The sequence below is a fragment of the Myodes glareolus genome, chromosome 22 (assembly GCF_982192425.1).
Source record: "Myodes glareolus chromosome 22, mMyoGla1.1, whole genome shotgun sequence".
NCBI classification, from domain to species: domain Eukaryota; kingdom Metazoa; phylum Chordata; class Mammalia; order Rodentia; family Cricetidae; genus Myodes; species Myodes glareolus.
This window is the reverse complement of record NC_142047.1, coordinates 17,842,876-17,914,964: the sequence shown is the minus strand read 5'-3', so window position 1 is coordinate 17,914,964 and position 72,089 is coordinate 17,842,876. Positions and strand designations below refer to the sequence as shown.

The 72,089-nt window shown below is 44.0% G+C and overlaps 1 protein-coding gene and 2 pseudogenes across 1 annotated transcript; all 3 read right to left on the bottom strand.

Annotated features, from left to right (window-relative positions):
* Positions 1-35,170: 35,170 nt before the first annotated feature.
* LOC148118453 (ubiquitin carboxyl-terminal hydrolase CYLD-like) lies at positions 35,171-63,521 on the bottom strand. Its single transcript, XM_087900522.1, is given in 18 exon segments — positions 35,171-37,745; positions 38,592-38,600; positions 39,068-39,284; positions 39,547-39,665; positions 43,955-44,063; positions 44,871-45,003; positions 47,724-47,790; positions 48,649-48,740; positions 49,117-49,239; positions 50,391-50,414; positions 50,416-50,530; positions 51,349-51,514; positions 52,334-52,628; positions 52,663-52,756; positions 53,742-53,858; positions 58,745-58,850; positions 61,441-61,756; positions 62,925-63,521. Coding segments are annotated over 18 exon segments (2,775 nt in total). The 5' UTR covers positions 63,416-63,521; the 3' UTR covers positions 35,171-37,563.
* LOC148118454 (egl nine homolog 1 pseudogene) lies at positions 41,559-43,216 on the bottom strand (annotated as a pseudogene).
* A 3,553-nt stretch (positions 63,522-67,074) lies between the features above and the next one.
* LOC148118452 (sal-like protein 1 pseudogene) lies at positions 67,075-70,877 on the bottom strand (annotated as a pseudogene).
* Between the last annotated feature and the right edge of the window lie 1,212 nt (positions 70,878-72,089).

Genomic DNA, 72,089 nt, shown 5'->3' with positions numbered 1-72,089 from the left:
CTCCCAGAAGCCCGTACATGACACAGACAGGGCCATCCCCCTGCAGAGAGAGAACACAGACATGGCTGGTCAAGGCTGGTGCTGCTGTTCACTGCTCCGTCTCCCCATGTCACACAGCCTCAAAACTCCCTTCCCTGATTTTATACCGGAACACGTCAGCTGCTGTCTGTCTGTTCCTCCATGTGAGTGGCCAGGGGGTCTGTCACTCAGCTGGTGATGTGAGCAGTCCTTGCCCCCAGACTTCCCTTTATGGATTTGCCATATTTTATCCACAATATCCCAAGAGTGTGTTGAGGGATGTCACCTTGGGTGTAGGTCCTGCTCTAGTCCGCCTTTTTCTCCCGTTTCCTACCAGCTCTCCAGACATGAGACTGTCTTTCTTCTCAACCTTACCAGCCTCCAGTGATACTCTCCCTGGTTGAAGTGCCCCAGTCCCACGAGCAGGAAACACACACACACCCCCTGCAGGTAGAATGGACCACAGCACAGTGCCTCCACGCCTCTTCCAGATGGCAATAAATCAGGTTGTCCTCTTGTTCCTGATCCCTGCTCAGCTCACTATCCTAGAGGGGTCTGGGGTAGCTCAGTATGACACAGAGATATGTGACCATGTCTTGGTTACGTTTCCATTGTCATGACAAAACACCACAACCAAGACAACTCATGAAAGAGAGTATTTAATTGGGTGCTTGCTTACATTTGCATCTGTAGACAGCGGCCTAGTTCAGTATAAGGCACCCATCAACTCCCCAATGCCACAACGATATGTAACAAACAGCCCCCAATGCAGTGGCTTATCTACGTGACTTGCCGCTGTGCACAAGTTTGCAAATCAAACAAGAAGTTCTAATCTGAGCCAGGCACAGAGGACTCCACGACACGTCTGTAGGTGGCTGTTCCCCCATCTCACCCGGTTTCCTCCAGAATTCCCCTGTGGGTTGTCCACCACTGAGTGGCCCCTCCTTCTCCAGCAAGCTGATCGAGGCTTAACCTCTTGGCAGACACAAAATCCCTGGAGAAAGCCAGAGTACAGCCAAGGCAACTCACAAGTTCACGAAGTCAGGCAGTAAGGGACTCGGGCACCCCAGGGAAAACTGAGTATTCCATGGTTCGCAGCTGAGGAGGAGCAGCAGCAAGCTGGGGCCAGTTCTGCAGCTACTCTGCAAAACCACATGGGGATGCATCTCTGTGTGCATGCCTGCAAGCATGGGCTGTCGGAACAGAATGCACGTGAGAAATAAAGCCTGCTTCTTTAATTTTTTTTCTTTTTTCGACTCCTCTAAGTGTTTTCCTAGCATGTCTACCTGGACACCACGTCCATGACTGGTGCATGCAGAAGTCAAAAGAGAGAGGATGAGATCCCCTAGAACTGTGGTTATGAACAGCTGCGGGCTGCCATGTGGGAACTGAACCCAGGTCTTCCGCAGGAACTAAGTTCTCTTAACCACTAAGCCATCTCTTCAGCCCTAGAAAGTCTGCTTTTTGTCCATGAAAAAGCAAAACTAATCTACCAATAAAAAGCATCTGCCTGCATATCTGTCTGCATGTGCAAGCATGAGCTAGGGGAGCTAGCCTCCCCTCACACACTCACCTTGCTTGGATGGGCCAAGGGCTCAATGGCAACACCTGGGCTTCTCTTGGTGCCTTTTGAAGCCAGATCTCAGGGTGCTGGGAATTACCACCCCAGGGAGCAGCTCTCAGCTGATGATGCATAGAATGACACCATCTCCTAGGGTGGGCCAATCCCAACGGTATCCCACACCGTGGCCCCAGGTGTCCCCTCAGGGCTGCACCCCAGTTGCCTATAGCAGTCACCTGCTTCAACAATGGTTACTTTGCTATCTTTCTTCTCCGAAATTGCTTATGGGAACACCTCTCAACAAAAGAAGTTAGCCTGCACCCTTTAAGTCCTGGTCACTTCTAGCCTGAGGGCTAACCCTGAAAATACTAGGAAGCTTTGGAGTCCTTGAGGCATTGGAAGGGCTTTGTAGACCAACAGTCTCAAGGCATCTGCTCCCACAGAATAGGTGTTCACTCCCAAGTAGGCTTTGGTCTCCTGGAGACCAGAAGGCAGAATTGCGACCTGTCCATAGGCTCAGGTCCCGCCAGTGGGAGGGGCTGAGGCTTGGGGACTTAATGAGGTCCCTGGCAGAAGCAAACCTCGCTGAAAATGACAAACGAACAGCATTACAGACTGGTCCCACAATTACTATCAGTTGGCTGTAATATAAATATGCAAATTCCCCGGGCTTGAACTTTAACATCCTCTGTAGAGACCATTCATCTCTTTAAAGTATTAATTTAAGTTGTAAAAGGGCTCATACATCACTGCATGTCATTTTGAAAACAAATATTAATCAATTTTACCCTCGGAATTGCTACGGAGGAGGCAGTCGGCGCTCCTGAAATCCAGGAGGCTGTGGGAAAGATTTACATATTCATCCTGGCTTAAGGAAGCTGTGATAATGCAGGTACATCTAGCCGCGCTGGCAGACCCTTATCTGCTGCCAGCTTCTGCATCCTGCCCTGCGGAAGCTGCCGCTATGCTGATGACCTTGAGCGGGGACAGTGGGCTTGGACCCACGTCCAAATTCTTCTTTCCCTGAAAGTCTAGACTGCCCCCCCCAGCCCAAGAGGAACAGTTCTGGCTCGGGGGCTTGAGAGCAATAGGCTGGCCACCCACTGACCTGAGTCCCTGTCCACCAACTTTCAGAACCTGCAAATAAGAGGAGTGGCAAATTCTGTGTCCAGGTGCGAAGCTGGGAAGTTGGGCAGGTGAGTGTTTTCTGGGGGGGGGGGGGGGGGGGAGCGGATATTAGGATTGAGTAGCCCAAGCATTCAAAACTAATCACTAATTCCACGTCTGTGCTATGTTACCTGAGAAACAGACAGACCTGGAGTTTCAAAACAGCATCTCATGGCCAATGTCATGCGGAGAGGCTGTGAGAAGCGCGCCAGTGCAGGCATGTTTGTGGGTAAGCACTGGGATTACACTGTGGCCGCGTGTTATTACCCCCGCCACCTTCAATTGTTCTCCTTTCCTCACCCCCCCTTCTACTTCTCCCGGTAGTGAGCTGGAGAGGCAGGACCCTCCTTCCAGTTGCCCCATCCAACAGACCATGCCTTCTTGGTCCACAAAGCACCCCCAGAAAAAAAATTATGCATTGGATAAAAGAACACTAGCCCCTTGTCCACAAGGCTGCAAAGGCTTCCCCAGGGCAATGAGGGTAACCCAACATCTCCAAAAGAGCAGCCTTTAGGAGCCTCTGGATTCAGGATAAGCCAGCAGAGAGTACATTGCCCTAGGCAGCTGCAGGAGAAATGGGTCCTTCTCCCTTCACTTAAAGACGTGGTCCTCTCGGAGCTATCAGCTTCCACCTGATACCTAGGCAAGAACACTAAACTCACATCCTCGGGACTGACGGTGCACCTGAACTTAAGACCAAAGCCCCGTGTCTTCCCCTGCTCACCCACCAGCCTGACTGTTCCTCACTGATGGACCGCATGCATACAGCGGAAGGGCCCTGAGGGAGAGAGAGTTCTCTTGACCAGTGACCATGGCCCACCACCTTCCGGTGTGTCTGCCAGCCACCGAGGCAGCTGTGGATCCGATCCTGGGTTTGCTCTTTACTTCTCACCCTGGGCAGACACAGGAGCCATTTGGTGACACAGCCACGAATCCCAACCCTAGAGGAATGTCTGAATCTCATGATTTGAGTACATGTGTGCATGCTGAGCCACGTGCAGCTCAAGTAAGTGTGTACGATGGAGAAGGTAAGTCGCACAACACACAAGCCATATGAAAGCATTCCGTCGATGTGTGTTGAGCCATGTGTAGACACACGCATTGAGTGACATGTGTTGAGCCCCATATAAGTGTTGGTTTGTGAGAGAGAAAAATGACAGCAATAACAGAAACACACAGCCAAGGAGAAATAAAGCTGTCTTCAAATCACCCTCTGCTGGGATGCTTAATTCACCAAACATTTATGCCATAGATATCAAAACGCTAATCAGCTTTGGATAAATGCACAATCACGAGGCTAAAGGACTGTGCTGGGAACAGAGATGGGAGCTCACTTTCTTCCACAGCCCAGGAAGCCTGAGGTAGAAAGCAGGACTCAAGACAAGCTGCAGTGACCAGCAGGAGAGCCCTCGACTTCCCCCCTCACTTCTGCCCTGTTAGTAAGTAATGTCAGTATGATCTCCTTACTGAGGAAAACCTGTGAGTTTGGAACGCGAAGTGACAGAAGTGGGAAAAATCCCAGAAATAGGGCATGTTTCTCAAGGGTAGCACGGACTTCCTTCTAGAAGGAACACTGAAGTGTCTCGGCATTTTCTAGACCTGCCTTCAAGCCTGAGCCATATTTTCCAGGAAGGACAAGGTCTCCTGTCAGTAGACCTCTAGGTTCCTGGAGGTCAATTACCTGATAGCTGACAGCAGAGAGAATGGCCTTGGGTTGGTTTCCCTCCTTACATTTAACTCCTTACCTATGACCCAGGATAGGCCTAGCTTCTAGCCTCATCCTAACAGTGAGACCTATGGGGAACACCCAAAGATGGTGCCACCAGAATGGGCAGAGCCAACAGACATTTTATTTTTCCCCAAAATCACATTTTTTTTAAAAAATTCAATAGCAGTTGTAGAAATTAAAACAGTTGACATAGAAATTTAGAACTCTGTTTTCTCATTTGGCTGCCCATGAGTGGTGGCTGCCCTACAAGGAAGTGTGAGCCCTCCAGTTGGCTGCAGTCACTTCCCAGCCCTCTCACCCACCTCCACTGCTGCCCCAGTGTGAACCAATATGAGACATTCAGTTCCTGCTGACTCCTCCCAATAAACCCATGGGAAACTGAGGTGTTAGGGGGAACCTGACCCAGCATGATTCTAACACCCATGTGTCCCCTCTCCCTGGCATAGAGCCCTCCCTAAACTCTTATTATGAGTTTTCTTGGGGGAGGGGGTGCACACAAGACTAAAGGAAGGCTAAAGTCTTGACTCTGATTTTTAAAAGTTCTAGGAGGCCATTGCTCCCTTGTTCAGGATTTTCAGAGATGGAGGGAGGCGATGGAGCCCAGGGAGGTGGAGGAAGACTGGTGCCTGGTGGTTCACACTTCTGTCTCTCCGGTCTTCTACGTTTAGTGTGTTACCAATATGAAGTCAAAGTAGATTCATTTGACAGTCACCAAAGGGAAATCAGCTGCTGCCATAAAACCAATGAAGTTATGACAGCGGGCCCAGGAGGAGGCAGGACTGAGTAAAACCTGTCAGGCCGCTGGCAAACGATGATAAAGTGATCGCTCGTTCCCGCACGCAATGGAAATTGACAAGGTGGGCCTCCCCACCTAATGAACAGCCCCAGCCCCATGCTCCGACGCAGTGCTCGGAAAGTTTAATCTCAATAAACATCGCAATAAATCTGCTCCCATGTTTAGAAAGAGTGGAGCCAGCAGGGAAGGAGCTCTGGCTCCAGAGAAAGGACCCAGGATGCCATGTGGGAACGGCCCTAGGGGTTTCCCCAGATCTAGTGTCCTGAGTGCACCAGCCTAAAGACACCTCTGCTGCTCACCCACCAGCACCCCAAAACAGAAACTAAGGCTCAGATGGCACCTACGTCACACAGCCTCGCAGAGAGCAACTGTCTCTATGACTTGTATTGAATGTGCCCAGCTCTGGATTCTTATAAAGTAATGTCAGTTACAGAACAATACCAGCCTGCCAGACAAGACACGTTAGAGGAACAAGGCGGGTGGCACGGGGGTGGGGGAGAGACCCCCCCCACAGCAACCCTCGGAATACAATGCACCAGCTGCACATTAATAAATATGTAATGTTTGATTAGAAATATGTATAGTATTTTTTCCCTCCCCAAATGCCGGCTGGCCCTCAGGCGGAAGACGGGATCTGGCCCACACTGACGGGTTTCTTTCGCTTGCTTTGAAAATACCAACTCAAATGTTTTCCTGTCCCAGCTGTTTCCCATTGTTGCTGTTTATCAGCTTGAAGGATGAAGAGTGGAATGAAAAAAACACGCTCGCATTTCAAATGTGCCAGTCAGTCATGCCATTGTTCAAAGAAGAATGCTTAATTGTCTATGCTGGCAAACTTCTTCTTGGTGAATGTCCAGGTTTTAAGAACAGCTATTCAGCTGTGCGATTAGTTTAATACATGCAGAGAAAAGCATATAAAATCACACGGTTTTCTGGGGGAAAAAATTAAATAAGGGGAAAAGAGGAAATTTTGGGGGGTGGGGCGGGGGATGAGTCACACACTGAAGTTCCCCCACCACGCTCCCTCCAGCACCAGACTCCTTTGAGTTTCCTACTTGGGGCCCTCTGAAGCGTCCCATCATGGATGGCATGGTCGACAGACACAGCCCAGGCAGCCGGAACTGCAGACGGGACCCCTGGAAGCACTCCTTCTCCTCTGCTGAACACACAAACTTCCATCTGAACTTCTTCCCAGGAGCAGAGAAGACTTGGCCAGCAATACCCAGGGTCCCTTGGGAAAATTAATTCTGGAATTTAGGGGCCGGCAAACAAAAGTTCCAGTGGGTAAGGCTTTGGATGCCAAGGGAGACTGCTCACCTGCCATGGTGAGTACCTCAGGCCAAGCCTGAACACCCCAACCAGTCCCTCCGGCTGTCAGGGACAAGTGTGGGCTGCGGTTGCCTGACTTACCCACTGGGTGAATCTATGCAATCTCCTCAGGATATACAGATAGCCAGGACTATGGTCTTCTGCTTGTGGTAGAATAAACTCAGCTGTCCAAGAACTTTCCGTGTGGAAGTTAGATGTCCGAGGAACAGGAGGAAAGTCCAAAATAGCAGCAGGAAAACCACCTTGGCCCTTCCAGACTCAAGAGTCAGAGACACTACTCTAACCCGTGTGGATGGCTGCTCTCCAGACCTCATCTGTGCGCAGAAGGGAAAGAAATGGGGACCAAGAGAATGCAAGACTAGGGGAAAGGGCCACAAAGTGACAGAAGAAGGGTTTCCTAATTTACCCAGAGGACAGCATACTCCCCAGAACAATTGCTCTCTGCCTAGATTTTAACTCTACAGTGTTTTTCTGTAGCTAGCAAAGAGTGAACTGTCTAGAAGTATCCCAGCCACATACACAATGGTGTAGCCATCCTCTGCCACCCCACCCCATTTCCAGCTTTCTCTCCTTCGTACCACCTGCAATGAACGACTTACAGCACCCTACCCCGGGTCAGTGACCCCAGAGAGCTGGGTTTTAGTACGCAGGTAGCCTGTCGTGGGACCTTTCAGCTGCCATAACCACAAGTATCTTCTCTGGTCCTTCTACACGTAATGTCCTATCAGTTGTGTGTCCAGAGAACCCTCACTCACACAACACAGGAGGGGTGGAGTGATAGAGGCATAGCTCTAGCTCACAGCCACACCTGCCGTATCCACGTCTGGGCCTGGTCTTGGCCTCTCTGCCCATCCAAAGCCACCACTACCTATTGACCTTGAACTTACCCCTCCCGCTCCTGAAGGCCTGTAGTGACTCAGTTGTCATTTCTTTCCTGCTTCTCCCATGCCTCTCCTTTGCTGGCCCCCGCATCTCCATAGAAACAAACACACCTTCCACCCAAGAATTAACAAGAAAGTGGATTGAATCAGTAATACAACTGAGACATACCCTGCTATCAGCACCGCTCCAAATTTCTCCAGAGAAAAGACAGACTGGAAAGGAAAAATGGTTGCATTTTTGGGTAACCAAAGACTTGCTTTGTTCATGGTTCCTGAAAGCTAGGAAACACATGGGTTTGGGTTGGCAGACCGGAAGGAACCACAAGCAGAGCTGCCAAGGAAGCAGAGACACCCAAAGGAGCCTGGTTCTCAAAGGAGCAATGGAGAGAGATTAGCAGAGAAATCAAGAGCATGCCAGGTTGGTTTTCACTGGAACCAGTGGAGTTGCCACCTGCCCCTATGCCCAAACTGTAAGCTGCCCTAAGCTCGAGATCAAGCCTCAGGGACTGCACATGAAGGAGAATGAACACCATTTGTCCTCTGGCTCGCTGCAGGGAAGGGCAGGAGTCTCAGTCCGAGAACGAGCGTCCCAGAGACATTTTGTTTGTCATCTCAGGCGAAAGAGTCATGTCCTGAAGTAAGCGCAACCCCAGAAACCCTCCAGCTTCATTCACCGTGAAAACAACAACAAAAACACATAAAATACCTAGGAATAAACCTACGGAGAAATGTTCAGGACCTATGTGAAGGAAATCATAAAACTTTACTGAGGAACATAAAGGAAGGCCTGAATAAATGAAAGGTGTAACCACGGACCTGGATGGAAACACTCCATGTTGTAAAGATGTCAGACGCCCTTGAATTAAGCTATAAATTCAAAGCTACCCATCACTGTCCTTCAAGATACATGTGTGTGTGTGTGTGTGTGTATGCACGTGCGTGTGCGCGCACGCGCGTGCAACTGGACATGCAGATGCTAAAACTTACTTGGAAAAGAAAATGTATGAGAATAGCCAAAAATGTAAAAGAGAAAAATGATTTGTGCATATGATGTAGTAGATATGAAAACGAACAATAAGATGTTTAAAGGACCACGAAACCGATTGGTTTAGGCTGAAAATCCAGAAGAAGTAGGCTAGAAAGAACAAACATAGCATGCGGCCTTCAATTCAGAGAACAGAAATGGTGAATTCCCCAGCCCAGACCACAGTACAAACATGATGGATTAAGAAGCTAAGCCTGAGGAGTCATGGACCAGGTGGCCCAGCAGCTGTCAGGGTCTAGGTTGATGTCCATGGCTTCTGTTGTTGCCACCTGGGGCTGAACAGATGCCCAGGGTCTGAACAGTCAACTGAAACCATGCTGGTGTCCGAGGGCCTGTGCTGCCACCAGGGCCTGGGTGACATCTGAGCCTAAACTGCTGCCAAGGACACATCTGGGTCTGTGCTCCTGCTACAGCTGGGGTCACAGATGATGCCCATGGCCCATATTACTACAGGGGGTAACCATGCGTGCTGAAATCCGAGAGCTATACTGAGTCAATCCCGCCCCTCACTGGCCCTGGGAAAGCTGAGTGTGCCTCTCATTGGACTCTGCAGCAGGAGAAATGGCTCCACCCTTCACCACAGGCATGGGAGAGCTGGCCCCCATAGCATGGGCATAGGAGAGCTGGCTCTGCCTTTCACCTGAGGAGGCAGTCCCAGTGGCAGGGACCTACCAACTCAGCTACCACCCAGACTCATCCGGGGCCTTGGGTGTACCCACCCTAACATCTACCCCATCTATGACTTGTCTGAGTGTGTGAGGGGACTGGTCCTGGTGAACAACAGCCACAAGATCTCCATGACTCGGGCCAACAGCAGGATATCTGAGAGGAGTTTCACCGAGGGTCAGTGATGACGGATTGTCAGAGCCTTTGAGCCAGACCAATGACTCATTGCAATGAGCATCTTGTGGATGGGGCTGATGGGACAAAAGGGTACACTGTGTGACACCTCCCAGTCCCTCAATATCTGCCCCCCACTACTGCAGCATGCCCCTCTCAAATTAATTAACAACAAAACAAAAACCACCTCGCTCCTCCATCTTTCCCACATTCAGCTTAGCGGCATCAGTAGCAGGACTGGGGTGCATGATGTAAAATTCCCAAAGAATTAATAAAGAATTGTATTTTAAAAAAGAAGCTGAGCCTGAAAGACAAATCCGGAAAGACATTAGAAGAGAATGCTGTTCGTGTGCATTGGGAAGCTGTGATGTCTTACAACCAAGCAAAATAAGGGAACAACCCCTTCAAGAACTTTTAAAATTCTGGACTGGAGAAATGGCTCAGAGGCTGAGGGCACTTGTTGTCCTTCCAGAGACAGCTTTAATTCTACAGTTCTACTTTGTTTTACGGTTGACTCTATGACGGAGCTGTCTTTCCCCATCACAGCTTCCTACAATGCTTTTGGTGACAAATTCATGTTGCCTTAAATAGTAATCAATCTTGTGATTTCAAATATTTATTTTAAAAAACCTTTTCATAACAAAACCTAAAATGTATATTAAAACACATACGTTCACCCTACAGACACTTCTAATTCAGTGACTCTAGGTCACAGAAGAGAGGAGATATACCTGTCTTGAAGACCAAAGACCATCAGCAAGCGGGTACTTTAGGGCTGGCTGCCCTTTAAAGCGTCAGAAAGGCTGTTGAGAAAACCCCTTACTGTCTTACAGATGTGCCCAAAGCGGAGAACACCGATCCACCTATCCCTCACACAGAAGTTGACCCAGATCGCGTTAACTTTGGATAATGTCGGCTGCCTTCTCAGAGCCTCTGTCTGGACCTCTGCTGAGTGCATTCGGCAGATAATAGCTCCCTTCTCTGGAGCACTGTAGTCTGCTAACGAAAGAGGTACACAGGCCCAGAAGCTAAGTCACTTCAGCAAGTGCAGCCTACAGGTAATGGCTGACACTGGTCCTAATCAAGAGATGACTACAGTACAATTCATATTTCATATATCCTCCCCATGACCACAGTCACAGCCCCTTCCATAACCACAGCCCCTCCCACAGCTACAGCCCCACCCACAGTCACAGACCCTCCCATGACCACAGCCATGGCTCCTCCCACAACTGCAGCCCCTCCCATGGCAACAGCCGTGGCTCCTCCCACAGCCACAGCCCCTCCCACAGCTACAGTCCCACCCACAGCCACAGCCACGGCTCCTCCCACAGCCACAGCCCCTCCCACAGCTACAGCCCCTCCCATGACCACAGTCACAGCCCCTCCCATAACCACAGCCCCTCCCACCACCACAGTCCCTCCCACAGCCATGGTCCCCCACTTGGCCACAGCCATGGCTCCTCCCACAGTTACAGCCCCTCCCATGATCACAGTCACAGCCCCTCCCATGGCCACAGTCATGGCTCCTCCCACTGCCCCTCCCATAGTTATAGCCACAGCCTTGACCGGACTTAGTTTGCTTTTCCTTCCTTTCTACCATTTTCCTTTTCTTATTCTGCTTACTTTTTTCCCTGAGAAGATTTATTTCTGAAAATAACCTCATGGATCAATGTCACCCCTTATACAAAGAGTCTGGAATGTAATCCCAGCCTCTGGCCTCCATCTATGGAGGCCCCTTCCCTGTGACCTCTAAATCTGACCCCTCCCCGAGGAAGGTCAAGATAACCCGCCAAACCTTGACCCCTCCCCAGGAAAGGTCAAGACCACTCCCACAGGCTATTTAAACCGCTCCCCCAAAAATAAACAGGTGGTTTTCCCTCTTCCTCTCCGGTGGTCCCATTGGCAGCTTCCCATTTCCCCTTGGGGCCACCTGGAAGCACAGGTGCCTAATTAAACCTGGATATTTGTTTAATTTGGTCTGATTTGGCTTGATTGGGATTATTTTGTGTTGGTGGAGTGGCTCGGTTAGGAGAATATTCCTAACACTGAGAAAGCCGTATGGCTAGAACTTCGGATTTGTGATAGCACTGCAGTTGCTGAGACTTTCACCTGGGCCACGGGGTCTGGGGTACAGGTGACAGGGGTACACTGCCTTCTGCAAGAGCTTTGATGCCTGAGAGGCGTAACCTAAAAGGTTTTCCAAACACTGGAATCGGATGACCATCAACAAACAGCGTCAGTGCCCTAAAATAAGCAAAATTCAGCTCAGATGAGTCACCGTGAGCAATGAGGCACGAGTGTCCAAGAGCTTGTGGTGGCTAATCTGTCAACTTCATGAGAAGGAGAAGCACACAGGAGCTTAATAAAGCAACCCCCGGGATGCGTCTATGAGGGGGTTTCCAGAGACAATTAGATCATTCAGTCTCTGATCCAATGAGAGGCTTAGTCCTTTGATGGTTTCAAAATCCCCATAGTCCATTGAGGAAGTAGCTCTGCAGAAGGCAGGGCCCACTGGAGGAAGTGTTCACTGAGGGCCTTTGCTCTGGGGATAGTCCACTTGGCCTTTTCCTGTTCCTACCCCACTCTACTTCCTGTCTACCAGCAGGTGAATGATTCCTCCTCCACATTCCCACTGCCATGATGCTCTGCCTCACTGTGGGCCCTGAAACCTTGAACCAAAAGCTGTAATTCTTCCCTCTGTGTAGTAGCTCTGTGCGTATTCTGCCATCACAGTGAGAAAGATGGCAAAACTCCTTGCACCACTGCAGCCAGGAGCAGAAGGAGCGGTCAGTCTTAGCTTAGGACCAAGTCTCAGCATGAGACAACTGTGGTTGGGCTGTGGCAGGATATGAGGCTTTTTAAGAAAAAGTCTCTCCAGAGCCTGGAGGCATTGGCAGGGCTGTGGGAGATGGCCAAGTGGCTCCTGAGGATGCTGGGTTAAAGGGACAGAATGGGACCCTGCATAAGGAAGCATCAGCTGACACAGGACTTGAAACCCCAAGAAAGGTTGCAGGGTGGAGTCTAATCACAACCTAGTGTCCCTTAGGGGCTAAGGAAGATGTGACGGCTCACTAAAAGAACAAAGTTGCTAGTACTTCCCATGCCATGGTAGAGGAAATGTTCAACTGAGCTTGGAAGGATAGCGTCTTCATGACTTCTCTGTTGCTCGCATTGAACACTGACCAAAACCACTGGGGGACGGAAAGAGCATTTTTACTTCTCCACTCATAGTCCATTATGAAGGGAAGTTGGGGCAGGAACTCAAGATGGAGACCTGAAGGCCGGAACTGAAGCAGAGGCCATGGAGTGCTGCTATGCTCAGCCTGCTTCCTTATGCCATCCAGGACCACCTGCCCAGGGTGGCACTGCCCATAGCGAGTTGGCCCACCCACGTCAATCATCAACCTCATCAACCTCATCAACTGACAAAATGCCCTACAGACTTGCCCTTAGGCTGATCTGGTAGGAACAGTTTCTCATCTGAGGCTCTCCCTTCTCAAATGACTCTAGCTTTTGTCCACTTGAAAAAACACTAATCATAACAAATAATTTCCAGAGCCAGCTCTCAGTGTGTAGCTTTGGATCTGGTCTGATAAATGTGTCTATAGCTAACTGAGGGAGCCAGCCTCCAGCCAGCACCAGGGAATGCAAAAAGATCCACAAATGGGGCAATGGCTTAGGAAAAAATATTGTCTATCTAAGGGGGGGGAAATAAGGAAATCATATACACTTTCTGATAGCGTTCTCTGTTTTGCTTCATCTTGAATAAAATCTTCTTTGGAAATCTCTCTTCCTACTCCACATAGTTCTTCACAGCTGCCTTCTTTGCACCGCCAAACCATGGAAAACTACACGTAACATTTTCAGGGCCCAACCCATTCTTACGACACAAGATAAGTCACAGAGTTTCTCCTAGACTGGAGAGGTCACATTGACCAGCCAGTGAGTAATGCTTGGCCATGCACGTAGCCTAAATGGTTAGGGTTCTCAAACAGAAAGTAAATAGTTGGCTGAAACTTGAACCTGTAACATAAACTGAGGCTGGGACTTCATGCAAAAAGACAATTACTGTAGAGGGTTATGTCTACCAAAGTCGCTTCTAGCCTGACCCTGAATCAGCAATAAACACGTAGGAATTTACTCTTGTGTATTCTCCGCAGGGGCAGCTAGTCTGTTTTGAATTTGTTCTGAAGTTTAAAATTAGCTGTCTTTGTGATTGAGAAAACTATTACTTTCCTATGTCAGTCTGAATAATGAAAGATACCTTAGTACTATTTCTAGTCATCAAAATTATACAGTTCAGCAGAAATCATCTTCCTGACCAGCCACAGTTATATCTGTGCCCAAGGATAGAATATTTTCATGAGATAAACACAAGATAAACAAAAGCAGTGGAAAAAGCATCCATGGCTGTTGTTAGGGAGGGAATGACAGTTCTTAGGGAAGAAATGAAGTGGCTTGTGAGAGAAATTACAGACAGGAGCAACTGATCGTTTACAATCAGTAACTCCACGGCCTTTCCAGGTGAGGTTTCCCATCAAAGCTGAGCACTAGTTGTCACCTACTGTATGCTCTTAGCTCTCCACATCTCTCCCTTTTACATTTAGCAAAGCAAGAAGCATGCAAATCTCTCTCAGGGCAGTGAGGAATGTGGATAATTAAAAGTCTGAACATGATTGGAAGACTAACAAGCAATATTGTAATGATTTTGAAATTAATAGGAATAAATAACCCATATACTGGTATTTAATCAATACTTATATCAATAATCTATAATTATAATCAATTATAAATCAACAGTATATACTTACCAGAGCCAATTATCAGTGTGCAGCTTTGGGTCTGGTCTGATAAATGTGTCCTTATCCATATCATGTCGGTCTCTTAACACTACTATAACAAATTCCCACAAATGGATTGGTTTAGTACAGCAGAGATTTATTCTTTATAGTCCTGGAAGCTGAGAGTCTGACACAAAGGGCCTGGGCAGACCATACTCCTTGTAGATATTTTTGCATCTCCCAGTTTCTATGGCAACCAGAAATCCTTCACCTTCTTGGTGGCAGACATACTTCAGTCTCTATTCCCCCTTTTCTCCCCACAGTGGGTCTCCACTTCTCTTCTAAGGACATAGTTGGATCCATCCTAATCCAAGATGGCTCTGACATATTGTGTCTTCAAAGGGTCTCATTTCAAGTAAGATCATTGTCTTGATCAGTGTTGTATTGTTGTGAAGAGAGATATCATGACCATAGCAACGCTGATAAAAGAAAGCATTTAATTGGGACTGGCTTACAGTTTCAGAGCTTGAATCCATTCTCATCATTGCAGGAAACGTGACGGCACACAGGCAAACATGGTACGCGAGAAGCAGTTGAGAATTCTACATTTGGATCCTCAGACATCAGGAAGAGAGAGCCACACTGGACTTAGCTTGTGTTTTAGAAACCTCAAAGTCATCCCTAATGACATACTTTCTCCAACAAGGCCACGTCTACTCCAAAGGCCATACCTACCCCAGCAAGGCTATACCTCCTAATCTTTCTCACATAGTACCACTCTCTAATGACTAAACATTCAAACATATAAGCCTATGGGAGACATTAATATTCAAACCACCACAGTCATATTTGTACATTTAAGTATACATATATTTAGTGGGCAACATCAACCAACTACACATCCTAACCATGAATGGAAAGTTGAAAACTTTGCAATTATGTCCAGTGGATAAAAGTAAATCAGTCCAAACTAGTATCAACTCTCTGGACATTTCTCAAAGCACCTGGCATCATTTCTCTATACTGGTGGCATTTTGTTAACCAAGTCACATAAGCAAGAAGGAGCAAGTCTTCTGGAAGCCTTGCTAAGATGTACGCACCCCCAAAAGTGGATGTTTAAAGATTCAGGGGCTTGCATCAGCAAAGTGGTCTGGAGAAATGGAAATCCTCTCCAAAATAAAGTACACCACCAGACTGTACAACTCACCCCAGGGAAGTATCCTGATCTTCTGCAGACCTGCTTGGATTGGAAGATGTGTGTGCCCACACGTGGGAAGCTGCGCCTGCCCTTTCAGAAGCTATGTGGAGAGATGATGGTCTTGAGAGACCCTAGGTGAGAAAGGGCTCTGCAGCAGGTCCAGGCTGTGCTGCCAATTCTGAAATGTAGCCCTGGGACTCAAGAGGCTCTGGTTAGAAAAAAGATTTAATTTAATTTAATTTAATTTAATTTAATTTAATTTAATTATACCTTGATAAATTAGAAACAAGACTGAATAAATAAGCAAGGTAGATGAAGTGAAATAATAGATTAGTGCAGAAAGCAATGAAATAATAATAATAATAATAATAATAATAATAATAATAATAATAGGAAAACAGAGAAGAAATCCAAGGACACAAATTTTTGGTTCTTTTGGAATGATCATCAAAACCAATAAACTTTTGGGTGAAATAATCAAGGAAAAAAAGAGAAAACGCAAATCTCCAATGGCAATGATGAAACATAGACACAACTACAGATCTTACAGAAATTAAAATGTTGGATAGATAACTTTAAAGGTACCCTTACTATACGATGTATACTTGCATAAAATTTAAAAATAAAGTATGATTGTGTCATTAAACTTGTTAACCAAGATATGATTGAAAAATGTCTTAAAAGATACAAACTTCTAATGTAGAGATCAATAAAAATCAATAAATATATATATTTATAAAAATAATGTCGTCATAATTAAAATGAGTAGCAAACTAGTAAAACCAAAAGTCCTATCTGCTGCAAATACAAAAAACTATTCCAAGCATCATCAAAATATATTGTATAAATATGAAATTTTCAAAGAATAAAAATATTATTTTAAAAATGAAAAGGAAATGCTTATTTCATAAAAATAGGTAACTTTCCACATAACCACTAAAGAAATTTGATTCATAGCTTCAACCATAACTTTAGCCCAGACGACTTCTCTGGTGGATTCTGCTGAGAGCTTAAGGAAAAATCCCGTACACCTACAGAGAAGAGAGTATGTACTTTGAACTCACTTTGAAGATAAACTTGCACTGATAGAAAACCACACGTGGAGCTGGGCTGGGGATGCAGCTCACCTGGCATGCACCCAGCACTGTCAAACCAGAGTAGACAAACATACAAGAAGTTTTCAGTAGAAACAATAAATCCTCAAGCATGGTCTGATGGAGTCTCAGGGTCTCTATGGGAAAGCTGAAAGTCAGCCACCAGGAAAGCAATGAACACACTAAACTAGTGGAATAAAAGCTACACCCAGGGCAGGAGCAGCAATAGCAGAAAGAGAGGCAGAGGGACCCCCACTACTTGTCTCTGAGTGCTCAGCACTGGTAGCCAACCCAGCAGAAGCAAGACAACACTTTTTCAAAAAGACCCAGCTGCCATGGTGGCTCAGTGGCCTGAGAGCCTCTGTGAAGTGCACTCTTGAAAACTTCATACCAAGGGTTGCCAGGATCACTGACCGAAGCTTAGCAAACAAGCAGCATGTCGAGAGACTGCAGCAAAGAGATTGGGTCAGATCTGCATTCAGTGAGCCGGAAACCCAGTGGGAACCAAGGCCCACAGGGGAACTTCCAGCCTCCAAGTAAGACACCATTTGGACCCATCAATATTCCATCATGGAAGGGGAGGGGATCAAGACACTCCACCCCTCCCTAAGAGGCTGTATGTAGATAATGATGGTGGGGTGGGAGAGAGATTTTCTTCAGGGAGTAGCCACTCACAGACACAGTAACAGTGCAGCTGTACTAAATAACTCTCAGTCAAGTAACACACACACAATGTGTGTGTATATATATATATATATATTACATATGCATAATAATAAATATGCTGAAGAAGTAAGGGCATTACTTGTCCAGTATGATGATGGTATACACCTTTTCACAACTCCAGTAGAATTCACCAGAAAGCTACTAGACTAACATGTTACTTTAGTGTTAAACAGGGCTCAAGAATAAAATACAAAAATCATAAATGAAAAATTAAAAATCAAGATTCTAATTTTGGGTACGGTGGCCCAACGCCTATAACCCCATCTCTGGGGAGGTAATGGCAGAGGGTCAGAGTTCAAGGTCATCCTCAGCAACATAGTGATGTCAAGTCCAACTTGGATTATAGGAGACTATGTGTCAAAGTACTGCCCCCACTAAAGACAAACAAATAAAGACTTTACAAGGAATATTTACAATAGCTTAAAAAACACAAAACAATTATAGATGTATAGTATGTATAGTAATCTCTTCTATGAGAATTTGTCTACTGAAAACCATAAAACACAGTTGAAAGAAACAAATCAAGCCCAAATGAATGTAGAGAAACCATGTTCCCCCACTAGGAAGTCCTCCACACAGCCCTCCACTTGCAGATGGATCTTATCTAACCAGCAGAGGCCCTAAGAGAACTGCAAGCCAACCTCCTCTCTCGGGAGCCTGATCAGCAATGGCTCTCCCGGGCCCTGAACCTACCAGATAGATCACATTATAAGTGTGAAAGTGCCAGTCTCTATGATCACATAAACCAATGCAACACACACACACACACACACGTGCGCATGCACATATCCATGGGATGGGAAGGCATTAGGAAAAAGTAAGACTTTTGGTGGAGCAATAATAAAAAACATATTGAGGGCTAGCAAGATGGCTCAGGGATAAAGACATTTGCCAAAAGCCTGATGACCCAAGTTCAACTTCCCAAGACCCATGTGCAAAAATAAGGGATAGGCTTCCCCAAGCTGGTCTCTGACCTCGACACATTACATGCTCCTCTCCCCAATAAGTAAATAAATGCAATTTTTAATACTATATTGAGAGAAGGGCTAGGGGTGCATGCCAATGGCCGAGGGCTTGCCTGACACGAGTGGAGCCCTGGAGTTGATTTCCAGTATTGGAAAAACAACCTGTTGAGAAACAGTAAGTGAAGATGTGAGCTTGCTTACAACACAATAAGCCCAGGAATCTAACTTCAAAGTTTTTGATGAAAGCATCTGGGGAGATGACTCAGTGAGTTGATCACACCAGTGCCCAAGTGGGTGAACATAGTGGCCCACCTCTCATTCCATAGTCACCAGAGCAAGCTGGCTGTCTCACTAGCCGTATCAGTGAACTCTGGGTTCAACAGAGAAACCTGCATCACTGAATAATGTGGAAAGCAACTGAAGGAGATTCTTCTGTTGCCTTCACACACACATACACACTTGTACACATACAACTGCACACACATATATATGTATATATACATACGCCAACACCACATACACAGACACATGCCAAAAAATAAACAAAAATCTAAACAGCTCTTATACCAAGAATGAACAGCAAGAAAATACATAAAATGGTGTTTGAAATAATGAGTTATCCAAATATGCTAATTAAAACCACCGTATGCTCAAAGGAGAAATGTTTAAAATACTGGCGATCCAAGGGACACACTGAGGCTTCTTGGAAAACTCCAAGTCAACTTTCAGTAAAGCTACGGGCCAGTTACCTCGTGCCCCAGCAGTCCCATGGGTATTTACTCCCGAGAAACGAAAACAGCGTCCACACAAAGTCCTACACGCACAGACGGTGGCTGCATTATCCGCGCTGAGCCACACCAGCGGCGCTCTGTGTGAATGTCCTACACCACTTCTTGGTGATAAAAAAAGAACAACACAAATAACTCCCAAAAACATTATGATAAAAAGAAGGCAGACTCAATTTTAACATTGATGTGGTGTTCAAGGGAATGCCACGCTTCTTAAGAACAGAAATCCGATCCGTGACTTCCCGGGATGCAGTGGTGCGGAGAGGATACTGACAGAAAAGAGATGAGGAAATACGTCGACCGCAGGAACACTCCAGCTCTTGGCTGTGGCTCTCACGTGACTAAATATCGTCAGAACTTCCTGAGCCAGGACTTGGGGGTACGGCTTCGTGAACTCCAGCCTGTGAGAGGCCGTGAGGTCTAATTTCCAACACTGGAAAAAAAAAAAAAGTGGACAGACAGTTCAATGATCTAGACCTGGGGCCCAACCAGGGCTTCACGTGTGAGAAGCAGGCACACAGCCTCCGAACTGCAGACCCTCACTGTGCTTTCAAAGTGGTGTTTAACGCCGTATGACTTTTGCCTCAATAAACCTGGCAAACATGAAACGTTTGAGAAGCTTTGCCCACACACCAGACTCTGAGCCGAACTATTTTCATGAAATTACTAACGCTCACTTCGTGATTTATTCCACGTGGTTCTGCGACCAGATCTGAAATCAGTGAATGCCAAAAGGGTAGGAGCGCAGAAGCCAACCCCGTGCGTGGGTCCTCTGTCTTAGCCCCTTTCCGTGGCTGTAGGAAAAGACCACAGAAATGGTTGGCATCTCTGAGATTCTTACAACATGCAAGAAGGTGAAAGTCCATGAACGCACACACAAAAGGAAGGCAACCGCGAGAGCCTACTTAATGACACGGTGCTCGTACTCCAGTGAGGACCTAACCCCTCTTCAGGACTTCATCACTCACTCCCAGCCTCACCATGGTGCCTGTTATGCTAATTCAAGTCCTCTTTCCCCACTGCAGAACGCTGGCTGCATGGTGGTGCTTACTTCCCGATTCCTCAGTACCTCACACCCTCCTTCAACCACCAAGTCAGAATCTGCCTTCCAGCCAGAGCCCACGGGGCCCTAGGGTGCATTCTTCAGATGTGTTCCTTGTTCCCGGATTCCGTTCCATAATCCTCTGGTCTCGCACTAGCTTACTTCAGTTCCGAGCCCCATTTAAGTCTGGCTTGTTTTACTTAACATAATTATCTCGAATTGCGTCCGTTTTCCAGCAAATGACATTTCATTCTTTACAGCTGAATAAAATCCCAGACACACACAGGCTACATTTTCTTTACCATTTGTCTGCTGGCACACATCTAGGCTGACTCCACATCTTGGCTGTCGTGAATATACATCTATTATATTTTAATTTGTAAATAAGGCACACTGTGAGACTAACCATAATTACATATAAACTAGAACTATTATAGTAAGAGGCTGCAAGGAGAGTTATCTATAACTTACAAATCGCTCATTTCTGGGATTTTCAGACCACAGTCGACTATGGGTAACCGAAACCACAGTAAATAAAACCAAAGATCCATGGAGAAGGAGGTGGTTATAATCTGGTTAAAAAATTGTTGTGGAAATAGGTATGAGCAAGACGATTTTGAAAACTAGAAAAGCGTGCCAGAAATCTCCGCCTGTGCGCAAAATCACCTTTACCACTCAGCCTTTGAAAAGGTGAACTTGGAGGCTGGGATAGCTCAGCGGTAGATTGCTCAGCCTGCTGGGGTGAGGCCCTAAACCACCACCAACCTCCTTCACCTGGAGATGGACTTTGGGGTAGCCAACCTGCATCATGGTTGCAGTCTCTGAGAACTCAGAATACTGGCTCATACCTGTGTCCCGGCTCTCCCAGGGGGTGGGGGACTTAGTGGCATTTCAGGTCTATAACCTATCTACAAGTACTTACTTGTAGCTGGGAGCTGAGGGATTCGCTCTATCAATACAAGGCACTCTACAGAAGCTCCAGTGAGCTCCTGGATCCGACCTCCCACTCAGCCTGGACAACAGCCTGTCTTCTGGGCTCCAGATACCTTCTTGCCCTCCTCCCAGCCTCCCATTCTGTTCATCCCCGGTCCAGCTCTCCACCCTGCTTCACACCTCCAAGCCTCCCACCAAAGCTATCCTCTTTGTGTCCTCTCAAGGGGATTCTTGGCCCTCAGCCACCAAAGGGTCTGAAACTGTCAAGTCCTGAGGAGCTTAGCAGAAGAGGGGCCCAGGCCTTGGCAGGGCGGTGTGGGGAGGGGGCTGCAAGGAGAACAAGAGACCTCTTGTGAGGCTTTGCTGTGGTTCTCGTATCCCTCTCCCCTCACTCCAGCCTCTCTACTGTTTGCATTATGATTTTCTTCTTTTTTGGTTCTTGACAAGATCTCACTTTGTAGCCCAGGCTGATCTCAAATGTAATTCCCCAGTGTGAACTTGCCATGTGCTGGGATACTCACCGCCATGGCGCCAGCCCATGGTATGTGGGTTTGTTTTTTTTTTTTTTTTTGATGATGATGATGATGATGATAATTTTGTACCTCTCCCTCCTCTCTTCCTAGTCCATCCCCACACCTCCCCTCTACACACACACCCCATCCACTCCTCCATTTCTATTCAGAAAAGGGCAGACCTCCAATGGATATCAACCAAACTTGGTTATCAAATTGCAGTAAGACTAGGCACCTCCCCTCATTAAAGCCGGACAATGCAACCCAGGATGAGAAATAGGGTCCCAAAAGGCAGCAAGAGTCAGAGACAGCCCCTGCTCCCATGGTTAGGAGCTCCACAGGAAGACCAAGCTACACAACTGGCTACATATAGGACTCTGCTATATATGCAGAGGGCCTAGGTCAGTCCCACGCAGGCTCTCTGGTTGTGAGTCCAGTCTCTGAGCCCCTAGGCTCATTCTGTGTTTTTTCTTGTGGTGTCCTTGACCCCTCTGGCTCCTATAATCCTTCCTCCCCCTCTTCCACAGATGGAATGTTTGGCTGTGGATCTCCGCATTTGCTTCCATCAGTTGCTGGATGGTGCCTCTCTGATGACTATTGGACTAGGCACCGCAGAATATCGTTAGACATCATTATATCGACTTTCTTTTTTCAGTCATGTTTGGTTCTATCCTAGGTCTCTGGATCATCCAATCTCTGGGTCCTGGGGCACCAGACAGTGTCAGGGATGGGCTCCCTCTTGTGGCATGAGTCTCAGGCTGGACAATCGTTGGTCAGCCACTCCCACACTTTCTGGGCGGAACTAGAAAAAATTATCTTGAGTGAGGTAACCCAGACCTAGAAAGACAAGCTTGGTATGTACCCACTTATATGTGCATATTTGCTGTCAAGTCAAGGTTAACCATGTTACAAAACACAGACCCAGAGAAACTAAGTCACAAGGAGGGATCAGGTTGGGGTGGGTGGATTGGAAGAGCCAAGTGGACACGGGGACATCTGGAGTTCGGCAGAGACCTAGCGCATGTGGTGTATTTACACGGCAGAATGCTACCCAGCGGTAAAAAGCAATGACATCTTGAAATTTGCAGACAAATGAATAGAACTAGAAAAAGTCATCCCTAGTGAGGTAACCCAGACTCAGAAAAAGAAATATAATATGTACTCATTCATAAGTGGACATTAGACATAAAGCAAAGAAGAATCAGCCTACAGGCCACACCCCCAGAGAACCTAGGAAACAATGAGGACCCTAAGAGAAACATACATGATCCACCTAGGAAGAGGAAAAGTGTGGGGTACAGGGGAGAGGGTAGAAGGGGAGAGGGGAGGAAGAAGGGAATGGGGGAAAACATACAGCACATTCCTAGCCAAACAATTAAAATGAAAAGGAAAAGAAAGGAAAAAAGGGAGGGAGGGAGGGAGGAAGGAAGGGAAGGAGGGAGGAAGGAAGAAAGAAAGAAACAAAAACAAACCTAGTGCAATGGAAACTCCCAGGAATCTACAAGGGCGACCCAGCTAAGACTCCTAGCAATAGGGCATGTGGCGCCTACTACCCTGGCCACCTCCTGTAAACACGTAAGACTTCAGTGGAGGGATTGGAATACAACCCAGTCACCCGACCTTTGACCTAGGATTTTCCCTCCCTATAAGGTGTGTTATGGTAAAGGTGGCACAGAAACCATGGTGGTATTTTTTTACCAGCTCTCGGATTAGTGAGCATCGTGACCAGGTGGCACATTCTCTTGTCCGCTGCGGGTCCTGTTAGCCTAACTCAGCACGGTGCAGAATGGATCTTCTCACAGTCTGGAGGTGGAAAGTGTTCCACGCAGGGGTGCCAGGGTCATACCTCTCCTAAGATACTGAGGGGAATCTACCCTGTCCCTTCTAGCTTCTGGGACTGTTGAGACCTTCCTGACCTTCGGTGTCCTGCGTTCTTCTGTTAAAGTCACTTCTGCCTTGGTCCCCATTTCCATACCCCCTTCTCTGTAGCACGCAGGCCTTTCTGTCTCTTCTGGAGGCCCTCGTCCTTTGATTGAGGGCCTAGCCTGATCCAGGTGGAACCTTTAAGTCTGCAAAGACTCTGCTCCCAATAGGATCACTTTGGAGGGTTGGCTGGACAGTTCTGGGGAGTGAACAGGTCTGGGGAGCATCAGATTTTCCTCCCCCCAACCCACTGGCCTGTAGAGTAATCTCCATTTGACTCCCATATCCAGAGCAAGACCAAGCTCCATCTCTCCCTGCCACTCCCCTACCCAGTATGTGTACAGTATGTTTGTGTGCTGTGTGTGTACATGTGTGTATGTGTGTAGTCTGTGTGTGTATATGTATGTGCATGTGTGTGTGGTGTGTGTGTATGTGCGGTGTGTGTGTATATGTGTGTGGTATGTGTGTGATGTATATGGTGTGTATGGTGTATGTGTGGTACGCATGTGTACATGTGTGTATATGTGTGTGGATTGTGTGTATGTGTGTGTGGTATGTGTGTGTATATGTGTGTGGTATGCATTGTACATGTGTGTATATGTGTGTGGATTGTGTGTATGTGTGTGTGTATGGTGTGTGTAGGTGGTCTGTGGGGGTGCGTTTGGTGTACGGTGTGTGTGGGTTGTGTATGTATGTATGGTATATGTCTATGCATGTGTACATGTGTGTGTGTGTGTGTGTGCTTAAATGAGGTGTGGATGCACATATGTACTTTCTAATATGTGTGTGCAAAAACAGGAAGAGTGTCCAGCATCCTCTCTCACTCTCTACCTTATTCCTTTGAGGCAGGGCCTCTTGCTGAGCTCATTTGCATTTTTTTACCTTGGCCATCAGTCAGCAAGCCATGGCAATCCCCCTGCCTCCACCCTGTTCAGTGCTAGGATTACAGCTTGTGTGAGTGCTAGAATCCAAGCTCTGGCCCCCAGTTCTCATGACCTTAGAGCAGGGACTATACCCATGAGCCGTCGCTCCAGTCCTGACTTCTGACACACAACTTTGGATCTCACCTCCTAAAGAAAGATACTTTATATCACTGAGGAAATTCATCTTCCCTCAGGCAACCCCATGCACAGGCCTGGAGCCTCCTCAAAGCTGAGACACTTTGATTTGTCATTTTCTGGGTGACATAATTTATCATCGTCTACATGGGATTCAGTGAATGAGATAAATGAGGCGAGGTAAAGGACCAGTCATTTGGGATGACTGAGGAGCAAAGAGGACTGTCCCATCTCCTCCCCATCAGCCCAGCCCCCTTACTTTGACACCAACAATGGAACCATTCTGACTCATGAGGTCCGGGGCTAGGGACCATTGGTTTGTCCTGAATCTCCCACCTTTAGGCCAAACCTAGGAACCACTGGCACCCAGGCACAGGGCAGCCTTTGGTTACTGTGTGCGGTGGCAGAACTCTACGCTTGTTGAGGTCCTCTGCTTCCTAACTGCTCTTCCAGAAAGCAGACACTGATCTGGCCACTCCTCTAGTTTTCTGAGAAAAGCCGGAGATGCCAATTTTATAAAAAAATATTTTTTTAAAACACTGATGTATTGGTCTAGGATCTTCACAGAAATAGAACCAGATAGATAGATAGATAGATAGATAGATAGATAGATAGATAGATAGATAGATAGAGAGAGATAGAGAGATAGATAGAGAGATAGATAGATAGATAGATAGATAGATAGATAGATAGATATTTGATAGAGATAGATAGATAGATAGATAGATAGATAGATAGATAGATAGATAGATAGATAGTAGGTAGATAGATAGATAGATAGATAGATAGATAGATAGATGATAGGTAGGTAGGTAGGTAGGTAGACACATAACTAAAGAGATGTAAAGGAAGAGTGTCCACAGAACTTTGGCACAGTTGTCATCTGCAAGCTGAAGACTCAGCAGACCCAGTGATAAAATTCAGCCTGGACCCAAGGCCTGAGAACCAGGAGGGCGTGTGATGTGACTATTAGCTTGAAGCAGGGAAGGATGAAAGAAGATGCCCCATCTAGGATTGGCTATTTCTTATTCTCACCTCGAATGGATCGAGAAATGACTAGAAAATTAGTGAGGCATACTTCTAAGGGTGTCTGGGAAGCCATCTCTGGAGACAATTACACCATAAGGTTTCTGACCTAATGAATGAATCCACCCCGATGTGATGGCATCTTCAGGGCTGTATCACCCCCTGACCCCTTCCTCTATGCCCTTGACTTCATGCCCACCATGACAGGAGCTGCTGTGACCTACGTGCCCTCTCCTCCTCCCAGGTGGACAGACACCCGAAAGCACAGGGCTCTACTTCAGCTCTTTTTGTGAGACACCAGCAACAGCAAAACTCAGTCAGGTCAACTTAAGCAGTGAGTCAGGGAAAGGGGCGAATTCCTCTCTCATCCATCTTTGGTTCTCTTCAGCCCTCTGAAGGACTGAGCGGTGCGGGCCAATGCTGGGGATTGGGGGGCTCTACCCTGCTGAGTCCATAGTTCAGATGTGATCTTCTCAAACAGTAGACGTATATCGTCCCCCTCCACCAGTATTGAATCTGAACACTCATTGACCCACTAAGGTCAACTTAGGAAATTAACTGTTATCATAACTTTTCCCACTGAGCTGCAAACATGAAGGATGGGTGAGTACACAAAGCACTCTCTCGGATCCCTTGCCATCTTCCGAGCAAAATAGTGGGAGGAAAAAAAGAAGACCTCTGAAGGGCGCCATCTCTTTCCTCTCCTCTACATCTGCTCTCTCACCAGGTCATTCTCAGAGAAGAAGCTCAGAGCAACCACCAAAACCTCTGTGGACACCCAAGTCTTTCCCAGACCCTACACCGACTCCTGCAGGAATCCCTGCTGACCAGATGAAGGACATAAAGAGGGTTCTGGATTCTCTTAGACCAGAGGTTGGTTCCTGGCTCCATCACAGCTCAGCCAAGATAGTTTGGGCGAACCACTTCTCTTCAAAGATGGTGACACTAATGTCTGTCCACCTCTTGGGGGAAATTGCAGAAAGTTCATTGAATGCATGCAGTACACTTGGCCTTTGGTAAGTGAGCAGTGTATGTGAGGTGGCAGTTGGTCTCCTCTCAGCCAAGGTTTTAGAAGGTACCACACACCAACCCACAGTCATCCACTCCTCCATTCTTCCTGAGTCTCCTGTCGTGGGCCAGGCTCTGAGACTCATCGCCAAGTGAAATCAGTAGGCATGCTGCAGCGGAAGCTGCAACCAGATGTGGGATGTGGTGATCATTGGTCTCAGAGCTACGAAGCGGAGAGCCTTTGGCCTGAGAGTCCTTCCCTGGAGACCGCGGGAGTGTGGCCTTGGAATGCTCCCTTGGGGTCCAGGTGGCACCTGTGCCAACCAAGACCAGAGAAGAGTGGAGCATTTGCAGTGGTCAGCATCCTTTCCTGGAGGACCAGCAGGTACCAAATAAATCTAGGGGGAGTGGGGGAAAAAGGGAAGAGGGGCAGGAGGAGGAGTCGTCGTTACTGGTGGTCCAGGTGAGCAGTAGGCAATGGGCAAACAGAGGAACCAGGGCTCTCTGTGTTGAAGTTGGGGGAACAAGGAAGTCACCCATAGGTGAGCAATCACTTGCCACTGTCCGGGACATGCAATCCCATCCACCCAGCTGCAGGAGGGGAGTCCCCATGCCCCCCCATTCATTACTTGACATAACTAATTACTTGGTGACATTTCCCATATTATAGACAAATGTGAGTTATGGGCCCAGCTGCTCCCTCTCTCGTCACCAGGAATCGGTTGATAAATATGTTTATTCGAGGTCAGCCTGGCCTCATCCATTAGAAATATTGTTTTTCTAAACATTACATTGATTTAATTTAACTCTAATCAATTTAAAATGGTTCTGACAATTAACAAAAGTTTCAAATATGACCTTAAAGTAATAGGATTCATTAGCTATGTTTAGGATTAAACATACCCTAATAGGGCAATTTTTCTTCCAAGGGTATTTGGTAAGCGACTAGTGGTCAGTCAAAATGAAATCAATTATTATAAATTATACAGTTAAAGTTGATTATGTATCCCCTGCTAATTTGTATAAATAAGGGTCTCTGACAATGGGAGTAATTTATTAATAACTATCTCTCTCCCAGCCTGGATCACACTTCATGTTCCAGCTGCCAGGGCATCTGTAACACATGAAGTATTATTTTCAGGGCTGCTCTTGATGTATGCTAATTAAACCATAATTAATTGGAGCAGTTATAGTTAAAGACAATGCTGGTGCCCTTTGCTCTGTTATTCATGACAGTTAACTCATTCAAAAAGCAACCTGATCAAAAATGCATATGCTATGCTGGCCCCCAGTCAACTCCCAGAGTCCCTGTGACATGACAGCTGGCGAGCCAGGAGGGTGACACACAGGCAGAACTCTAACCTGCGTGGGTCTAGATTTCCCACCCTGCTGCCACCAGTCTGGGCCCAAATAGAAAATGTGCCCTCTCGGAGTGGCAGAGAGCATGTGGAGATCACACATCGCTGGTCTGTCACTTCAGGAGAAAATGACTGTCGGAACCTTGCAAGCGGGGAACTCTCTGGAAATCTGTATTTGGAAAAGCAGAGCAGACTGGACCTCCCGCTTGCTCCCTCTGACTACCCAAACCCCGCTCCTCCACTACAGTATCAGCCTGGTCTTCGTGGGCACCCGAAGCTTAAGAGCCACGAGCTAGGATGCCTTGTTTAATAGTGGAAGGTCAGCATGTGGCCAGCCTAGCCCTGTCACTCAGACAACACCCAGCATGCATTCCAGGAAGAAGTCCACCTGGGGGAGGAGCCTCAGAGTCTGAGCTTCACAGCAATCCCTCTATGCTTCTCTCTGCAATCCCTCCACAAACCCAGGGTTGGGGGGCTCACCTGCTATATTCTGCTCCAGCCCTGTCTCTGACTCACCTGAGGGCCTGGGTGTGCTCATCCCAGATGAAGGGATGCCTATTCAACAGAGCCCTGCCAGCAAGGAAGGAGAGCTTGTGGTAGAATGTGACCAGTCCAGTGACAACCACTGACTCCACCTCAGCGTGCAAGACCACAGACTTCCACACAGTGGCATACATTTGGTGGTGCAGGAGCCAGAATGATGCCTGTGGTGTGCTGGGGTTGGCACCTGCCTGCAGGAGCAAAGGGGCCCGGGCTCAGAGTGGATGTCCCTAGGATGGTGTGTGATCTGAATTCAGAACAGGGGGATGCAGAAGGGCCACATGGAAGACTTGCTCTCGCCAGTGGCATGACATTAGCAGAGAAGAAACAAAACCACCTTGTATGTCCCTGTGGCCCAAGAGCTGGAGCCACACAAGGGGCCTTCCCTTCCCATGGCCTTTCAACAAGTAGACCCTGACGAAACCAACATGACCAAGCACTTCCCTCTTATTTCAGAGTCAAGGCCAAGCCTCTAGAGCCAAGTTCAAGTCTCATGGCTCTATCAATGCCTCTGTTTCCCCATCTGAGAAATGGGAAAGAGAGCTTGAGCCATCGACTGATGATTTCCCTGTAGAGAAACTGGGGCCTAGGCCAGCCACACCCTGCTTTCTCATTTGCTTCTCCTCTGTCAGCTTCTGCCCTAGCTCCTTCATCCTTAGCATCCTTAAAAACATGTACTTGGCCAGATGGTGGTGGCACACGCCTTTAATCCCAACACTCAGAAGGCAGAAGCAAATGGATCTCTGTGAGTTTGATGCTAGCCTGGTCTACAAGAGTTAGTTGCAGAACAGGCTCCAAAACTACAGAGAAACCCTGTCTCAAACAATAACAACAACAAAAAAAAACCCACACAAAGCACGTAGCCTGAATTCCAAGTATGTCTACCTGGTCAGCCCTTCCCTGTCCCTATCTGTCCCTACCTCAGGTGTCCAGGTTATACACATCTATGCACAGGCGTCCTTTGTCCTCCCACACTGTCTGTATCTCAGCACCTCCTCTATCCAGACAGTGTGCTCGGCCTTGTTCTGCTCCTCCTGGGTGTTTTTTGTTCACGTCGTCCTTCTCTCCAGAACCCTACACTGTTGGCTGGGAAAGGGAAGACATTTAGCTAAGGTGGAGGACCCACAGACTCCCCTCTCCAGTCTTTCATAATAATGCAGCTACAGATGGACCGTCTTGGTCTATGGATGGTTTCAGTCATGGTGACAGTACCCCCAGAGTCCTGGCACCATGCACATGAGATCAAGGGACTTCCTCTCTCCACAAGGCCACACAACCCACCCTTTATCCCGATGTTGCTTTTCACAGGCATGGGCCTCTTTTCCCCAGAGAGGCCAAGAGATGGAAGGGCTCATTGCTAACCTAAGGGCTCGTTGCAAACCTAAGGGAAACGTGCCCATGCCTTGCCTTACCAGTGACCGCCAGAATTTCTACTGCACACTCCCCAGCATCTGGAGTACCACGTAGCATGTGATCTTCAGTTGACAAGGTTCCTGTTACCTCCGCTGACACACCCTGTCACACTCCCTGAACTCCTGCTGCTCAGTTCAGATGAGCGGGATGAGAGAAGAGCAAAGCAAGCGCAGTGTCTGTTAGAGGCATATTTGACATACATGCATGCATGTGCAAGCGTTTGTGCACACACACATTCTTATAAGCAAAGTGAGGCCCATTGTGATATGTGAGCTTTTACAACCCACTTCTTTTGCCCATTATATTATGAACCTTGGCTTGTGTCCTTCAAAATAACTGTCCATAGGTTGGGGAGATGGCTCAGTTGGTAAAGAATACCCATGAACAAAAATAACAAACTGGGTGTGGAGGTGCACCCCTGTAATTCCAGCGCCAGGGAGTCTAGGGAGTCTGAGACAGTAGGATCCTTGTGGCTTGCTGATCAGCCAGCCTAGCCAAACCTACTATTCAGGTACTATCCAGGTTCACTGAGAGACGTTGACTCAAAAATAGAGATCACATGAGAAAGACACTCCATGTCAACCTCTGAGCTACACACACACACACACACACACACACACACACACACCCAGAAGAATCATTAGACACTGCACCATACTCCAGGATCTACTTCTACCATAATGTATCCAGATCCTGAACATGTAAACTTCTCCAAGTTCTCCTTACAAACAATGTTACCAGGGTTACCATCCTACCCTAGGGCAGATGTGCAAACACCAATTCCCTCAAAAGGGTTCCCGGTGATATGCTTGCTGACGACAAAGTTTGCAGGACACAAAGGTCTTTGAACCGTGACTTCCAGTTTGTGAGCAATTATCTAGGAGCAAGGAGCCAAAGAAAAATCAAAACAAAGAAAAGCCAGCAGCCCGAGGAGAGCTAGACCTTCAAGCCACCAGAGTGGCACCTGGAGCTCACTGATGGAGACCTCCAATGCCAGAACTGGACGGGACAGTGCAGAATGTGGTCCAGTTCCTGTGTGGGGTGTGTACAAATGCTCTGGGAGAAGCCATGAGGAAGGGGGTGAGATGGTAAGAGGATCTTTCCAGCAAAGCCCTGTGTTTTGTTCACGGTGAGCCCTGCTCAGGGCCCCCACAAATGAAGCTGCATGTTATCCTTCCCCAATCCCAAGTCGAGTAGGAGTGGGAGGAGGCTGGTGCAAGCTGGGCAGTCCATGGTGGCCATACACAGGGACGGGGCAGCAATTACCTGTAGGAACTCCTGGGGCATGCCAGGCCTGACCCAAGGGTCACTTATCACTTGATGCAGGCCACAAAGTGAACATGGAGGAGCACCGTGGCTCTGCAAGGGCTGCCGGCTCCCACACACACAGAAAGCAGTGCCTCAGCATCTTTTCCAGATCTGAACTTTAGGTATCCTGGGAGATAAAAAGTGTTCTCCATCCTAGCAGGAATTAGCACCCAGCCCACCTGGTGAGGAGGAGAGGGCTGGTTCTGTCAGTTCTGCGCGGGCCCTCCACGCCTGCCTTCCCTAATCTCTCAGAGGCAGGTGGCTCACAGACTAATCTAGACTCCGATGAAGTAAACAGTGGGCACATTAGTGCAACTGCTGGAGTTAGGCTGAAGTCGAGGCGTGCACACCAATGAAGGGGGTGTGACATCAGAACCTGCCTGGTTCTATCGTTCTTCACATAAAACAAGATTTATTCTTCCTGTGTTCTCCCAGTAGATGGCACTAACTCATTTCAAATGTGGCTTTAGAGGCGCCAGAAAAAAAAAAAAAAAAAAAAAAAAAAAAAAAAAAAAAAAAAAAAAAAAAAAAAAAACACGCAAGCTGGAGTCAGAACTGAGGCAGAGCCAATTATGAAGGAGTACAGAGGCAGCAGAAACGGCCAGAACAACCATCTATCTTCAAGTCATATGGGGGGAGCTTAAGACCTCCTGCGGGTCATTTACGATGTGTCACATAGCCCCCAAGGCCAGGTTTGATTGCAACATCACCTGTTCCTTCCACACATACAGTCTGACAGGGCTGACACCTTGAGAGCAATGATGTATTTTGTCATAACCTAATGTGACCACAAGATGGCGCTGCTGCACGCAGGACAGATGCTTAGGGAATCCCGAATTTTACCAAGCAGCATGAAGACTCGCTGAGGCAGAGAGGAGGCTGAAGGGGTGTCTATCAGTCTTGCAAGGATATCTAAGTTCGTGATTGGATTTCCGCTATGTTGCCGCTTCGGCTGCTACTGGTGGCTACCATCTAGTGAGGATTTCTGAGCACCAGGCCTTGCGATCAAGCACTTTATAAACACGGCTTATTCAACGTCTGCAGAAAGCCTTCTGGGGAAGCTCTGTGATGTCTCCAAGAACATGTGTCATGGGGCAGCTGGAGATGGGAGCCTCTTGTACTTTCTCAAAAGGACTGAAAGCGACCTGGTTCTAACTGTGTCCACAATAGTGAATAGAATGGCTTATCCGAATAGGAGGCCAACAGTTCCGTGCCCCCAGTCAAGCATCTGAGCACCTGCTTTGTGTCACGCACTCAGGACGGGGAGTACAGACCCAGAGAAGGCCCTGCTGCCGGTTCTGAGACCGCAGCAAACAGCAGATCGGAGCAAAGGATCTAGGAGGGTGAAGAGGGCAGGGAGAAACGGTCCATGCCGGGCATTGGAGGAGTCCGTGGGAAACAAGAATGCACGCAAGGGGCCCCTCAGAAGCGATAGCTAAATCTTCAGGGATGGACAGCAGTGAGCTATGTCTTAAACACATCCATTATGAACGTTAAACTGAGGCAGCAGGGTTGATTCTCACCTGTAATCCCAGTATTCAGAAAACTGAGGCAAGAGGATTATGGCAAATTCAAGTTCTCCCTAGGCTATTGAATGAGACCTGCCTCAAAGAGAGAGAGAGAGAGAGAGAGAGAGAGAGAGAGAGAGAGAGAGAGCAAGGAAGAGAGAGAGGAGGAAGAGCAGAGGAGAGAGATACATAATTGATTACATGTACAAGACGACCAACCTTTAGAAACTCAACCCTTCCTTTACGTATCTGCCTTATCACAACTGTAACAGCAGCCGGTAGACTTTTCCTGCAGTTAGCCAGAGAGTAAATACTTCAGGCTGTGTAGGCCTCAAGTTTTCTGTCACAACTCCACAATCCGGCTGTTGCCAGACCCAAGCAGAATAGGTGAGTGGGTATGATTGTGTCCCACAACACTGCCACTTGGGAAAACGGAATTGGTCTAGACTCAGTTCCCAGGCAGTGTGCAGAGCCCTGGTCCGGACTCTAGCATTTGGAGTGGACATGCACTGCACTCTTCTGAAGAACCCTTCTGTGCCCCTTTCCCGTTCCAGCTCCTGAGCTTTGACAGCTTGCAATGGCCATGGTATGTATGTCCGCCACAAAACAAGCAAAGGAAACCATCAGGTGTTGCTCCCATGTCCCCCACACTCTGCGTTCAGCTTCCCATCCTTCCAGCCCCCAGTCACTGTCTTCAAGACCTCCCCTAATGCTTCTCTGGGGGAACTTCTGACTTACCAGGTCTGCCTGCCATGTAGTAGCTCATGACAACCCCTAGCAGCCTTGGTCCTCTGTGGCTAGAGGAGCACAAGAGCTGGGAAGCAAGCTCTGAGGGTAGACTCGAGGCCTGACGCATTGATTCCACAGGCTGGTGAGACCAACTGGCCACCAAGCAGAGCCCACCACAGTGGCATACAGTCTTAAGAAGTGGTAGTATTGACTGAAAAAATCCTTGCAGATTTTAGTCGCTCTTTGTAACAAGAGCTCCTTGCTAAGAGAAATCACCCAGTTCCCATAATTTGCAGGTCAGTCTTTAATCACCTCCCAGCTGTAATCAGATCCCAGAAACAACCCCTTCCATCAAAACTGAACACTGTAAAGCTGTTCCCCACCATGGCTGGCAGGCCACTGAGACCTGTTGTTCACCAACAGATGAAGACAGGCAGGAAACTGTCCCACACTGTTGTTCCCATAACTGGTGGCTTGTTCTTTTGAATGACATCTGAAACAACCCCTGGAGTTCACACACACTTTGGAATGTTTCCCAAACAAAACACATAGCATCTTCACAGTGCCCACTTTGGTATTCTTTCTAAATTCTGAATCTTTGCTTTTATGTGCATAGGTGTTTGCTTGTATGTATTTCTGTGCACCGACGTTGCCTTCAGAGTCCAGAAAATTCCTCTGGGACTGGAACTTCAAATGGCTTTGAGCCACCATGTGGGTGTAGGGGGTTTGAACTTAGGTCCTGTGGAAGAGCAACCAGTGCTCTTAACCACTGAACCATCTCTCCTGCCTGTCAGTATTCTTTATTCAATCCTTTATTCAAACCGCCTTGCTTCTAAACTCTCTCTCCTGCATCCAACACACACAACTTTCCCACACTTTTCTACTTCCCCTCTGGAACTCGCATCCACAGCCTGTCTTCCACTGGAGCAGAAGGATCCCAGTAGGGATGATGTGAGCATTGTTTCAATTGAAAAAACTCTGTTCATAAGTGGTTCCTACTTGGCTGCACACAGGACAAATACCTCTGAGTCACCTTCAGATATTCCCATGGGCCTACATCCAGCCATGAGCACCACAGGAAAAAAAATCCTTAGCCAGGATGGAAAACCCTTACTGACAGTGCAGCTCTTCCTTCAGATTGTGTCAGGGAGCCTGGTCAGAGGCCAAGGGTAGGATCAGAGTTCCTCTGGCTAGGTCAGCTTTCTTCAACAAGGGTTGGTTGTCACTTGACTGTTCATATTCACAGACGGGCAGCACAATCCCTGTCACATCAATCTGCCCAAATGCAAGAGTGAGATCTAGGAAAGTGTTTGCCAACCTCTGAATTCAGCAAGAAAACGTAGAGCTGCAGCATGCTGTTACCAGCATGGTCATGTTGTAAGCTGTGGGTTTTCTAAACAGAAACCTTGACGTATTACAACAGCAATAAAGCTCAGATCAGTCTAGCGTCCCTTCCTGTATGGAGCGAGTGGCTTAGTCACCAAAGAAGGAGGATTTTTCATGCATTTTATTATCTAAAAGAAGCCTGGGGTAAACATTCAGTTCCTAAAATGTCATGTGATCATTCCCTGGGCATTACAGAGAAGCAGCCACGTCCTTGGCAGTTCTTAGGCCCAGCACGCACCCTATGTAATGCACAGCTCTAGGCCACATACCTGCAGGGGAAATGGCATCTTGGGAGGAGTAACCTGTGGCTGGAGGCTTAGAGATGGTGGTGATGAGCCATATCCAGCACATCTCCAGAGTAGGTAGATGCCACGCTGTGGCCCAGAGTCAAATGCAACACCCTAAAACATGCCCTAGACACAGTGTGTGTCTGGAAGCTTGATGAAGAACCAACTTCTATGTTCCCCCAACCCAAGACCCTTCCCCTAAAGAAATCAAAGAGAAAGAGCCATAAAAACTGCATTTTAATGATACAGAAATAGTACATAGTACATTTCTTTCCACAGCAGCACTTCATTTGTCTCTAAGTTTAACAAAATTAAGGCTACATTGGAGCATTCTGACAGAAAGGGAGTGTTTTATACAATGTTATTCATGTTTTCATAAACAAAAGAATATTCATCAGGCAAATTTTTTTAACAAGATACCAGTAAAGCAAATGGAATACAAAATGTGTTCCTTTGGGTCAGCCTGATAATAATAACCACACCCCCCCAGGGAGTATCCGTGGGATTTTTTAATGAATACCTGGAATATGAGGGCGACTCTCCAGAATTAACATTCCACAGTACAAGGCTATTTCATAATATAAAACCAAAGACAGTTGTGTCTCCAGTATAATCCCCTTAGAATAAATAACTAGTGAACATCAACAATATTTAAAAGCACAAAAGAAGTGTACAGAGGCCAAAGGTGCCTGGAAGGATAATCCCTACATCAATAGCCCTTCTCCCTCAAATCTGTTAGGAAGAAAATGACAACTAAAATATGATGGCACCGCCAGGCCCCCCACCAGCAAGGGTTTACCCCCAATATTCCCATTATTCACTACTCCTGGCCATCTCTGCTGCTCAGTTTGTCACTGCATTTGGACCCAAGAGAAACCCTTTAGGATTTAGAATAAGACAAAGCAAAGACCCTCAACAACTCCAGCCAGTCCACCACCTAGTGAGACAACCGACAGAAGCTTACACAGGAGCCTAATTCCTTGCCAGGAAGTCACTTTGACATCTTGATTAGAGGACCAAGGCCCAAAGCCACAGAAGTTTGCCTTCACACAAGTCCTGTCCTCTGCTGGGGCAGGTGGTTCACGGCCTCCTCAGGTCCCTTTCTGCTCACCACTTTCTACCATTACATCCTCTTCTCCACCTATCCCAGCTGCATTAGGACACTAAACAACTATCTCCCCGATGAAGAATTAGGGGTGGTGCTGGAATCACCAAGCCCAAGGAGGGCAGTCTTGTTTTTAAACAGAGGTCTCATGACCTACCTGCTCTGAGAAGGATAGCCTACTTAGGGCATGAAGACCTGTCATCTGGTAGTATGGGGGAGCAGGCAAAATCTTCCCAGAAGTTAAATGTTTACATTATTAAGTAGTTGCGAGAAGTCAATTCAGTAATTTTTTTCCACTTCAACATGAGAATTTTGTCTATTTGTTTGGCTCCCAGAGCCTCTATTTCTATAGAAATAGGGTGGAAGGAAATATCCAAGTAAGTACCATCAAATACCCTCCAACATTTATGCACATTCCAATGACTGCTAATCCCTCTAGGAATAGAGCACTGAGGTCCACAGACCAAATGTACTTAATCTAGACGTTCATATGTAAACACAGATAAACACAGAGTCCATATCCACTTATTCACACTTACATAGGATGATTGCTACAGACAATAGTATTATTTGATCCACAGTAACACAAAGAGAAGGTGTTTTTGAAGCCTTCAAACCTAATAGATCTCTTCAGGAAAATGGTAGGAATATCTCTAAGCCAACTTTATTTTCTCTGTACTGTGATCTGTATAAGAATACATTATCTATTACCACTCTAGTCATTTCATAAGTCACCATGCCTTGCTCCATAAATTCTTAAGAGCTCCTATAGGAAACCTGCCTGGTGACAGTTGTTAGGACTGAGATGTTGCAATTGTTCTCTACATTTCAATATTCCAAGTGGACATTAAAAATGGACATTTTATAACAAAGTTATTCATTTATCTCAAAACCAGAACAAACAGAAAATAACACCATGAAAGGAATTTGAGCATGTTCTGACCACTGCTGCAGGAACATAGAAACTCGGCAAAATACAGACATGCAGGAAATCAGCACTTTATAGGAAAAATTAACAAACTCAGCACACCTTCAATAGCTGGAGGAAAGGTAGAATCTTAATAAAACCATATTATTTCTTCCTCAAGGCTACAAAAGAAAAATGATTTAATATACTTGGTCCATAAGAAGAAATATTTTCTTACATCCTCAATGGACTAAAAGACATTTTGGACGTCACAATTAAAATTGTATGTTTCCAAAAATATGTTATCAATGCAATAAACTCAATAAACTTAAAGAAAACTAAACTTAACTTTATTTAAACTAAACTTCATTTAAACTTCTTAAAAAACCAACACAAATATACTTCCTAGAGTGCAAATTGCTTATTAAATACTTCAAGAACACAAAAGTAATTTGTTTAAAAACACAAGAATCCTTTGCTGAAGAGCCATCAACACAAAAGACACCCATTGCCGGCAGTGGGTGTTGGACTAAACTGCCAGATGGAAGAAACATGGTGGTAAGCTTTGTGCTTGGCCTCTGCCCATTTCAGATGACCTATTATTTGTACAAGCTCATGGTTGGACTCTGGTACATGCACATGTACGCATCACAAAGAAGTCTGCGTGCACAGCCTCGAATCTTTCTGGAATCCAAGGAGTGCAATTCCTCCAGAGACATCTTCAAGTACTCTCCCACTTCAGGGCAGGGTGTCACTTGTGGAATGTTAGGGAGAAAGAGAGCTCTCATTAGGGCAGCAAACTTCTAAGTCCTCTTGGCAACCTGTCCCACCAGAACAATTTTACTATCCTATAATGTAGTGAAGACTGACTCCCAGAATCAAAAACACAACAAAACAAACAAACAAACAAAAACTTTGTTTGACTTTCAGTTTCTAGAATTACAGTCTCCTTTTTTTTGGCTTCTCAGAGGGTTCAGCAGAGAAAAGTGAAAAACAAACAAACAAACAAACAAACCTGGTAAAAGGACACGCACTTAGGAAAAGCTGCAGTCCTGATTTGCAGGCTGCTACTCTAGGCCCCTCACACTTTTCTGTTGCTCCCAGACACTAGCAGCCTGACTCTTTTCCACAAAAAAAAAACAATTTTGAGCGCTGTTTCCCTACATGTTAAGAACATACTTGCATACCTCTAGCACGGTTGATTTTGATACTGATCATCAGAATGCGCTCTATGGTCAGATTTGCTCTCCCAGGTGCTTTCCCAAATGTCATGCTGCTAATGCTAACTGAGTGAAGCACGCACACAGGGGTGGGCTGTACCCTCAGGTATCTGAGAGCATACAGAGAAATGAAGACCTGTTGGTCTACAGCTTGAGCCTCTGGTCAAGAGGCTGTCACTCGGAGTCACACTTGAAGACCTGGGGAGCTAGGGCTTGGAAGAAGAGCTGTGGAGTAAATGGGGTATGTACAGGTACTGGGACAAGTACCTTACTACCAAGACCCCTGTCACTCAAGTGTGTACTAAGTCATGACTAAGCTTCCTAAAATCATCTCAATGAGTAAAGGTTTCTTCCTGAAATAAAATGCATGAGATCAGGAAGACTGAGTTAAATACAAACCATGCAACCTTCACCACCTTTAACGTTAGCTTAGACAATAGGAAAACAGGCATGATTTCCATGACCAAAGTATTCCCACAGAGTTTGGCATTTATGTCCTCAATAAATGGCTACTCTACTGTGTATAAAAATTCAAGGAAGTAGATGGTAAAATCAGCTCTAAATAAATTTTAGGAATTTTTTTTCTTTTGAGGTGGAACAAATTGAAACAGGTTCTCACTAAGCAAATTTACCTCTGATTCACAATCCTCTACTTCCCAAGTCTGGGATTATGGCTAGGATTCTTTAACAAATCCATGTAAGAACCAGGATGCCACAACATTATTGCTCCTTAGTTTGAGTACAGAATTAGTAATACCCTTTGAAGATTAAAGTCTGTCACACTGTGGTATCCTTTAAAGAATTTGCTCACAAAATACGCTATTACTATGAACACGTGCTCTCACTAGGAAGCATCTCACTCCAAAAGAAAAGTTTTAAATACTATCTCGATCAGCCATGCTGTCAAAGAAGAGCCATGCAGAATCATCCTTCCCATACTTCACAAACGCAACATAGTGGCTCGTTTCTATGCAGAGAACAGCAAACAACTCCATCTTCTGAGAGGGGATGCAGCCGTGTCTCCAGTCCCAGTCAGGCAAGTCTTTGGGAAGTGATACTGGGTGATATTTATGATTCACCCTCTTGGGATGGAGGTGGACCTAAAATGGACCATGAAGAAAATACCACAAGTGAGCTAAATGCAGACTCTAATCACTTTCACTGACCTCCACAGTCAAGTTCTACACACATACATGCGCACACACACGTGCGCACGCACACACACACACACACACGCTGGCAGAAGAGACATGAGCAATAACATTTCCTGTGAATGTTTAAAATGCCCTTTGACTCTGAAAGGCTCTCAAACCCTGCCTTCTGGACCATCAGTATCTGACTGGTACAGGGCGTGTGGATTACCTGAGTGCAGCAGGTCTTACAGAACTGCTTGATCTTCCCTGCTGTGATGTCGGGGTCATCATAGCACTCTCTGCACTCGAACATGGCAAGTCCTCCGCAGATGCGGCACTTCCTTGGAGCTATGCAAAGAGGGAAGGGAGAAGCCTTTTAAAAAGACACTCTGTCGTTAAAAATAAAAGCTATACTTTGAAAACAAGGATGATTGGGGGCTGGGGAGAAGAAAGGCCTAGTCCTCTCTGACCCTCTTTAAATTTCATTTGGATTTTTTTGTATCTATAGTATTTTTAAAGAATATATATATATATATATATATATATATATATATAACTATTTTGTTAACCTATTCTAGAATTGTTCTTCTTTTTTTAAAGTTTTTTCAAGACCATTTATACAACTTTTCAGTTAGATTAGTTTTACAAGCAATGTGAGAGGCTTTCATAGGAAACACCGTGTCTGAACCACATGAGTCTCTTTATGCAAATCCTGAAGTGCTCTGCCTGTCATGGGTAAAGGTCTGTTCCCCAGCTGCTTAATGTGTTGGATAAACAGCATCTTAAAGCTTTCTCTTTAAACAGGATTAACACACAGAGGCCACAAACAGTTTTAAATAGAGCCCTTCTTCGTGCCACTAACATGAAACTGAGAGTTGAATGGGTATTACGTGCACGGCTATCCTGATTTCCTGATCTTCTCACAGGGACCTCCAGGGAAGGACAGAAACTTTCCAAGAGATACAGAATTTAAGCTTTGTCTGGCACGTACACCCCCCACCTCCCAGCAGCAGAGTCTGGAACCTGGTATGCTTGTAAAGGTCGGATACAAAGTATACCAGGCAGGGACTCCCACTTTCAAAGGCTGCTGCTCCAATCAAACAAGATCTTCTGTGACCAAATGCCAAACAGTTCCTCCCAACTCTGAAACATGGTGGGCCAGGTGGAAAACCTCGTGCTGGCCAGCTGACAGAGGCATTTGCTGGAGAGGTTGTCAGCGGTTCTGGGGCTGAAGGAAAGGATGTGGGACAGAACTGACTCCTGCCATGAGCCCCTCATGCAAGCTCAGTGCTGAGTAACCCACAATCTACACTCGGCTTTATGTGATTTTTTTTTCATGTTTTCCATGAACAATAGCAATCTCTTAATAAGAATTACTGAGCTTTCCACAGAAAAGGTTTCTAATTGGATACAAACTACACAGCTCAGACTGGTGCCAGGTGAAATGCATAGAAATACTTCTGCATACACACATTTTGGCAACGATCAAGGTCAGAGATAGAACACCCAAGGGACAAGGAGTTACACCATATCTGTGCAAAGTCTGGCTTTCTAAGGGGACTGCAGAGGTGACAAGAGGCCTTTGTGTCTGTGACACTGTCCCTCTTTTCTCTAAAAAGAGAAAATCCCATAAAATAAAGTGTCTGGATTCACACTTCTTTTGATTTTTAGGCTACACACACGTCTTTCATTAGTGGTTGTGAAAATGACTCTTAATTGTCCAAGGATGGATGACCACGCTTGAGGCCACAACCACACACGTCCACGTGCCTGGGGCCACTGGGAGCTCTGCTGCAGCAGAACAAGGCTGTGACCTGGGAGGATCTGGAAGCACAGTCACACTAAGGAGGAGCCACGGGAAAGCTGTGGCCGTGGGCACGACTGGTGGCAGGTCGGCCCTGAAGCAGAAGACAGCCCTTTGTCTTGGGAACCCGAGTGGAGGAGGCTCAAGTGTACTCAGTGCCGGTCGCTTAGCACTGGAACGTGAACTTACAGAACAAACCATTTCTCTGAGGTTTTCTCCTCCCATCGCTCTCTAAGGTACTTGGTATTCAGTGCTGACCATCTACTGTTAGGTTTCACTATCACCCAGGTCAGAGCATGACAGCAGAGACCTTTACAAGTTCAAATGACTGTGAGACAGGCCAAGAAAAACCTCGTGGACGGCAGCTGGGACTCCACGCCCTTTCTTTCCTGTCAGTCAAAAGGAAAGGAACCACCATTCACTGGCGACAGTCATCGTGGGAGGTCTTTAGGGCCAACTTTAATAGCATGAGGAGGCTTACAAAAATAGATATTATTTTCATGAATAATACTGTAAATTTTTTTCTTAATTCAGTTTTGATAAATTGTACCTAATACAAAAATTCCCCGAATTCAAAGTTGATATAAAAAAGAGAGATGAAATGAACTCCGTTAGATGACAGATCTGGCAAAATAGAAGAATGAAGAAAATCCTACATAGGGCTCTTGTTGTGTGTCCAGATGGGAAAGCCCTCTCCTCAGACAGCATCTCCTCTTCAGTAAGCAGCCAAGTGCAGTCACAGATCTGGAGCTGACCCACAGCACAGTCACAGCAGATGCAGCCCTCTGTTGGACGACACTGGCCGAGTTGCCTGGCTCGCAGCTGGAATGCCAGCCAGGAGCCTCTGTTCATCCCATCCACGAGTCCACAGAAGGCAACCGAGTGGCAGGAGGTGAGTGGGTACTGCCGAACCTAAGGCCGTGCTAGACATCTTTGCTGACTGAATTAGGCTTATTGAGTTCGACCCTCACCCCCTTTTCACCTGTTAGATATTTACTTTAGCTCTTGCTCGCTCATCTGCATCAAAATACCAAACAGTTATTGCGTGCCTTGTAGCATATGCTGGTTGTACTTCGTGAGGATTATGTCGGTCAGACCAGAAAAACAGCAGTCTATCAAATTTGGGTTCAATGTCAGCAAACTGGGCTTTACCTTCTGGGAAAATTCGAAGTATACCTCCACTTGCCTTGGCGTCCCAGTCTTTATTTAGATATTATATACATGCCACACATCTTCCATCTCCATTTGGGTTATCAACGTGACAGACGTAGCCTGTTCCATTGCCTGGGTAGCAAGCAACCATGGCTTTCCTTCAGCCATTTATCCTGTAGTTGCCCAGCTTCCCGCTGCAGTGGCGGATCAGGTCGTCCATGCTGCTCATGAGCAGGCCTATGGTCTCGCAGCCGGGCTCCTTGTCCTCGATCCAGGTTATCTGGTCTCTCCGGATGTCCTTGGAAGAGTCACACTTCTGGCTGACCAGCTGCCCGTCCATGAGTCCGTGAACTTGCCGGTGTCCTGTAGGGCGCGCACCTCGTCGCCGATCTTCTGCCAGGTCTCCCTGCCCAGGAAGTTGTCCACCACACAGATGCCTTGCTTGTTCCTGCACAGCACGATGTACTCCAGCGCCAGCTTCAGTGCGGGCAGGGGTTTGGTCTGCCCGTTGGGCCGCAGCCCACCGCTGGGACTCAGCGCCTCCCCGGGGCCGCCGCCTGCTGGGCACAGACTGGCACGCTCCGGGCCCGGAGACCTGCTAGCCGGAGGATCCTCGGAGTTGGGCTCTGCGGGCCCGGGGCCACTCCGGGCCTGTGCCGAGGCCTCGGGGCCCAGTGCGCGCGCGGCTCCGGGGGCCCCACCGGGCGGGAGCGCGAGACGGGGCTGCGCTAGCGCGGGATGCGCGCTGGGGGCCCCGCCGCCCTGGCACACGAGCTTGTGCTTCTTCCAGCCCTGGCGCTGGTGTTCCATACAGCAGTAGAAGGAGTTGCGGCAGCGGCCACAGCGCAGCAGGTTCTCCATCTTGCCGCACAGCTCGCAGTACTGCCAGTCGCGCTCGCTGGCGCTCAGCACGCCATGGCCGCGTCAGGGCGGGCCGCGCGCGGGCCGGGCGCGGGGAGGCGGCGGAACCGTTGGGGAGCCTGCCCGAGGCCGCCGCCCACTGCGGGAGGCCATGCGCGCCCTGATCTCGGCTGCCTCTCCCGGGGCCGCCTAGCGCCGCATCGGGCCAGGAAGAGTGCTGCCTGCGGGGCACATGGCGCCCTGGGCGGGCGGGCCCAGCTGGCTGTGTCTGAGCAGGCAGGCAGGGCAGGGGCCTGAGGGCGCCACTAGCTCTGCCCAGAATTGTTCTTCTGCTCATGAAATGTTCAAAGATATAAAGTAAGTATTAAAGACTAATAGCACATATGATCTTAAGTCAGTAAGTAACAATCACTGCCATTGTCAACTTTCTCTAACAATTTTATGTATGAATATTTATATAAGTATGTGCACCCAGGTACATGTGTATCTCAAGCTTCTCTCCTCTAGCCTCTCGATGCTTTCCCTTCCACTATAACTACCACACACCCTTTTCACATAGGTCTATGGTTTAGACTTGTCTTTAATTTCTTGTCAGATAGTAAGTAAATATCCATTTAAATTATTTATCTTTACCTCTTTTTTTCTAGAATAAATTCTAGCAGTCAAATTATAGAGTTAGTATGTCTAAGCTCTTCAAATACTGAATTACCTGTCAGAAGTACTATACCCATAACTAATGAAAAGTCCAGGCCAACTATTTCTAAAGCAAAACAAAAAATAAATAAAAAAGAAAGAAAGAAAGAAAGGACTATATACTTACTGTTTTCAAGCAAATCCGTTATATTTAATTCTAGAGAGGGAAAAATTTTTTTAAACATTTTGAAGTCTTTTCCAAACCGAGGCATCTGAATAATCAAGCATGATGGTGCCTTAAAAAAATAAATAGTTTTAGAAACCAAAGTCCTAAGGAGCCTGGCACTTTGCTCATTATAGTGCTTACTTAGCATATCCAAAGCCTTGAGCCCTAACCCCTGTACTAACGGAGGAAACGTGTAAAAGAAAAAAGTTTCCTATGGAACTGAAATAGTCATAGCTGTGAAACCCAGTAGTGGTTTCAGCAGTGCTGTTGGCCCGTGAAGCAGAGCTCACTTGTGAATGTGCAGTGTGGACGCAGAGCAGCAATAAGCTACAGATTTTCCGGACTTCCCCGGAGACGAACATGACAAAACAGACCACAGCATGCACTGCAGAGATCACACATTCTGACAGTCAAAGACGTTTCTATTGCATTCATCAGCAAACCCATACACAAGAATTTATTGGAATTTTTATCTCTTAACAGAGGGAGAAAAAAATAACATTACCTTTGACATGTTTAGATACTATGCATGGGTAAAATGACAACTGAAAACATAAACATGTGTGCACATATATCTTTGTCATTAAGCTACTTGAAACTTAAAAATTAGCTTTTGTTCCCTTTGCAAATCCAAAACATTCCAACCTAAGCTAAGCGGCTGTCTTTAAAAAGAACAAAGTTAGAATACCATTTTAAAAAAAAAATGTGTCTTCTTAACTGTTTCTTCAAACTATTCTTGGTTAAAGCACAGTGATAGCTAGGTATGGTTCAGTGAGGCAGCACTTGGGGTAGTGTGTACAAAAGGCCTGTGTTTAATCTCTAGCATTGATAAGAAACAAAATAAAGTAGCAATATAAGTCCAGTAACAATCACTAACCTCTGCAAATTTCAGGTTGCTGTCGATAAAAGACCATTCCAGTAACTGCTGAATTGTCGGAACTCCAATTTTCTCATTTTTTTCCAAAAAAATTTGATAGAAGTTGCAGTCTTGAACTTTCTGGCCTGCTGATCTGGAAGCACACAGAAGGAAATGCACATAAGCCAGCTATCAAACGCCGTCTGACGGACCTGAGGCCACATCAAATGCTCATGTCCAGCTTTGGATCGTCCACACAAGAGGTGAAAGACGATGATTTGGATGAGATAATTAAATGCGCTTATGCAGAAGACCTCATAAATTATTTCTTCTGCCTTATTTATAAATTATTCAAAAGTTCTCTTGCCATCACAAGAAAAATGTAGAATAATATTCCAGTCAAGAAATGCTATATGAACAATAATCAGTCCTTCTCCCTCCAAATCTAGAAAGTAGCAGCTGCTTTTTAAAAAAAACAAAACATTATTTTATGTACATTGGTGTTTTGCCACGGATGTCAGGTCCCCAGGAACTGAAGTTATAGACAGTTGTGAGCACTGCTTTTACTGACTAGAACAAATCCTACAATGTCTCAGTAACAGACTCTTAGACCTTCTAAATCAAATGTCTTTACTTCCTAAAATAAAAGCCCTGGAAGGGAGGGAGGAAAGAAGGGAGGGAGGAAAGGAGGGAGGGATACTTTCCTAGCAAGTCAAAGCAGGGCAAGGTGTGACTCCCAAGAACCCTAACAACTATCCTCTAGGCTTTCAGCTACCAGCAGCTCTTTAGATGGTCACCCACCAACTTGACAAACACCAGGAAAATGGTCACGGTGAAACATGAGGGTCCAACATCTCCCTTCCCTTCCCAGCTTACTAGTAACCATTAAAACTAACTCTACTGAGAAAACTGTTTTTCATCTTTCAGCTTACCGCTTATCTTTTTTAGCCAGCTGTCTGGGTTTAGAATCAGATTATTTAAATGCATGTCTAGATTTAAAGAGTTCTAGGGAAAAAAAACTATCAGCAGTTTTTATCACAAAACTTCTGTAATTCAGGGAGCAGCCTATTGTGATCTTCAGCTGCCCCAAGCAAATTATGTCCTGAATGTACAAAACATAAAATCTGGAAACTAGCTAGAGCACTCTTGAGGACTCAAAGCTAACAAAAACAGATTATAACCCAAGAAACTAGCAGTTATTCTAGAATAACATTTCAATTGGTTGTTGATGACTACAAGAAATCATAGAAATATTCATAGTGAAAAATAGCATAGAAGAGAAAACATGAATAATGGAGGTAAAAAATCACACCCAGAAAAATCAAGGATGGCCAGGAGAGGCATGGCAGCTAGTGAATGGACGAAGAGATGCATAGTGTCCTAACACTGTAGCAGAAAACCATGAGAAACAACAGCCACTCAAAACTCACTTCCATGGCCAGGCATGGTGGTTGGTGCACACCTTTAATCCTAGCAATCAGGAGACAGAGGCAGGTGGATCTCTTTAAGTTCGAGGCCAGTCTGATCCACAAAGCAAGTTTCAGGACAGTCGGGGCTATATAGAGAAACCTGTCTCAAAAAATCAAACCAAACCTAAAACGAAAAACAAAACAACAAAAATCACTCCTAAAATCATATGCACAGGGAAGTTCTTTTAACCATAAAGAACAAAGTATGTCAGTCACAGAAAAATGGATACAACTGGAAATAAACATACTAAACAAATTAAAACAGTCCTATAAAGAGAAACAATGTATGTGTTCTCTCATTTATGGTTCCTAGATTTTCTACAGATAGATAAAAAGCATTAATTTGTATATGACGTGAAAGTAGATGTGATGATGCCTAAGGAACAAAGGAACTATGAGGAGGGAGACATGGAAAGGGACAGAAGCGATGGAGGTACAGGGGAAACATACTCAATATACAATATGGAGTTTATGAAAATTTTAGAAAATGATAAAAATAATTAAAAAAACCCCACGGCTAGTGTTTTAGAAGTCTGGAAACCTACAGAATCAAAACCAAGGTGTGAAACTCTACCAAGTCATGCTAGTTGGGTTGTATTTTCCACTAGGGACAATCCAAGGGCACAAGAATACAAATTTGGTAACATTTAAAAAGTGGATATTGACATTTACAAACATTAATGTAAAAACACTCATGGATTGGTGTGGTTTGGACCTGTCTTTGTGGTACAGACCATAATAGGTGGGTCCTGAGGTCCTATACTCATTCCAAAATCCTGCAGCTCCATGATGAGCCTGTGAAGCTTGTGACGTCACTGCCCAGCTACAAGGAGCCTGGGTCGCCCTGCCTTGATATTCTTGTTACTCTTGCTTTGGTCTGACCTTTCTTTCTTGCTCTGCCCCCAACTCCTTCCTTTTGGGATGAGAAGCCAACCCTGTGCCACTGTAAGCTGGAAGTATCAAACTTGTTTATTGGTTTTTCAGGAACTCAGGGTTAAAAAGACTATTTTTGAACAGTGTTGGAACATTAAAAATTATGGAAACTTCTGAAGTTAGAATGAATGTATTCTGCATTAAAGATGACCAAGAACCTATCAGGACAAAGAGTAGAAAGTAATAGCTTTAAAATCGTATGTTTAAGTCGGGTGTGGTGAAGCATACATTTAATTTCAGCACTCAGGGGACAGAGGCAGGCACATCTCTGTGAGTTTGAGGTCAGTCTGGTCTACAAAGTAAATTTCAGGACAGACAGCAGCCAAGACTGTTACACAAAGAAAGCCTGTCTCAAAAAACTTGGGGCCAAAGAGAGACAGAGTTCAGTCACTAAAAAAACTAAGGCCCACACTGCAATGTCATGAAAAAGAAGGTCTACTTCTGAAATGCTTCTACACAGCTTGAGACCTACCTTATTTTTAACAATGGTTCAACCCTTAAAATATCATGAAACAGGGCATTTAGAAATTCTTCAGCATCTAGGAGAAAACAAACAAACAAAAAAACCTAAGTGAATCACAGAGAAAATTTAAAAACCATTCTATTCTTTAGGAGAGACATATTTCTACAATGAAATTAATTTCATTCATGTAATATTATTTTAATTAAAAGTTTAGTTAGTTCAGGTTCTCCTGGCAAAGGAAACCTTATAGTAAACATTACCTTTTCATTTGTTGTCATGTTGTCATATGTTAACAGAATGTACTCATTCACACACAGTGAAAACATTTTTATGTCTTTTGGGGGTTCACTAGAATAATACCTGATATATGCCCTATTTTTTCTTCTATTTAAGTACTAGCCATGTGTATAAATGCCACAGCTGGTTATAGTATACTGTTAATAAACTTAAATTCAGGAGTTGAATCTGAGCAAATTCTTCAGTTGTGAGTAGACAGAAGTGCTGGCCAGCTGCTCCAGAGCCCCTTTCAACAGGGAGCACAGTGAGAAACTGAGCGTTGGGGACACTCCCTGTCGCAGGAAGAGAAGCAGCTCCAAACAGCACTGCTGGGGACAAGGACAGCTCTTTACTTGGTCATCTTCTGGAGAGCCAGTTGGCTGGCCTCTTAAAGACTTCTTTCACATCACATCACTTTAAAAGAATCACAAAATCAGGAGAAATATGCATGTCACATAGAAAAGAAACTTTTTCATATTTTTGCAGTGCTGGGAATCAAACTTAAGGCCTCTTACATACTCTACCACTGAGTACACTTCTAGTCCTCTCAAAGAATTCTAACTTAAATTTAATCCTCTAAACTAAAATAGGTATATTTCAGGAAATAATTATCTTTCAAGTTATTTTCAATGTATATATTATAAATTAAAAAGGTCACCTTTTTCTTCCGATGTAAATCCTGATCCAGCATCAACTTTGTCAAGTATTTTCCTCAGTTTCATAGTTTTTGTGGCACACACATATCCATATCTGTTGACAAAAGTGAATTAACTGACACTGGCACATGAGTTATATGACACATCTTAATAACCAAATACTTTTCATACAATTCTAACATGCTAAAAAAAATAGACAAGGCATTTATTTTTAAGAAACAACTGTAGGCTTCTTACAGAAGTTTGAAAAGTGAAAGTCTGAGAATCAGAGTTGTTCCCAGATACTATTAAAGACCTTAAAAATAACTACCATGTACTAATACAATTCTGAACTTTTTATGAAGCCTGGGTGAAGCGATTTTTCAATGGCATTTGCTTATTATATTAAAACACTTAGTTTATAAAATAGGACATAGTAGAAAACAGTAAACAGAACACCACCTAAGAAAAAACACATGTCTTCTACTTACATTCTCAGAGGATTGACTATTTCTGTCCTTAGTAGCTCTTGGGTCTCACTATAATACTCTACATCATTCTTTTCTTTGGGTCGAAGTAACACAGTATCCAGGACAGAACTAAAAGCAAATAAGCTGCAAAAGAAAAGGATATTTTCCTCATGTTATAAAAACAATAATATTTGAGAAAGATTCTTAAAGGAGTAGGAAGGGGCAAAAGGATAAAGTGTAGGGAACCACTGGTATAAGAACTCATGAACAGACAGCACAGGCCCTGTGCTCAGCACCCAGAGACCCTGCAGATCCGGACCAGAAACACCAAGACTGCATCATACACGTGAAAGTTGAAAACGCGCCAGAGAACATTAGGAAAGAAGCTTGTTTACATAAACCAACAGAGGCCTGAAAATCGGTCACACACACACAGACAACATAGGGAGAAAGCCAGACTGGTCAAGACCAGATCAGACTAGTCAGGACACATTCATCTCATTATCATAAGTTAGGCATTTCCTTAAAATAACTTGAGTGATTAGCAATAAAAATTTGCTGGTATCAAAGAAAATAAATTTAGTTAAAATTAATTTTTATCAGTAAATCTAATGAATATTATAGTAATGCTTGCTTGTTTGTTTAATCAAAAGTATTCCACCAACGAAAAGACCCACCTTTATTCTGCTCTCTACTTTTAAAATTCTAACATCCATACTAACTTCCTAACTCTTGTGGCACAGCCTACAGAGTGGCAGATCCACTTAATTTAACTGGCAATGCACAACCCTTACTGCTACAGATTTAATCTTTATAGCCTAATGATCCTTGCTGTTCAATTTGATCCACTTTGGGGAAAACTACACAAAGCAGGGCAACAGTGATCCCATGGAAAGTAATCTTTAATATTAAGAATTTTTATGATCATCTCGATATTCCAGACCACACGCAGCACGCAATACCAATAGCTTGCTGCAGGTTACTTGGCACACGTGCAATCATCTACATTGGAGGCAGATGTCCTCAGAGTATCTGTTCACTCATTATTCATTGCAGTATTTTTAGATTAGTGCTTTGGATCTAGGAATAGGATATGAAATTCTTTAGTCACTAAGGACCAAATCTCATGATCTTTCCTAACTCTGTCAGTTTCTCTACTTAAAGGCCTCTGGCACCTTCTTTCACACACACACACACACACACACACACACACACACACACACACACACACATACCTGTCTCCCTTCTACCCCACACAGCACTACATACACTTACTGCAGAAAATAGGAACTTACCTAAATAAAGTTGAGTCTAAGTAACGAATTGTAATGGCCCTGGATGCCTTTCTTTTTTCCAGTCATTATTTTTAAACCTTTTTTCCCCATCTTTGGTGGAGTATTTTCTTCCACTACTTTACCTAAGTAGCCTGCAAATGCTGAAAAAATAAAAAATAAAAATAATTTTTTAAAATCACGACAGTATATGTTCATATGCATGTACATGTATATCATTTAAAGTATATTTTGGCATCCTCTGCATTTTTTTTACTTCAGTTAACTGACATTAATCTGGACTTATAAAAATGCAATTATTCACTTTCAACATCATTTCTGTCATATAGTTTAGAAAATTAAGTCAAATAAGCACCTGTCAAAGAATATTTTGTTTCTAGTCCACAATGTTTCATTTTCAAGGATAAAAAGAAAACTAGTTTCCAGAATCCTTTTCAGCATTAAGAAAAATGTTTTTCATAAAGATGGTTTCCCTATTTCCCCCCTGATTGACTCTCACTATGGATAAGGGAAAGGCCAGCATCAGCAAGCTAGTGACAATGAGAAGAACTGTCCTCCATCTCTCAAGCCAACTGCATCCCCAGACTGCATCAGATTTCTTCATGAGGACATCCTGAATGAGGTACTTAAATAGACGCAGAGGGGGAAGTTATTGCTAAAGGGACCACATTTTCATTTCTACCACCCATACTGCCAAAAATTTAATGTCTATAATCAATGAAAGAGAAGAAAAAACACTGCCTTTCACTCTTTAGATCCTAAACACTTTTCCTAACTCTTCTTTCAACATATCTCCTCTTAGGACAACTCTCTTATGCACCAAGTAAGAATCTTTACCAACTTCGAAACTTGATGAACACTGGCAAGTAAATGAATCATTTAACACTGTCACCTCAGATACTGAACAGTAGCCAGAAACAGTCATTTCAGATGGGTAAATACACTAAAAGTATCCAATTACCTAAAGAATTACATCTTTCAATCTGATTAGAGACAGGCTGCAAGGACGCAAACCTAGAGTCAGGTCTGCAGCTCTTCAGCTTCACGAACAGGGCTTTCTTCAGGGCGCAGGTGAAGTAGCGCGTGCCCCTGAACGTGCCATCTGTGCAGCCTGAACATTCGTCTTCCTGAAAAAGAAAGGTTTTGGTATGTGTTACACCGGGAAGAGCTATGGAGTTTTCACCTTTTCGGAATTTCTTTTTCAAATCTTTTCTGAACAGAATAGCACCAAGGAAAAGGGACTGACTAACTGGGGCTTTGGCCCTCGGCTGGTGGTTTAAGAAAATAATTCTTTAGCCCTCCGGGAAGTATCTGATGCATTTCCTTTCAAAATATATGCTTAGAACTTCCCTGGTTTACTGAGTTTCCCTGAGCCATTTCAAAAGTATTAAAATCAAGGGGCAGGAGTAGATAAATTAACTAGTTCCTCACCAGCAAGAAGACAAGGGAACAAAAAAATTAAAAACTATATTTAGGTAATAGGTAAATTTATTCAAGTTCTCCCTCCTGGTTGCGAAATATCACACAATATGCTTTTTTAAGACCCAAAAATAAAACCTTCCCCTCTCCCAAAGACTCCAAACATGATGATTAATTTTAAAGTCAGTAACATCCCTGAACTGACAGCAATGGGAGGAGGATAAGGAGTAAGAAGGAAAGCTGGTCACTGGACTGCTTTCTTTGCTGCATTGTTTGTATGTGGAGACTACATGTTCTAGCCTAAAAATCAATCTATTCCTTGATCACAAACAAACATGAGGAATAAGTGGGCGAGAGCCTGAGGAATGGCAAAGGGTGAAGGTAAGCAATACTATAATATTTCCTCTACTACTGGCTTTTTTTTTTTTTGAGAAAAAATAACTTCCCAAGAAATTATCTAATAGAGGAAAACCTCGTTTTAAAACCTCATGAAGAAAAGTTGTAGATTTCAAGCCAAAATAAATTACCAGTTCCAGTCCAGCTAGCACGTCACTGAGCCCAGGCGACTGGCCAATCCAACGGGTAACCCCATAGATTGGGGGATTCTTTTTCACTTCAACCAGTGAGCCCACCTCTAGGCCGTATGCATTACCAGAAGAGATGGGCAAGGGCGGGCTCTCCTGGACAGGTGTACTGGACAGCTCGCCCATCACAGACTGCACTGACAATGACAGTGGAATGACAGTGGAATGAGGAATGCTGTCGTTAGTACTGGGCGTCTTGGTCAGGCTGAACTGTAGAGAGTGAAATCTGTTCTCGCTGCATGGATGGTAGAGAGTGAAATGTGTTCTTGCTGGATGAGGAGCTCATGGAATGAGGTTGTGGTGGAGGTGATGAACGTCCAAAGTCTGAAGACAGCTCTGTAAGTGAGTTTTCAGGATCTTCTGCAACTATGAAAAATTGTCCTTAATTAGAAAATGCTGTTCAAGAACATTAAATATAACGGCATCTCTAAAAACAATACAAAGTTCTAGTCTAACTGATCACATGATCCCTTTGCAAGTCTGCTTGAAAGCACTGTAAAACTTCTATCTTAACACTCTGGGGGCTGGAGAGATGGCTCAGAGTTTAAGAGCATTGCCTGCTCTTCCAAAGGTCCTGAGTTCAATTCCCAGCAACCACATGGTGGCTAACAACCACCTGTAATGGGGTCTGGTGCCCTCTTCTGGCCTGCAGGCTTACACACAGACAGAATACTGTATACATAATAAATAAATCTTTAAAATAAAAAATTAAAACATTTAAAACACTCTGACTACAACTTCAAACAGGCAAGGAGCTATATCTATTTTATTCTTTGTCATTGTAGCCTGAGAATGTCTCAATAACTATTTGCTGAACAGATGAAGGAAATAAATACATGAAAAAAGAATGATATCTAAGAAACAAGGAAAGGTAGGATACTTTAAAGAAAGAAAGATAGGCAAGTCTTTAAATGAGTCACTTCATTTCTAGAAACAATTAATCCTAAGTAAATGTATTAAGAGATAAGAACAGACTGCTGGGCGTAGTGGTGTACACTTTTAATCTCAACACTCAGGAACCAGAGGCAGGTGAGTCTCTGTGAGTTCAAGGCCAGTCTGGTCAACAGAACAAGTTCTAGGACAGCCAGGACTATTATACAGAGAAACCCTGTCTCAGGTAAAAAACACAAAGCAAAACAAAACCCAGACTACTAACATATTTCAAATGCATCCTCAACCCTAATAACAGTGTAGTTCAAACTATGTTTAATATTTTAGTTCAGCAATATTGTCATATTAGCAATGATCTATTCACTGTTTCCACAACTAACAAATATTGATGAAAAAGTCATTTCCCCTTACATATTAAACAGAGGGCATCATTATAAAGAGGACTAAAATTATAGATTACCTTCATCAATGTACCATTGATTTTTGGATTTGGATTGTTGTTGTGAGTCAACAGATGATTCATTTAAGGTATAAAATAATTCAGATCTGCTTCTACTTCCTGGGTCTGAGGTAGATCCTATGGAACAAAAGTTCCTTTTTAAAAAAGCCAATGTGTTGCAAAAAGAAATTTTATAAATAAATTAACATGTGTATGGTATAACGACTGCTCACACAACTAATATACATATACATAGTATTGTATTGTCTTCGGCTTTCAAAGTTTGGTAATTAGTCAACACAGAAGAGAGTAGGAGTTATAAAATTAATATAAAAATTAGCCATTGATATTAAAGCTCTAAGAAACCATTCTGGTGGTCAGTGGTGACACAAGCCTTTAATCCCAGCACTTAGTAGAGGCAGGCATATCTGAGTTTGAGGCCATCCTAGTCTATTGAGCAAGTTCAGGACACTACAGACTATCTAAAGAAACCTGGACTCAAAAAAAAATATCATTCCATGTAGTCTATTTTTCAATGTCACATCTACTTTAAATTGATGAAATTACTGGCTCACAAATTTAACCTCTATCATCCATATCATATAACAGTGGTTTTCCACCTTCCTAATTCTGCCACCCTTTAACACAATACCTCATGCTGTGGAAAAGCCCAACCAGAAAATGATTTTCATTGTTACTTCATAACTTCAATTTTGCCACTGTTATGAATTGTAATATAAATATCTTTGTTTTCCAATGGTCTTAAACGGCCCCAATAAAAGGGTCATTCAAACCCCAAAGAGGTCACGACCCACAGGATGAAACCCCATTGCAGTCAACAAAAGAACATCCAGAAGTGTTATAGAGCCTAGACATACACAAAGATCTTTCACCAAGGTTTGTGAAGTGCATTCTACAATGCACATGATGTGGGATTCCCCTCTTCATACTGTGAATACCATGAGTTAATAAAGAAATTGGCTTGGCCAATATGTAAATATACATATTTATTATGTATACAATATTCTGTCTGTGTGTCTGCCTGCAGGCCAGAAAAGGGCATCAGATCTCATTTCAGATGGTTGTGAGCCACCATATGGTTGTTGGGAATGGAACTCAGGACCTTTGGACGAGTAGGCAGTGCTCTGAACCTCTAAACCATCTCTCCAGCCCCTCTTCTTCCTTCTTGAATGGTTATACTAACAATGATTTTCCCAATCCCACAACATACTTCATTCAACTATAAAATGTAAAACCCAAAACAATGCAATTAAGATAGCTAACAATTGATAATTATATTCACATAAAAATGTCACAGGTTTTAAGGTTTCAGAAGCACCACTGGACAGTTCCCTGAAAAAAATTCCTTAAAAAAAATGCTCAAATATACTTGTTTGCTAATTAAAGTGGAATTTGTGGGATCTTATGAAATCAGTAAGATATGACTATAAAGAAGCAGTATTACCCTGAATTGGCTCCTGTGAAAAAATTCATAAATAAAAAAAAAAGAATTACAAGGGCTTCCTCCCAGCCATTCAGCAAGTTGGCATTATAAAATCAGCATAACTCTCCAACTTTTAGAACAGGCCCTCTTAATTCAGCTCCAAATAATTTCTTGTGTGTGCTGCTCAAATGTCTCCTGCAGAGGTCTGTGGGAACACATGAATGTGACAGGGCAGCACCCCATCTTCTTTACCCCTTGTTTGACCATTCTCCAGCCTCATCACCATCTTACTGACCACAGATTCTGTTTGTTTACTATCTACATAGATTCTGTTCATTTACTATCTATCTCAACTTATTAAATGAAAGTTCTACATAGGAATTACTTTATTTAAAAAATTTTTAGTTAATTTATCACTCTGTGTGTGTGTATGTGTGTGCACCCATGTGCCATAGCATGCATGTATAGATCAGATGACAATCTGCAGGAGTCATTCTCTCCTTCTACCATGTGAGTTCCAGGAATCAGTCTTGCGGGCAGGTGCCCTTACCCACTGAGCCATCTTGCTAGCCATAATCATCACTTTTGTTCAATGCTGAGACTGGAACTTACAGCTTCCCTCAAGTCTTCTAACCATGGAGCTACAGTCTCAACCCCAAGAATGCTTATGTGCTTTGCCTCCTAAATATCCACATCTAAAGAAGTCTATGTGAGGGCTTTCTACTATCTGAATGAATGGTGCTTTTACACTGCTGTATTTTAAACAATAAGCACTCGTTGTAACATTTAAAAAAGCATTTTAATTCACAAACATCCCAAACTGTGCTGTCTATAAAACATGGAGGAAAAAGTAAACACAACTAAATAAAATAAGGACACATATAAACCATTTGTTTCCAAAAAGTAAGAAAAGGAATTAGGAGTGGGAAACCCAGGAGGAGTTGGGGGGTATTATAATCAAAATACATTATATGCATGCATAAAAATTCTCAATAACAAATATATCTTAAAACAAATCAAGGTAAAGTATGTCAGACTTTTTCAGAGCAGAACTGAAGTAAAGCTGTCATATGAACCTCATGACTCTTGCTACAAAACTAAAAGCTGCATGGGAAGCATGTTCAAACTGTAGAACAATTAATTTATGACTTGATACCAACAGGCAGACAGGAAGGGCAGAATACAGGTTAGGAGCCTTCAGTTTCCATTTCTTTGAAATAAGAAATTCAGAGCCTAAAATAAATTATAGAAATAAATTCAAAAGCATTTTGTTGTCAACATTACCAATAATGGGAAAACACTAGAAGAAAAAATACAGTGTGCTGCTCACTTATAATTCTTGTTACAGTAAAATTATCTTTTATAGAACCAGAAACGAAATACATCTCCATCTCCATGGAAATAATATCCCCCAGTATGTGACACTAAGAAAGACAGGTTCTATGCAGATGTTCACAATGCAAGAGCACTCGTAGGGTATGGGATTTGTTGGGGACTAAAGGGAGCACAGGCTGATAATCAGATGAGTTTTGGACTTTGGTTCTGCCACTCACTTTCATCACAGATGATCTAAGTCTGATTTGAGCCCCAGGTCTTTTATTTTGTTTTGCTTTTGTTGCTTTTGCTGTTTATTCTGCTTTATATATTTTTAAACATTTATTTATTTATATATTTTTTATATATGAGTATTCTATCTGCATGTATGACTTTATGCCAGAAGAGGGCATCAGATCCCACTACAGTTGGCTGTAAGTTACTATGAGAATTGGACTCAAGACCTCTGGAAGAGCAGTCAGTGTCATGACTACGGAGTAATCTCTCCAACCTCCCTGTTTTGTATTGTTTTTATTTTTTTTTTACGTAATGTGGATATTTTAACCTGTTTTGTATTTTTAATCAACAAATCAGCAAACAAAATTAAGACCTATCTTATAAATCTGTTCAGGACATAGAGATAGCATAAACCATCTAATTCCAGGACTGGCACATCCCTGGTTATGGCTTGTAGACATCCCTATCTCTGAATGCCTCTATTGGCTTCAATGCACTAGCCTATCACTGGGAATTATAACAGCAGCGGCTGGTGTTACTACCATTGTCAATCACCTCATAGCAGTCAAAGAAGATACTTATTTGAGGCAAAACAAAAGGTTCTTAAGTTTTGTGGGGGAGGGGCTTTTTTTGTTTTTCATTTTTGGGTGGTGTTTTTTATTTTCATTTGTTTTTTAAGTTCAGGGGCTGTGCTGTAGCTCAATGGTAAAGTGTTTTACCACTGTACCAATTATACCAATGTAAAACACTCTGTGTTACATACTCAGCAATGTGTGTGTGTGTGCAAGTGCCTTTACCCCACTGAGCCATCTTGCTGGCCCTAATTATTATTTTGTAATAAATAATATATGTAGTAAAATACCAAGAATAATGGATATAATAAAACTATGTAATAGTTTCTGACTACAGTTATGAAGCATGATCTACCATAATACCATCTTAAAACAAAAAGAACTTGGAGGGGAAGAATAATGAAAGAGCTGTCTCGATGAGGGTGCATTTCGGGGTCAGGAAGAAACCTCACGTCAGGGAAATTCCAGGAATTCACAAGGATGGTCCCAGCTAAGATTCCTAGCAATAGTAGAGAGGGTGCCTGAACTGGACATCTCTTATAATCAGATTGATGACCACCTTAATAGTCATTAGAGCGTCTTCATTCAGTAACTGATGGAAACAGATGCAGAGAATCATACCCAAGCACTGGGCCAAACTCCAGGTATCCTGTTGAAGAAAGGGAGGAATTCACAGAAACAGCTAACCTGGGCTCATAGGAGCTCACAGACTCTGGACCAATAGCGAAGAAGCCGGCATGGGTTGACCTAAGCGCTCTACATATATGTGGCAGTTGTGTTGCTTGATCTATCTGTGGGACTCCTAACAGTGGCATCCTTAGCTCTAAAGCTAAGTTTTGGGAACCTATTTATCATATTGGGTTACCTTACCCAGTCTTACTAGAAAGGGAGGAGCTTAGTCCTACCTCAACTTGATATGCCATACTTTAACACACATGGGAGGCCTGTCCCTCTCTGAAGAGAGAGGGAGGTAACCAGGGCAAGGAGAACAAGAGGAGAGAAGGGAGGGAAAACTCAGATCAGGATGTAAAATACATGAAAAAATAATTAAAAACAACAAAAAGGGAACTTCAGCTATCATTTAATAAGAATCCTGAATCCTCTGTGGACTTTAGATGAGATAACCAATTTTTTTAAAAGCTTCTAGCTTCATCTCTTACTCCAAGAGACAACCTTTTTTCTATTTTTGAGCCTTCCAATTACAAGACAGGATTTCTTTCTTTATTAGAATGTCTTAGAGAAGACAATGTAAGAGATAATGTATAAACTTCACTATACTTACATACTTTTTAGAAATAAACTTTATTGCCTTGGTTTGGGAGAAAAGAAAGAATAGTCTATTAATGACAATTCTACACTATAAAGCCAACTTCAAAAGATCCATCTTTAGTATAAATTTGCATTCTTTTAACAAAATACATGAGAAACTAATTTCTGAATACATAAAGGAGACATACCTGGAATGATATCATTGATGTGCAGAAGAATTGTACTTTCAACACTCGCAAAACTACAAAGTTGTACTCCATCAAACCTTCCATCCCAGTTGCCAATAGGGTTATCCTTGAAATGCCAAAAAAGTAAACCTTTATACCTTTGTCAATAAAATATAAATATGAACACCAACATTTCTTACAAAAGTATTACCTAAAATATCTTTTATAGAGGAATGTTAACTATTTTGCCCAAAAGAAAGGCTGTATTAGAAATATCTGATAAAGTAACAATGTTTTACAATAAAAGTAGTTACAATCAACTCACAGCAAACACACAAAATAATGAATCAAAAGTGTTTTTCATACTTTAGTCTGCAGTAATAACACCAGCTGAGGTTTAAAGAGACATTGTCTGCAAAAGAAAATTTACTAGGAATCCATTTTCTTACCCAGAAACCTACCCTTGAAGTTAATCACACATTTGCACCCCCTGGGCACTGTGCTCACTGTATTGCTATTTGTCTTTCTATAAACAGAACAGCAGTTACTTCAGAATTCTCTTGTTATCTGTGGGTATACAAGATTTTCCTCAAAAAATGGGGATTTTCTAAGTTATTCTCTACTGTGTCACCAGCCACAGGAGTTATTAGTGAGGCACAACCGGCCACAGGAGTTATTAGTGAGGCACAAGCAGCTGGCCGTGAAACAACTGCTCTGAGAACCAGTGTGGAATGTTAGCATGTCCCTGGAAACAGACAGGCATGAGTAAAGTTGGGCTTGACGAACTTTCTTATCAAGAAGCCTAATGGGAGTGTTTGGAACTGATGCTCGCATAAATCAAATGGAGGGACAGAACTGGTGTGGAGCTGGCAGGCAAGTCTCAAGACAGCCTGCCTGGGCTAAATAAGATGATCCCCTAGGTCACCATTAAGAAGGGAGAGGACCTGGGCTGGAGAGATGGCTCAGTGGTTAAGAGCATTGCCTGCTCTTCCAAAGGTCCTGAGTTCAATTCCCAGCAACCACATGGTGGCTCACAACCATCTGTAATGAGGTCTGGTGCCCTCTTCTGGCCTGCAGACATACACACAGACAGAATATTGTATGCATAATAAATAAATAAATAAATATTTTAAAAAAAAAAAAAAAAAAAAGAAGGGAGAGGACCCAAACAGTTCATGAAACATCTAAAGCCTAGGCCAAGAAACCTATAGCAAGGGAGACTAAGTCCAAAGAATAATGGCCTTCTTTCTCCAACATTCTCTCTACCCAGTCTACAACTCCTCTGAAACACTAAGCTCACATTTGAAGAATTCTTGTTCTTAATTATTAATGATTCTGAGAAACCTACGGGTCTTACTCTGGATGTAATTTCACAAAGCGAGAGTCTGGCAAATTCTTATTTTGTACCTAACAAATGAGCCATCTTACACAATTTCTAAGGACAAGGTAACAGAAACACACTGGAACATTCATACCCAACCATCTCTGTAGAACATTTATGAATAAATAAAAATGATTATTAAAAATATTCACTGTGTGAGTCTGCTGCTCATACCCTCTCCTAATACACCCTGGTAAGAATAATTATGAAGGAATCTCCTTTATCCATAATGAACGTTTGCCTATACTTTCAGTCTATGATAAAAATGTTCTCAACTTCTTTCTTCTCATTCTCTTAAGGCCACGTTAATTCACTATGTGCACTGGAATGCATCCATTGTTAGCAAGTGTGGTTATTCAGTAATAAAATGAGTGACACAAACACAACGGGTGACACCATATGACCTCACTTCTGAGGTGCCTACAGCAGGCAAACGCCCCGTCTGTAGTTACCAGGCATGGGCAAACTGGGCAGAATTTATTTAATAGAAACAGAGCACAGCACAGGATGATGAAAAACTTCTGTAGACAGACAGTGGAGAGGCCATGATGAGAACAAACCAAGTGATCTGAACTGTTAGTGTAACCATGGTTACGCTGGAACCTTTTTATACACAGTTTGCCACAATAAGAAAACAGTTTTTAGACAGTAAAAATCTTGGGGGCTGGAGAGATGGCTCAGCGGTTAAGAGCACTGCCTGTTCTTCCAAAGGTCCTGAGTTCAATTCCCAGCAACCACATGGTGGCTCACAACCATCTGTAATGAGGTCTGGTGCCCTCTTCTAGCCTGTAGGCATACACACAGACAGAATATTGTATACATAATAAATAAATATTTTTAAAAAATCTTGTGGGAATACTCTGTCAACTCAAAAAGCAGTATGGTTTTTTTCCTGGATATTTTCTATTAATAACTTTCTATACTCATTATTATTAGTTAAACTTTAGCAAATATACAAAAAAGTATCAAAAGTATTTTTCAATTAAAGGAAAATACAGTATCATACAATGTATTTGGACTTGGTTAGTCAGAGAAATGTCAGTTTGTTTTTTTGTTTTGTTTTGGTTTTTCTTTTTGTCTACTGGTCAGTTAAAATAAGGAGAATTTAAAGACAGAGTATTATCCCAGTTTATTAAGACACGAAAAAATGTACTAAACGTATTGTTTCTGCTCACATTCCTACTGTAATGTTCCTGTACCAAAGATAAACTGGAATATTTTCTTTAAGATACTGTAAATTAGTCCATTTTAAGAATACAAAGTGTTCAATTTATACCTAAATTGATAATAAAATTAATATATATATTCATAATAATAAAACTCAAAAAATCCTTACCATGTCCACACCGACAAAATATCCTAGACTCTCTATTCCTGGCAAAACATCACAGAATATTACTGTTCCAGATTCCACATTTTCTCCGACCTTCAGAGAAACTCTTGAGTTTATTTCAACAGGGGGAGGTTCAGCCTGCATTGAATCCCCCGGAGCTGCAAAATCACTTTCCAATTCATTGTCATCATCTTTTATGGGCTCCAGCTTGTCCAATGCCACAAACACGCCACAGTCTTCATCACACTGAAAAAGTTGTTTCCCTTGATATACCCCATCAGTGAAATCTTGACCACGACCTTCTTCCTAGTTTTCGAAACTGTTTTAAAAAGAGATATAAAAAAATTATCCATTAAAGGGATTTCAGGAAATAACTTTGGGAAAACTCTAAATTAATCCATAATATGAAATATGACTAGCAGCAGATGTTGGGTTTAAGGTGTTTAAAGAATAAAGAAGGTGTATCTGATATGAAACTATCTCATAATTACAGATCATAATTCTTTTGAGAAAGAGTGAGGATTAAATTTACAACATAGTTTTACGATGACTTTTGTTATGAACAGACATTCATTCAGCTTTAACCAAACAGCAACATCAGCTCCATCCATTTACTGAGAACAAACTGTAAACATCTACAGCCATCCACCGTACAACTACTATAAGTCATGTGTTCTAAGCACTTCACAGATGAGGAAAAAATAGATTAGGAGAACTTGATGTAGGTTAGTTAAGTACCCTGGCAACCCTGCTAGTACATACCATAATTGACAGTCGAAGCCTAATTATTTCACTGCTTAAAAAGCCAAATCAAGAGGCAAGGAAAGCACGACCTCTCTCTACTCGTGAGAGTGTCCAAATGTGAACCAACAGTCAGTTCAGAATATAGAATTCTTAGATATGCTGCCAAAGCAAGTAAGTTTCAAGGTAGTTTGTATATTCCAGGGATAAGCATGAGCAAACTGAAATTGCTGAAACACACTTCAAAATCTTACCTCTAAACTGTTATACTTAGTAGCATACACTAAGAACTGGGAATCCTGTAGGTACTTTCACAAGATAGTTCACAATTTTTTAAGTGTTTACAATTACAATTGGTAGTGTTAACTTTTAATATAGGTAACTTAAAAACTTCTAAGATATGAAGTCCAGAATAATGACTTGTAAATTTCTACTGTAAGAGATAATTTTTTTAAAATTTTTCAAGAATTGTCTTTATATCCTCTCAATTTATCATTAAATAAATTTTGGGGCTGAACTACAGCTCAGTGGCAGAGGGCCCTGAGGTCCATCCTGAGAATTGTACTAAAAACAAACAGAAAATATAAATCTTATGAAGGGGAAAATACGTGCTTGTGGTCTCTTGCTCACGCGTACGCTCACTTTCTCATGCCCGCGCTGTCTCTCTCTCTCTCTCTCTCTCTCTCTCTCTCTCTCTCTCTCTCTCTCTCTCTCAAATGTCCTATCAAATTTACCAGCAATTCTACTCCAAGAAAATCCCCGAAACTGTCCTCTTCGCTAATAAAGGTCCTTTGAAGTGTACAACTCCTGGAAATTTCTCTTCCCCAGATCGCAGCTGTACCTTCACAGGGCTGCCCACGTCTACCTGGAGGCCTTTACTTAGTCGAATTCTGTTTCTAAATAGGCTGAGCCTCTCCTCACAGTTGGTAATTGCCAACAGTAACTCTGTACATTTCTCACTTATTTTTACAACATCCTTTCCATCAACATATAGAACTGCATGCGGTTGCTCTAAGATTTGTAATCCAATCTGACTTTTCTTGCCTTTTGCAGAAGGAACTCTCGAATGCCCCACAGAATGGTCTTGGATGTACTGTCCTATACTTCCTTTGGGTACTTTTAGGAGTTTCTGTGTCTGTCTGTCTGTTACACTGCATTCTTGAAGAAGCAGATAAAAAATCCGTTCTTCCCAGTAAGGTGAAGTAACCTTCTCTTGGCTCCATAGGCCTGAACTCATTGTGACAGGAACTTCAGAACATCAACTCACAAAAAGGAGCCACTAGCAAATCTGTCATAAAATCCCCAAAAAGGAAGTTACTGGAAGTCCCAAAGCAAGCTGTTAACAACCTGGTGTCCATGCTGTAAAAAGACAGCAATTCAAAATGCCTGGCAAACAAGCAAAACAAACTTTAAACTGTATTCAATACAACCTTAAAATAAAACTAAAGATTTTTTAAAATCTCATTTAACTATATAAATATCTCAATGAGCTGAAAGACCCATATGACTTGTGTCCACTATAACTGCATTTGTAAAGAACTCCAGCAACAAAGCATCCATAGAAACAATAACGACTTTTCCAAAATTATAAAATTAGAATCTAACAAAAACTTTAAGATTATCCTAATATACAGACCCTGAGACTTTTTTGAAACTTTACAAAGTAGCATTTCTGTCGAACTTGAATGAAGAAGATACAATATTTGAGAAAACACACATAATCTTATAAATTAAAAAGGCTATTTCTAAACATGTAACTTAGAAAGTAACATATTACAGTATCAAACATCTTTTATCATTTAAAAATATGACAATATTACATTCTGAAACGTTATCTAAAATTCATTTATCTATAAGCTTCATTTTGGCAATGGAACATTATCTCACTCAATTTTATTTTTTATATATTTTATTTTTATTTACATATATATGTTGTATCTCTGTGATTGTATGGCACATGTGTGTACTCCAAGAGGCCAAAAGGGGGCGGTTAGATCCTCAGCAGCTGGTGTTACAGGCAGTTGTGAGCCACCCACCATGGGCGAAGAGAACTGAATTCAGGTCCTCTGGAAGAGCAGTAACTGCTGACCAACCTCTTTAGCCCCTCAATTTCATTTTCATATACCTATTGTGCTTAGACAAGGAGATATTAACTATACTAATTATAACTACTATTTAATTTCTTACAATCACATTACATATTAAATATTACATTAAATATTACAATCTTGAGTATATATATATACATATATATTAGAAAATTATTTGTAGCATCAAAATTTGGCCAATACAATAATGATATATGGCTATATTACATTGTTCTAAGATTTTTTTAGCTCAATCTGATTTTAATGTTAATGTCTATAAAGTATATTGAATTGTAGATGCTTATATCTATAAATTGTGGGTTTTATACCACAATTTTAACTATGTAAAAAGGAAAGATTATATAAATGATTATTTTCCAGATTTAACTTGCATTTAAAACTGTTACAAAAATAATTTTACAATTTGTAGTCTCATTTTTAAAGACAACTTTAACTAATGACTTAAAACAACATAACTTCAAATGCTGTAAATGACATGCCCATTGTCAACGCCAGGCTAAATGGAGAAAAAGTTTGAAGCTATCCCACTAAAATCAGGACCAAGGCAAAGTTGTCCACTCTTGTTACACACAAATACCACAGTTCACATGTAAAGGGACAAGGACAACACAGGAATTGGTTCTCTCTGTCCACCATGTAGGCTCCAGGAATCGAATTCAGGTCATCAGGCTTGGCAGCAAGCGCCTTTACCTGCTAAGCCATTTTTCCAGTCAAACATATACTATTTCATAAGCCAATTTAGAAATATAAGTTAAAAGAAAATTAGCTTTATAAGGGAGATATCCTGCTCGACTAAATAATACTACCCCTGAAAGTCATGGTTATTAAACAAAAATCCCAGTGCCAGATGTAGGAATACCTCCTTAAGAATTGTTAGGCAGGGAGCTTCCATATGCCTCCAAGACAGTCCAGACTCTTGCCAGTCCTCTTGGTTGCCCACCAGAACTAGATGATGAGATTCTATTACTTAAGACACCACATTCCTTAGCTGTAAGATACAGAGAAACCAAGACGTGAAGCTAGATTTGGGATAGACACATAGTCCTCTGACTAGCTTTCACAGTGCTGAAAGGTGCTACGCAGGCTGGGTAGGCAGAGTAGGACGTCAGTGGTCTTGCCCAGCTGTGGATCCTATGGACTACAATACTAACCAAGCAGGCAAGACTGTGACAGACTCAGTCAACCATGCTCTATTGAATTTGAGGCCTGCTCTGGTAGAGGGAATCTATGCCAGGTATAAACCAGTTCAGAAACCCATAGCATAGAGGCTAACTGCCAAAGAAAAATTTTAAAAACTCAACTTCATTCTTTGAAATTAAGAATTTTTTTAATTATCTCCATGAAAAGAATGGTTTCCATGTATCTCTGTCATAAGAATGTAGCTACTTGATTCCCAAATACAGTACTTGTTTGTTTCATCCCTCCTTGAGACAGAGATATCCTTCTCCAGCCCTGTGGTTGAAGGCAGCAATTAATAACATTATACTATTTAAGTATTTTATTCTTGTAATTCAAATCAAATAAACTTCAAACTAAAGCATCAAACTGTATTATTTGACTCAATGATTTAGCAACCAGACAATCCAACACACAGAGTAACAGTTCTCTTAGAAAACACTTTTAGGTGATAAAGTGTCCCATCATAGTAACATTTTCACAAGTCTCTTCCTCTGTAAGTCCAAAGGAGAGACACAAATCGCCCAAGACAGGCTAAAGTCAGCGCTCCTCCAATCCACCATCACTTAAAGCATCTGTGCAGTATTTGGTGAAAATGGATGAAGCCCATGCAGTTTGAGCGGCTCCTCTTTCTGCTTCCTTTGTGATGTGTCTCTAACTCCACTTGAGGGCACTGTCTACTTCAACAGAAACAGAATCAATCTATAGCTGTCACTTACATAACACACCTGTGGACACCTCAATCTTAGCCCCACATAAACAAAATCCATCAGGGAAAAAAAAAAATGAAAAAAAAAAGCACCAAAGAAGCTACCCAACCCCTTAATGTGGCTCTGTGCCCCTGAGGCACCAAGATAAAGTGTTTGGTCTTTTGTTGTTGTTGTTGTTTTTGTTTTGTTTGGTTTTACTAGAATGCTATTAATATGTCAGCATTTTCTCAAGAAAGAAAAGTACTTCCTCATCAATCGCTAAGAATCATTAGAAATATAAATTATTATTAGTGAGCCTCAAAATATATGTCTATTATTTCATTAAAAGCTTTCCATCCTGTCCTCTGGCTCCCTTTCCTGTTTTCTGTAAATCACAGTCTATACTATACTGGCCCTCTTGCAATCAGCCATTTTCTGTGTTTTTCTGCAGTCTGTCTTTGACTCTTTTTGTGGCCTCCTTGCTTTCCAATTTACTATTTCTAATCAGTTCTAAGAAGTGAGGTGATGAGGTATGTTTCTGTGTCTGAAAAAGCAAAGCAACAAAAACAAAAGGAACAGACAAATTCTAGAAGGGTCTTGAAAAATAAGGTGCATAAAGACGTATTACAAAGATATTCTTGAGACTGTTCTCAGAGGTTGAAACAATCAAAAAGCAGTGGGTTATTGTTTGAGGATCTCTTTAAAGTGCAAAATTTTTGGTCAAAAACATTTCACAGATATTTTATTTTTAAAATAATTTTTTTTCTAAAACCAGGTATCTTTAAATAGTAAGCTGGAAATTGCCTATTCTATTGATTCTCTAACTTAACAACTAATGCTACAACTTAAAATGAAAACTATAAGTGTTAATGAAGCATTATCAAATCAAAACAAATCATTGTATTTGTTTTACGATATTATATTTAAAATGAATTTGCTTACAAAATTGCCTTTGCAACTCATTAAAGGAAGTAGTACACAGTTTAAAAAAAGAAAAAATAGCTTTTTGGCTAGTAAAAAGGTTTCTGAAAACAAACAGAAGTTTTAAAACACCATTTTTAAAGTGAACTAACAGAGAGTGATGAAAGTCTGCCAACTTTTTGCACAAGGGAACCTGAGTTTATACTCAGTAACAGGGTAGGTCACAACAGACAACTAGAATAGTCAAAGCAAACATCACAAAATACTTAAGGTATTATCCAAATATAAGAAACATGTGTGACCTTCCCTTTTTACAGGAAACATATTAAGAATAGGCTTGAAACACATTACAGTTAATTTCCTTTATTACAAATAATAAAGTGGAATAAAGAACTTTATGGTGCCCTTTGCTCAGTTATTCATGACAGTTAACTCATTCAAAAGGCAACCTGATCAAATCTGAATATGCTACACTGGCCCCCAGTCAACTCACAGAGTCCCGGTGACATGACAGCTGGTGAGCCAGGAGGGTGACACACAGGCAGAACTCTAACCTGCGTGGGTCTAGATTTCCCACCCTGCTGCCACCAGTCTGGGCCCGGATAGAAGATGTGACCTCTCGGAGTGGCAGAGGGCGTGTGGAGATCACACATCGCTGGTCCGTCAGTTCAGGAGAAGATGACTGTCGGAACCCTACAAATGGGGAACTCTCTGGAAAATTATATTTGGAAAAGCAGAGCAGACTGGACCTCCCGCTTGCTCCCTCTGACTGCACAAACCCCATTCCTTCAGTACAGTATCAGTCTGGACCTCTTAAGAGCCAAGAGCTAGGATGCCTTGTTTAATAGTGGAAGGTAAGCATGTGGCCAGCCTAGCCCTGTCACTCAGGCAACACCCAGCATGCATTCCAGGAAGAAGTCCACCTGGGGGGAGGAGCCTCAGAGTCTGAGCTTCACAGCAATCCCTCTATGCTTCTCTCTGCAATCCCTCCACAAACTCAGGGTTGGGAGGGCTCACCTGCTATATTCTGCTCCAGCCCTGTCTCTGACTCACCTGAGGGCCTGGGTGTGCTCATCCCAGATGAAGGGATGCCTATTCAACAGAGCCCTGCCGGCAAGGAAAGAGAGCTTGTGGTAGAATGTGACCAGTCCAGTGACAATCACTGACTCCACCTCAGCGTGCAAGACCACAGACTTCCACACAGTGGCATACATTTGGTGGTGCCAGGAGCCAGAATGATGGCTGTGCTGCGCTGGGGTTGACACCTGCCTGCAGGAGCAAAGAAGCCCGGGCTCAGATTGAATGTACCTGAATTCTGGACAGGGGGATGCAAAAGGCACACATGGAAGACTTGCTCTCGCCAGTGGCATGACATTAGCAGAGAAGGACCATTGGCAAACTCACCCGACCCCACTCTCTGTGGTTTCTCCTCCACACCAGGTGACTTGTGAAATTCTTGAGTGCTGTTGGATGGGACAGAGCCTGCATGGAAGAGGTAGACTCGTACTGCTGGCACTCTGGCTCTCCAAGTCGCCGCCCATGGAGGATGAGTCGTTGGTCAGCACATCCCCTTCCACCGACCCATTCTCCACTGAATTTAAGCTGGCCTGCAGCTGCTCTGCCAGGCCAGCGTTGCATTGATCATCTTCATCTGATCCTCCGAAGCAGCGATGCTCGAGATCTCGAGGGGCAGAGGCGAGGAGGACAGGCTGTCTTGGGAGGCATCAGCTGACTTGGGTGTGTCCGGGATGCTGCCCTCAGGACAATCTTCCATGTTCTCATTCAAGAAGTTGTCTAAGTCATCAAAATTTTTCTCATCAAAGGAGCCCGTGTCGGACTCCATGGGCTCGGGGTAGTTGTCAGGGACAGGGGTGTTAGGGATCTGACCCCCCATGTGCATCCGAATGTGCTGCTGGAGTACCACCGCATTGGTGAACTTCTTCTGGCAGATTGGGCAAGAGTGCTGCACTCGGAGTGGGGGCATAGCCCGGTGGACACTGTAGTGGGTCTTCAGGTTGCCTTTCGTGGTGAAGGCCCGGCCACAGATCTTACACTTGAAGGGCCTCTCCCCGGTGTGCGTCCGGTAGTGCATTTTCAGGGCGCTCTGACAGCTGAGGACCCAGTGGCAGATGATACACTCGTTGGGTTCTGTGGCCTTCTTGTCAATGTTCTCCACCAGTTGCTGCAGTTTGGATGTCTCTGAGGCCTGGGCTGAATCTAAGAGGCCCCCAAAAGGAAACTTGGCCTTGAACTGCTCAGACATGAGTGGTAACAAAGGGTTGGTGAAGGCAGCCCCTCCTGGGCCACCATCAGCCACTGGGGAACTCAGGGCACTGTTGCCTGCTGTTGGGACTGAGCTGCTGGCCATGCCAGCCTCTTCACTTCTTCCACTGAAAGGTGGCACAACAGACCCTTCAGTTTCCTCTGAGAGCCCACTTGGGTTTCTTGTGGCCAAATCAGAGGTCCCAGAGTCACTTTTGACTGAGCCTTGGGGGCTGGCAGCAGAATGGCTAATAGGGATGGGGGCTGGCTCCTCCATCTTGATGAAGGGCATGAGGCTTGGGAGGGTCGGGGGCAATGGCAGGCCAACGGAAGTGGTCAGAGTGGGCAGGACCGGCTTGGTGTCTAGTCAGCTGGTGGCTGGCTTCTCTGGGGGGATGGACATCCCGTAGGGGATGCCGGTGCTCGTGGGAATGTTGTCCAAGTGCTCCGGTACGGGGTAGGGGTTCACCTGGATGTGGGGGTACTTCTCTTTGTGGCGTTGGAAGTGAACTTTCAGGTTGCCCTTCGTGGAGAACCTGTTCCCACAGATGTTGCACTTGAAGGGCCTCTCTCCGGTGTGGGAGCGCAAGTGGATTTGCAAGGCACTGTCACTCCCGAAGACCTTCGCGCAGAACCTGCACTTGTGTTTAAAGAATGCCTCATCTGAAGTACTTTTTGCTTCAAAGGCAGTGACATTTGGTGGCTTGCTTTTTCTTTGCTGGGCCAAGGCAGACAGGGAGTTTAAATCCTCTGCAGTTGTTCCAACGCTGGGCAAAGGGTTGGGGAAAACAGCGTTAGCTGGGGTCGGCTGAGGTAGAAGTGGGTTAGATGCAGGACTTAACAGATTGCTTATTGCGAATGCTGGTGACGATGACGCTGAGACTGCCGGGGAGCTGACATGGGAGGCACCAGCACTGGAAGCCACTTTCTCTGAGGATGGGGTAGGAACTGCCGCAGTCACTAGGCTCACGTTGGGAGAAGTGCCACTGCTGGGCGGGACGATGGTGCTGGAGCTGCTCTGAGGTAGCTGGACTGGGGGGAGCGGTTTCACACCGCTGATGCTGGCAGATTGGCTAGCAAGGCTCTGTGCTAATCCAGCTGCCGCCGCCAGCTGCTGAGACAAATGGGAACTTAGCGTGGACAAGGGGTTGGCCGATGTTCGTAAAGGACCTTGAGAAGGACTAGAAGAAGCTGGCAGGTCTGCGTTCTGAGAAGCCAACAGCAGTATTTGGTGACGAATCTGCTCTATGAGCTGCAGCTGGTGGATCTGCTGCTGCTGCAGGGCCAGGAGCTGCTCCATGAGGGCTGGGATGGCCAGCTTGCCTCCGGAGGCCCCCCCACACCTCGCTTCCTGGGAGAACTGGGCCACTGCCACCTTGGTGCTCTGGAGATTCTCGATGATGACGTTGCTGTTGATCACCGAGAAGTTGCCCAGTGTTGTCAGGTCCCCGAGTTGAGGTAGAGAGGTTGTGATCGCTGAGGTACCCGTGGAGGAGCCGCTGAGGCAGCTTGGGGTGGTGATGTTGGTGACGCTGCTCAACGTTCAATCAACTCATTTAATTTCCTGATGTTTGTGAACATGCTGCCCTCCTACCCCGCAAAATCCTGCTATCTATTTTTGAACTCTCTTCAGAAGCAGGTGTCGCTACACTCTAAAATGCCTAACTTTAAACCCATCTGCATTGTGAACACAATTCCAGTGCAGCCGCTTAAAGAGAAAGAAGACAGGCCAGGAAACCAGCAGGAATCTAAGGCTCCAACTGCTAAAAGAAATACTTTTAAGTTGTAATTAGATAGCAGGCAGACAGGCACGCTTACACACACACACACACACACACACACACACACACACACACACACAGATCCTCTGTTATCTTGTATCTCTCTCAATAATCTGTTAGAGGGGATAGTAGCAACTGGTGACCTCATTATCCTAACTACAGTTGCCTTGTTCCTCCTATTGTGGTGAAAACCACATTCCAGATCCTTTTCGATGGATTTTGCATTCACATTCATTTTGTAATTCCAGTCAGGTAGGAACATTTACAAAGCAAGAGTTTCTTTGTTTTTTTTTTTTTTTTCCCCTCAGCAAGCAGAAAAAGATGCTTAAAATTTCTGTTCTTTTTTTGGAGGAAGGAGGTGTATACCAAATTAACACTAAAATTCCAGATGTTTAAGCTCTTGGTTAACTATTTAGGCACCCAACTCAAACGTCACTTTTTCATCCTCTGCACCAAACCCAGCAGACTCGGAAGCAGTAAATAAAAGTGTTGCAGCCTAGCTGTCTACTCAGAAAACAAAAATAAAACTTCGCCTCGTACGGAAAGGCTCAGCCAAGCAGGAAAGGGAGAAAAGGAAAACAACAGAAAACAAAACAAAAAACTAGAAACCAACCAGGCTCTACCAGATTTAGTTTTCCTTTTTGGAGCTCTGTAGAAAGGGCCTCTACTCACTCTACTTCCCATTACCTTAAGACTACATTAGCATTTCTTTTTTTAAATATTCATTTATTTATTTATTATGTATACAGTATTCTGTCTGTGTGTCTGCCTGCAGGCCAGAAGAGGGCACCAGACCTCATTACAGATGGTTATGAGCCACCATGTGGTTGCTGGGAATTGAACTCAGGACCTTGGGAAGAGCAGGCAATGCTCTTAACCTCTGAGCCATCTCTCCAGCCCTACATTAGCATTTCTTAATAGAATTCAAACAATAGTGACGTTGGGACCTCTAATTTTTAACAGGCTGCTCCTTC